General features: G+C 35.4%; 1 pseudogene; it reads left to right on the top strand.

The window, feature by feature from the left end:
- LOC104855341 overlaps positions 1 to 722 on the top strand; it is a 61,402-nt pseudogene extending 60,680 nt beyond the window's left edge.
- The last annotated feature ends 71,367 nt before the right edge of the window (positions 723 to 72,089 follow it).

The raw sequence follows: 72,089 nt of genomic DNA, 5'->3' as shown, positions 1-72,089 counted from the left end.
TTCTCAGATGGTCAAGTACAGTCCAGATTGCATTACCACTGTGGTTTCCAACCCAGTGGACATTCTTACGTATGTCAGCTGGAAACTAAGTGGATTGCCCAAGCACCGTGTGACTGGAAGTGGAAACAATCTGCATTCTGCTGGATTGTGTTATCTATGGCTGAAAAACTTGACTTTTATCTCAGCGTATGCCATGGGTGGATTCTTGGAGACCATGGTGATTCAGGTGTGGATGTGTGAAGTGGAGTGAGTGCAGCAGGTGTTTCCAGGAACTGAATTCAGAAATGGGCATGGATAATGATAGTGAAAACTGGAAGGAAGGGCATATGATGGTGACTGAAAGTGCCTGTGAAGTCACCAAGCTAAAAGGATACACCAAGTGGGTCATTGGCTTAAGTGTGGCTGACCTCGTTGAATCTGTCTTGAAACCTCTATTCAGGATTCATCCAGTGTTAGCTGTGATGAAGAGCACGACCAGCATTGAGAATGAAATCTTCCTGAGCCTCCCCTGCAGCCTGGATGCTCCACAATTAACCAGTGCTGCGAACAAGAAGCTGAATGATGAACAGGTTGCTCAATTCAAGAAAAGTGCAGATACCTCGTGGGATATCCAGAAGGGCCCAAAAGACTCGTGACTATTGTACTCTAGGCTGGAAAAGCTTAAAAACTACCATGTGACTAATAGTGTGCCTTTAGCCCTCATCCACATACATGGGTCATAGTTTGCTTCTTCCTTAATATCTGATAGGAGCTCATAGAATCAAAGCCCATGCTTGAATTAATGCTTGTAATATGAGCTCTTGAACAAATAAAACTATTGTAGTATAGAAAAAGTAATTGATAACTTAAATAAAAAGGCCAGGATGTAAGATTCTATTTTAACACATGAAATAGTATTGTTGAAAAGTAGACTGAGATAACATTTTTGTGTACTCTACATCCCAAAGGAATAAAAGCCAAACAAGTATTCTAAGGGAGGAGTTTAAGGCAGCTTTGAAAACTTAGGGAGACCCTGTCTTAGAAGGAGAAAAAGGAATTCAGCTCCAAGTTATAGGTTGGATCTCAAGTACTGCCAACAATAATAACAACAAAATGGACTGGTAAATCAGACTTCATCAAAATTTACAACCTGTGCTTGCAAAAGACACTATTAAGATATTGCAAAGATAATCTATAGGCCATAAGAAAATATTTGCAATTTGTGTATCTGACAAAGAGTTTATATTAACACCTTATAAGCGATGTCAAAACATAGTATTAATAAGTAGTCAAATAAAAATAAAGATCTGAACATGTTACAAATTTATAGATAACAATCACTTGAAAATATGCTACCTATTCTTTAATGCATAAATTATAATTATAATGAGATACTTGTGCACACGGTTGTGTGCAGAATGCTGAAAATTGAAGGTTGGCTGCACCAGGGATGGTGAGGATGTGAAGAGACTGAAAGCTTATACATTACTGGAAAATGGAAGCACCACTTAAAATAACTCAGCAATTCTTTATCAAGTTAAACACATCTACTACGTAAGCCAATCATTGTTCTCCCAGGTATTCATCTAAAAATACACCAAGAATATGGTCACACAATGGTCAGTGCAACTTTATTCCAAATTGCAAATCATATTATGGATTATTACTTAGTAATAAGAAAGGGTAGCAAATAAATTAAATAAAAATAAATTGCAAAAATAATACTGAAGGAGTTGTAAGTTGTAAGTTGTAAGTTGCAATAACATGCAATAACATAGGTGAACCTCAGAATTACGCTGAATGGAAGAAGCCCAGCCTCCCCGACAAAAAAGCAGAGCACATATCCTGTGATTCTACTTATATTAACTTTACTTTTTCTCCATTAAGATTATTGATACATTTAAGGTAAACAATACAGTTATATTCATCACTGGGATCTTGTACCTTTATATGACATATCTTGGTTCTTATTTTTTCCTCATTTCCCTGAAGCATAGCAATTTTTTTTTTCTGTAAAGGCTCTGCTAGTAAATATTTGGAGGCTGTTATGTTTCAGTTACAAAGATTTGACTCTGGCATTACAGTGCAATGAATGAGTATGGCTGTGTTCCAATAAAACTTTATTTATAAAAACAGACTGTTGGCCCACAGGCTTTATAGTTTGCTAACTACTGTTTTAGGAGTGGCAAACTAACCCATAGTGATAGAAAGCAGATCAATGTTGGCCAAGGAGGGGTGAGCATCAAGGGGGCAGGAGGATTTGAGGGAGCAGGACCAAACTTCCATATGTTCACTCTTTTCATTGTGGTACTGATTTTGCAGTTATATACACACATCACACTCGTCAAGTTATATGCTTTAAATATGTGCAGTTTATTGTATGTCAATTACATTTCAATAAAGCTGTTAACAAAAAGCAAAACAAAAAACCTTGGACTATTTTTTACATCCATTCAAAACTTTGCAACATTGACATTTTTAGTTTGAGAAACCAACAGCTCTTGTTTTTCTCCCATTATCCAATGTAAGACTGAGATGAATTTCAAATCCAATCACACTTTTCTGTACCAAGTTCTGTTTTGTGTTTTAAGTGAAGCTCTCACTTGCAGTCTGTCTCTGATGACACTGCCACTTGGATGGGAACATCAGTCACAAACAGAGCTACTTATTGTATGGAAAAAGAGAATTGGATGTTCACCTGACATATACCTGTCCCTGCCCTGCCCACTGCTCACCTGAGGAAAGCTCACCTGGGGAAACTGTTGTGGGCAAACAACACTGGGATACATAAAAAACACACCAGCAGCTCCGTGGAGCTCTTTATACACAGGCAACTAAATGTCCTTCATCCAGATGTACAAGCAGATATAGCACCTCTTTGTCCAGGTTCATGGAGTTCAGGAAGGCCAATGATGGACGTGGCTCTTGGTCTCTGCCGGCTGTTGAGGTCACCATGCAATGTGAATGAGCCCCAAGAAGCAGCCCGGGGGTACGGCCACTTCAGCCACAACCAGATGTCCAGTGGATTAAGTAGTCTTTACCCCATGCCTGCCCTTCATTCACAGCACAGCAATGCCAAAAAAAAACCCAATAAACTATATTTTAAAGACATCACTTATGAAGAATTAAACACAAGAATTACATTTTTATTCTTGCTGCTATTCTTAGCATATAAGGCTTCATATTTATTACTCATGCCAACCTTCCAAAAGGGCAATATCCCATCTACAGATGATTAAACTTGGGAGCTAAGAATGCTTAAAAGCTAACTTGGCAGATTTTTAAGAGAGAAAAAAATTACCTATCTCTTTGTACCCTGGCTCAAGGCTACTTGGTAGAATCTTTTCTTTTTCTATATGCTCAACACACTAACACTAACACTACAGAGAATTCCTCATGTAACTCCATCCATCACTTAACTAAACTGACCACTTCATCCAGAGTATTTTAGCCACTGCTGCCCCCCTTCCAGTGTTCAACACCTGCAACACTTATGCCAGGTGACCTATTAGTAGGCACCCACAGTGGGTTAGGCTAGTTATAATATTTATTAAGCACTTACTGAGTGCCAGATACTGTTTTAAACGTTTACACCAACCTCATAAGGCAGACTCTATCATTACCCTTATTTTTATAAAGAAACTGAAGTACACAAAGCCACTAGGATTGCTGTTGCATAATTCTATCTGAAATGATTTCATTATATTCTCTTGAAGGCGGCGAAAACATGAAAAATTCCTTGTCACTTCATATGGGAACTTTCTAAAACTGTATGCAATTTAGTGTAAGGACACTGGCTTAGGACCTAGATAGATTGGATAAAGATTAGATACAGATTGGAATCCTAGGTCTGCTACTTCCTAACTGTTCAACCACAAACAATTCACATAATGTGCCTGGGCTCTAATTTTCCCAACTTCAGGATTAATTAGAGTAACTATTAAGTTATCTATGAAGATTAAATGGAAGCAAAGTACTAAATTAAATGTGAGTGGTATAGTTATTACTTTAAACTTACACAAAATTTTCTCTGGTCTCAGTATTAGTGGCAATAGATTTTTCCCAAAAGTTGCTTTATGCTTTATTTTTACATTATGAACCCCATGGGTCTTGTAATTTACTATACTTCCTCTTTTATGTTCATTGTTAATGTGGCCCATTTTTGGCAAATGTGCTTATTTTATTGCTCACATTATGCACCCTCTTTTTCTGTGGCTCCCCCTATTTTCCTAACATATGATTACCTTGCCCCATATGCTTTCTTTTAAATTTATTTTTACTGTGGTATATTTTATCTTATTCTGGAAGCCACCTTAAATTTTGCTTTTTCTGTTGCTGTTGTTATAGACTAGGTATCTGTGAACAAAGTAAAAGGAATGAAATAATGGGTTAAGAATATACATTTACCCTTTCTGTATCTTTTTTCCTACTGAAAGTTGGAATAATGGCTTTATGTTATATGAAACTACAGATGTTAAATAGTGCACATGATGCATTTTGTCATTCAGCATAACCAGCAGTAAATAAATGTCAACTGTTATTATCCTGAAATATGTACTGTGCTTTTCTGATCCCTTTGTTTGCTTTTATTCCCTTGGAGTTGTCTAAGCTATACTATAGTGCCCAGTTCCTTAATTTGTCATATCTTTCTTTTTAGTTTTCCCTCTCTATATAAAAATTGTATTATTCATTTAAAATAAATGAATTTATGCTCAGACTTATTGTGAGTATAAATTCTTTGGGGCCAAACATAATCATATATCATAATGTTTGAAAAACACCATCTCTCATACATCTCAGTTGAGCTTCACATTTGAAATCAGGGAATAGAACACAGTATTGACTAGTACAAGATTTCCCCTAGTCAATATGGAAAGATTCAACTCAGTGATCCATTAGAGGGAATATTTAGATATGATAAAACCAGCTTTCCATTTCCATGATGAACCTGAATGTTGCTAAATGACAACACCAAACTTTGCAATAGACCCTTATTACCTAAAGGAGATATAGTTCAAGCCTCCCAGTGGATAACTGAGCCTACAGACAGTGCTCAGCCCCATATAATCTATGTTATCCTTACATATACATAACTATGAAAAAGTTTAATTTATAAATTAGACAAAGATTAGCAACAGTAAACATGAAGATGGAACAATTACAACAATATATTGCAATAAAATAGCTGGCATCCTCTACTTCAGAATATTGGGACCACCATTATGTAAAATAAGGGTCATTTCAAAGGAAACACTGCGATAAAATGACAGCTAATCCGATAATGGAGATGGCTAAATGACTAATGGGTGTGTGCTTTGTACAGTGTGGATACACGACAAAAAAACAATTCTCGTCCTTCGAAAGTGAAAGCAGAATGGCCTGAGGTTTCAGCCGTGCTATTTAGAACAGTGTGCAGGGGTTAGGGGAAACAAATGAGAACCAAGACCTGTCGTGTAAAGGCACAAGATCCCAATGATGAATGTAACTGTGCTGTATACCTAAAATGTACCAATAAACTCAATGAGAAAAAAAAAAAGAACAGTGTGCAGCTTAAAATGTATGGATTGTTTCTGGAATTTCCCATTTCATATTTCCACAATCCCAATGCTATCTGGAAACTGAACCTATTGTAAACAAAACCATGGATAAGAGGGTACTACTGTACCTCTGATTGCCCTTTGGTTAATTTTGTAGATTTATCTGTGGTATTTAGTCTCTCCCAAAACTTGGCTTCTTTCCATGGAAATTTAAGCGGTTGGTCCATATTTTAGCTTGGTCTTTTTCATGTAAGGCTGCTCTGTCCTATCACAGAGATTCTCTACTCCACATCACCGAAATAATTCCTTCTTCTTAATTAATATCTTAAAATTCATGTAATAGCACAAACCGTGAAATGGAGAAAAATGTCAAATTGCAATGTTTTCATTACAACAAAGGCTTATGTATTATTTTTCTTTTTTTCTCTCATTGAGTTTATTGGTACATTTTAGGTATACGGTACAGTTACATTTGTCATTGGGATCTTGTACATTTACGTGACAGGTCTTGGTTTTCATTTTTTTCCCCTTGTCCCTGCCCTACCTTCACACCCTTCACCCCTCCCCATTTACAAACACTTTATTTCCATTTTTTCATTTTCTTATATTTTTCCCTTGTTACCTTTCCCCTACCCTTCCCACTTTCCCTACACCTTTAGCCCTTTTCTTCCTATTTTACATTGTCAATTATATCATTAGGATATTATGTACTATTACAGTTTTTTACACCAGAGAAACTATGTGGTATTTACACATGTGTGGCTTATTTATTTCACTTAGGAGTATATTTTTCTTAATGTTCCCTGGCCTATATATACGAAGGATGTCTCAACAATGTGACTATAGTTCTCAGTTTGCCCAGACTTCCAGTTTATGACTGTTCTCCTGGTGTAATTATGAATAGCTTCTGCTTTGATTCTCAAGACTTTCCTGGATTGGATGATAAATTACTTGATCACCTCTACCAGAAAGCCACTGAAAGTTAGCTGATAATAGCTCCCATTTCTTATGCATTTAGACAGTGAGTTGAAATTATTTCCATACATCACATCTTAATACTTGCCAACTATAAAATATAAATATTGTTATAACTATTTTCAGATGAGGAAACATTTCCTAACATGAAGGTAATTATAAAGCTATAATTCCATAACACCAAAGTCCACCCGTATATCATAATAATTAGAGTCAACATATAACAAATATACCCTTCTACCTAATAACTGAGTTCCAGGTGCACCAATAAAAGTGAAAAAATAGATTTGGGGATAAGTTTAATTATAAAAACAGAAAAGGAAAAAGTATAACATCACATCTTATTATAGTCATTTGACTTTAAATGGTACACATTCTAGTACCTTCTATTATTAAATTCAAAATACTCTGAGAGATACTAGTAAATTTCCATAAGTTTGCCATATTGTCTGAACACTAACTTCCCAATACATTTGATTAGTTAAAAGGAAGAAAAGAACCTAAAGCTAGCAGTAAATGCAAGTGGGGTATCATTAGATTAAAAAACTACCTGTGTATAGTAAAGAAGATAAGAAGATATGGTCAAGTTTCTCACTATTATTTTATTGGGGAGTTTTCCTTCTGTACCTTCGCTCACCTCAAGGCCAGTATTACATGTCTATTATTTGCAAGGTAGATCTGTAGAGCTCTTAATAATGTGTAAAGGCTTTTTATTAACCCTGTCACCATTACTGAATTCTACCTTGTTGTAGGTGAGAGAAATTGTTCTCCTTCAGTGGAGAATTTTCACATAAATTTTTACAGGTAAGAGCTAGGTTCCAACTTTCTTTAAGAAACAGCAAAAAAAAAAAAAAAAAAAAAAAGAAACACCAGTATGATCTAATAAAATCCAGACTAAGATAAGGATTACTCTATATTACCAAGTTTTTAATTTTTCCTATCAGCAAAAGCGTTCTAGAGCAGGTTCATGTTCTCCATGGCATAGAAAGATATAAAATGACATCAAAAGAGAAAATGACATCAGCTGCCATGAATCTACAATCTGAGCACAAAGGTATTTATGTGGGTCTTCTTATGCTAGTTTTGATTCTTTTAAAAATCTACCTATTTCTTTTTAATTGAAAGTTGTAACAGAAAATGATATCTGATTTACATTTCAAATTTCCATGTAACTATAAACTTTTATAGAGGTTAACAGATGTTGATGTGAATTTTACAAAGCTTGGAAATACTTTCAAATTCATGTCAAAGGAATGTCAGTTTGAAACTAGCAAAAGACATACTAAAAGAGAAGCAGAAATTTGATATCTACTAGGATTTGCACATCATGACAATGTCTTTTTCCAGTTAAAATCCTAGTACTCCAATTCAATATTGTGAATCTAACTTAAGAAATACAAGCTTAAAACTGGGTTTATAGCTACCTAATTAATAAACAGAAACACAGGGAAATCTACACGTTCCTAGTTTATTATGATTACAGGTCCTAATGTATAATTACATTATTAGACTTCAAAAGAATGCTTAAATGATAACTAAAAATTGTTATGGATTGAGCTTTAATAAATGCTGTCATCCATGATGGCAATCATTTCCAAAAGAAACAAGCAACAGCTCAGGGGCCCCAGAAAAAACAGTACTGGATCTTGCCTCTGATGAATCAGCCCAAGTTAATATATTTTTTTAAAGTAATAGAATGGGTGTGTACTCAGTATTGTTCCCTTAAACTATTTGCCAACCCCTGTCCTGCATTCATTTGAATAAATCCAAATTCATGAGGAACAACTCCTAGAACAATAGGGGCCGGGCAAAGACATAAACGAGAAATTGAGAGGCACCCAAGAAATAGGAAAGTAGTATCTCCGAATCATGCGAAACATTTCAAATCACTTCATACACTCAAGTTTAAAACACCAAAGAGAAATTTAGGAAAAAAAGCAAGCATCCACATGCCTGAATTTCTTTTCAGATTATATGTTAGACCTTTGCATCTTAAGTATCAAAAATTTTGAGTAACCAATCAAATGTGGAATTTTCCTACAATACTCAGATTTGTTTTGATGTATTATAAAAGAGTGTGCTACTTATATTTAAAGAAACAGATAAGGACCCCGGATATTACATGTAGAGTATCTGTTAAGTCACAGATCAATAAGATCTAGTGACAGACGAGGCTCTGATAATTATGTTTTTCACTGCCTGATAAGACATGTACCAAACTACTTTCGGTAGCTGGACATGAACATTCCCAGGGGTTCTTGGTCGGGGTTTGAACTCTCACCTAAACTCTCCACATTAAACTCCTAATAAGCAAAATAATTAAATAAGACTTGGAACACTTCACACTTTAATGTTATTTTGCTGACTGTTCTCTTTAACTTCCACTTGTGATTGAATAATTTCCTGTTCTCTCTGCTCACATCCACAGAGTAATCTCACGGTATTTACCAGGCATTCTTTGGTCCTGAAGGGTTGCCATAGTCTTGACACACAAGTCATAAAGCATCTATGTAGAAGCAAATGGAACTACAACTGCTGCTGTTTTGCATACAGCAAGAATCACCCAAGGGGGTTAGAACAAATATAGCATTGTACAAGGCAGAGCAGCTGGTTGGCTAAATGTGGCCCCCAGCTGTCAATGAGACAAGTGATGATAATTAATTACTAGAGATTCAGAATGATTCTGCCTGTGTTTAAATCCCTGATTACAGGACAGGCTATCTAGGAAGGTTTACTATCATTAGTTTTTTCAGGCCACTAGGGGAAATTTTGGCCATAAAGGCAGAACAAGAGATGTATCAGCAACACAAATTTATATCAGATCTGGTGGTGTTTGAATTATAGATTTGTTTATATTTTGGACCAGTATTTTTAATGGAAAACTGAGAGAACTCATTTTATCCAAGTTGATGTTTATATTAATTTTACGTGAATATGCTCAATTTTTAAAAATGTCTCTAAGTACATAAAAGCCCTTGTAAAACATGAGAGTCTTTGGTTGGTTCAGAAACAGTTGTGTAATACTGAAAAATTCCTAGAAAGAAATTTAAAAAGCCTCTAAATTTAGGTAAAAATTTGTGTCACTTTCAGCAGAAATCTGAAATAGGGTGCTTCTAAGAATCACTTATCCTTTGTGAGTGTTATGCCCTGTATCGAGTTGGAGCCTCTACTTGAACTTTTCAATTGCATTAATTTCAAAGTTGTAGCATCCTGTCTCATGTGGTTGTGCAGATCTTGGACACCTCTAAATATTTTTAGATATGGTTATGTGTCCACTGAGATTGTCATAGGATTCTGAGTCATTTGTAAAACACTAATACAAAAATATGCTTTTTTTTAGTGACCTCTTTATTTGATATAGTACTGTGAAAATATGTGTCATGTTCTGAGCAACATTTACATGTGAATTAAGTACATATAATGCAAGTCCACCTTTTCAAAGTGTAGAAAAATGTATGCTGTTCTTATACTTTAAACATAATATGATTGTCATATTTTAGGATATTTAATCTTGTCTTCACCATTCTCAACTGTGAGAGGCAGGGGTGCTGGAAAAGATTGAGGGCTCATTAAATGATGACGATATTAAGTGAAAATGAAGAGAAAAACTTTAAAATAGTCCATTTTTTCAACTATAAAACCAAAGCAGGATGGAGTTTTATTCTATCTTATTTTGCTCTTACCCTTCTCTAGCCAAGATTTTCTCAAAGGAGGATAAAAAAATACAAAGTAACATTTACTGCCACCCCAACCAGACTATAAACTTTGTTGATCAAGCATTCTATTTCTGCATTGTCATCTCTCCCACTATATCCAGAAGATTTGGCTTTCTGTGGCATTGCAATACCAGGCATCATACACAGAATATAGGAAAATCTCTTTATAAGCTTTCTAGTCTGTCGGGAAAGGTTAAATATCCCATACACAAAACAAGTTGCTTTCATTTTAGAATAAAAATATCACTAAGGCATCAAAGCACTGTTACCCCGCTTCATCCATCTTCTCTGCTCCTTACTGTAAAAGAACAGGAAAAGACAGCAATTTATGAAACATAGCAATTTACAATATAGAGATAACAATAATAATGAAAAATCAAATTAGATAATTTCAATAATACGCTGTAATAAAATTAAAACTGCTTTTACAACAAATTTTAATTGCTTTAAAAATTTTTAAATCCAATTGCTTTAGATGGAAATTTAAACATGAAATAATTTTCTCATTTCTATTTATATAGTTCAGTGGTTTTATAGGAATTAAATAAGAAAAAAGGTCAAAAGCTGATCAGGACAGATTGGGGATGAATTCTATGTTTTACTAATAATTGAATACAATAGAAAAAAAACTTATAACTCATTTCCTAAAATACAAGATTTAATTTTTCAGTTCAATTTTAGTATTAGCAAATAAAGGTTTATTATATAGCAAATTACATTAAAATCCATAAAGTATTAAAATTATTTAGGGGAACATTTTTATAGGAATGGGGATTTTTCTTACAACCCTTGAAAATGTCTCATTGAAAGAAAAATTTTCTCATATTTACTGCAGGATAGAGAAAGATTAAATATATGTTTATGAGAGTTTCTACATTAATTTGGTTATTTTATTTATATTTTGTTCTAGAAAGAGGATTACCAAGGCTTGTTTTTCTTTGACTCACAGTGATAACCATATATCCTGGACCAAGAAAGAAGATAAATGTTACAGTTATCTTTATTCCTATGTGTCTCTCAAGCATTGTTAGAAACTGTGTAGATGATTAAATTAATTACGATACTAGCTCAAGAGGTGGAGAAATAATAAGAGAAATTCAAGGGCCTGGGATTTAGCTCAGTGGTTCTGCCACCTGCCTCACAAGTGCCAAGGTCCTGTGTTCAATTCTCAGTTGTATATATGTGTGTATATATATAGATGTGAGAGAGAGAGAGAGAGAGAGAGAGAGAGAGAGAGGCAAGAGTGACTCCAGGGCAAAACAGAATAAGAAGGAAAAAGGAATAAATGATTAGATGCCAGAAATGAAACATAAGGGAAGAAGAGAAGTGAGACTGCAGTCAGGAGAAAAGGTAAGCATCTAAACTTCACTCACAAATCATGGAGATGGAACATCACAGGAGTGGTCTCCAAAACCCTTACCAACACACAGCATGAATGAGTGAGTATTTTAATGCAGTCCGTGGTCGCACTAGGAGTTTTTCTTGGTCTCCTCATGGAGAGCTGATAGGCATATTCTGTTTGATGGGCTCAAATTATTGATGGGGTCAATAGGATCATAAAAATTTTATTAAATGCCTTTCCCAAATTTAGCCTTTAAGTGGGTGGCCTGAAAGGGGGTTATGGTAATCATCTTACAGTTAAATACTAAGCCATTCTGCATACGGATTCCTGTTCTATAGGTTTTGAATATTTACATAAATAAAATAAGTTGTATTCCCAGCTGTTGAATAAATGTCAAAATGTTTAAATTTGTAAAGTGCATAGAAGATATAGATTATAAAGCATATACGTATTGACATATGCTTCAGGAAAAATGAGTAGTTTCCTCAATGATTCTTGAATATAAAGACAGAGAAAACTTTTGAAAGAATGTCTTTGGAAGGATAGGTGGAAAGGAACTACTAGTGAAAAAATCATTTCATCATCACATCTACATTACTGACTGGAGAAGAAGCCCAGTAGGACAATAATCTGAGAATGAGTAGTGGACATCTGCTGTTTGTAACTCCCCAGTATTCCCTTTCCTACCTTTTCTAATAGCATCCTGAGTTTCTCATACAGAAGTAACCTTCCCCATTTCTAATTGCCATGATTTAGGGGAAGCCAAGGTTCAACAGACAAACAAGTAGAGACTTAGGCCTGGCCAATGGGTCAGTACACCTCCACCATCCCAGCGATCAGTTCAAGGATGGGCATTTGACTGAAACTGACCATTCAAAACAATGCCAGGAAGTATTGGAGAGATTTTCCACTACATAGGGAAAAACTGCCTAAGAAAAAGGCCAGTATCATGAAAGAGATAATCATAATAAGACCTTTTTTAATCTTTCTTAAGACCTTCAGAACCAATTATGTCTGAATTCTAGTATCCAGACCTTTCGGCTATGTTGGTCAACAAATTGCCCTTTTTTTTTAAGCCTATTTGATTTTTAATTTTTATTGACAACCGAAAGAACCCTGACTAATACATGAAATGCATGATAGGAATAAATCAAATAATAGAGTACTTTCAGCTCTAATCTAAGACACTAGGACACAAAATTCAAGACTACAGATATGTGTCATATGTTGATAGGAACAAGGTTGGCCCAAAAATTGCAAGATTAGGGTTTTTCAAAATTTTTTCCACCCAAATCTGTCTTTTTAGTTAGGATTGTTCAATCCTCACAAATAATTGAATCTTTCAGTCTTCAATATTCCCATGTGTAAGTAGAGACAATAATATCTACTTAAAGGACATTTGTGACTATACAATCAGATAATATATATATGTGAAAACATAGTATGTGCTAAAGAAGACTATTTCCTTTTCTTGTTGCCTGCTGTAAATTGCCATTGCAATTTACAAACAAAAAAATTACACAGCTTAAATAAATTCAAGTTATTTTCTAAATGCTCCAGTGCAACACGCAATCCCATATTCATCCTCCAAATGTATATTCTTTGCTATTACAACCCTCCCTATCCCTTCTCAACATATTATTATTCATGACAAGATGCTACAAAAAAACAAGAAAGTTTGTATTTTGAGAAAGAACCACAAGTTAACTTCCCCTAGATGCTAAGATAGCATATGGGAGGACAAACTGGTCACAAATCGAGCCACATAAACCTTTAGAGAGACATAGTAATCAGGAAATACCACACCATTAAAGGTGTGTACCAGCAAACTCCATTCAAATATGAAAATAATGCCACTTAGTATCCTGCGGTATCCTAAAACATATAAGTAAATATTGAAAATAACCGAATGGTTTAGCAATAGCTTCTCCCATCTCACCTTACCCTCACACTTTGGACCTAAAGCTGATGGGCTTGGCTAACGTAACTACACTGAACAGGTTCTGGCAAAGGAACTGGTGATTCCTCAACACTCCCATGGAATGGACTATGTTTATAGTTTGCCTGACCTCTCCAGAACTTTTACCCTGCTTGCTTTTCCAATCTTCAACTTAGTCCATCCTGACTCCCTGTTATAGCCTTCCTTGGTTCTCTTCCTGGCTCTCTGTCTTTACGGCTCAGTCTTCTTCAGGATCATCACCCACTTCATGAGCTAACTAAGCTCACACATTCTGTTGAGTCTTGCATGCACACTTCTAGCTTAAGAATCTTGATGGAACTAAAACTGTCCCCACTTGGCCTTTGCAGTGATGTCTCAGACACACATGCTTTCAACCTTGCTCTTCCTCTTGTGCTCCTTTATTTCATAATAGCATTTTCTAGCTAGTAGTGACGTCGCCAGAGACCTTTGAGTCCTTTTAGGCTCACCAGTTCTGTACCACCCTAACACTCAAGCAACCAGTGAAAGAATCTCATATACTCTTCATTTTAAACCTTTTTCTATTTGACCTTACATCTCAGTTTATTTTTAATGTGGGTCATTATTTCTCAGTAAGAATCTAATATTATCTATTGCCGCTAACCTTATACCCACACACCCTCAACATATTCCCCTTGCCATTGCTATAGTATTTTGTTTTTTATAAAATGCAAAGTTGCTTATGTCTCCTCTGAACATCTGTCTATGGTCTCCATGCTTTTCTCCCTCTCAATGCCTTGCCACACTTTTACCATTGGGCAACTCTAATTTATTCCCAAACTCCACTTCTGTTGTTTCCACTATTAGATTCTGGGGACCAGTCCCATTTCCCCCCAAACCCTGAAATGCCTTCTCCCATCATGTCTTCAACACTTTCCCATTTAGATTTGTTTTTCCTACTTCATGTTTTAGATTATAGACATTGTGAGCATGTAGACCCAAGGACTAGACACATAGTAGGTACTTAACATTCATGGAAAGCATCATCATGCTTACTACCTGGCATTGCTTATACATAGAGAGAAACTGTGGATAAACTTGAGCATAAGCAATATAGTGACAGGGCAAACTGTTGGTGTCGGGTTCATTTTGCAACTATGAAGCAGTTGGACATCACATATGGCTGTTTGTCATAGAATGCAATGGAAACTATACTTCTAAGAGACAACACATGCAACATAATATGACAGATGGCATTTTTCAAAAAAATCACTATAACATCTCCCACCACACATGTTCTTAGACAATGTTAGTTTGCCTCTCCTTCATCAAGAACTGTACTCTGCCTTTTTGAAAATGTGACTATTTTGACCAAAAGAAAATGGTGGACTGTAATCCTGTACTAAATCTGGCCAGAGTGCTTCACTGCCTAAATGACCTCTGTTTCCCATATTTTGAAACTAGCTGGAGTAAAAACACTGTCATTCTTTAAGGCCAAACTATTTGAAGAGAAATGAGTCATGTGAGAGCAAGGAACGTCGAGGTACCTGACCATGAATGAAACACCTCAGACACCAGCAGAACCATCAGGTGATGCTAGGCCCAGGATCCATCTTTGCAACATCATAAAGTATCCCAATTAAGCAACATCCACCAATGTCCAGTCAACCCACAGAATCAGAAAGAAATAACACATCATTCCTTAAGGCCCTAAATTTGAGGATGGGGAATTACATGACAATAGATTATTGCAACACAGAATTTGGTTTTCAGTTTTATTCAACATTGTTAGGATTTACAAATTGGATAAAAAAAAATAAAATAAAGGCTGCCTTTCAAGAACTAAGTCATCTATGAACTTCATGGGGGAAAAAAAAGAACAAAACAGCAATTGCAATAAAAGTAGAACAATATTTGAAGATCTCTTTAATGGCAAATATTTGTTGCCTTTAAATAAAACAATACAATAAATCAATATCTACTTAAGCTCAAGTGGTTGAAATAATTATGACATATCTCCACAATGAAATATAAATGGAAAATTTTAGCCCATATGAATATGGAATAGTGCCAATATGGTAAATTTAATTGCAAAATATTATGCACAACTGCAATCCTATTTTTAATGGTATTGTATTTATAAACTAAAGGGGGAAATCCAAACATATACCTACAAGGGCATGTTTATATTTGATAAGCTGACTGACAATGATGACTTTAATTTTGTGATACTTAAGTCATATTGATTGATTATTTCTACAATATATATATTTAAGAAAAACACAGATCTGGAAGACACAGCTGTTTATGAAGTATATAATTTTGTCTGTCCTCTTATCCCCTCAGTACAGCCTCATCCTATTCTAACTTTGAAGTCATGCATATCTAGTTTTATCTGTTGTTAGCCTTACAGTATTACACAATTCCAGAGTGTAAGTCATGCTGTTATTATTAGGCATCACTTTATTTGACACCTCAAGTCTGAATTGCTTAACCAGGTAATTGGGTTCGCCACAGTATTTTTCTAAACTATGAAGACATTTTCCCGGATTCTTAAATATTTGACTCTAATTGAGTAAACTACATCAATTTATGGCTCCCAGACTGTGTCTTGTTTGATGTGCATCTGGGAAACTTATGATCTCTTCACCCACTCTTTCCATCCACTAGAGTCCATGTCCCCACCATATTTCGGGGTTATTGCGACTGTCGTTGTCTTCTCTATCAGAAGTCTACAGCTCCTTGTGCAGCACACCGCTCTGCACTTTGCATGTTTCACGTAATACAGTTACCCACTTATCCACAAGTACTTATAAAGCATCTATCATAAGTTGAGAACTGTTTAGATATTGGAAAAAAAGAAATTAAAAAAACAGAAAAAAAATCATCCTGATGGAATTTATATTGTAATGAGACAGACAAAAGAGAAAATAAACTATACTGTACTATGTTAAATATCAAGCGTAAAGTGTAAAATAATGATGATAAAGAAGAACATGTGGCTCCCTGGGGATATAACAATGTAGCCAGAGTGAAGAAGAATAAAATCCTGATTACATAATGTTGTGTCTGATAGATTTCAGGAATAGCAGAAAACGTTGTGGTTGTAACAGAGTAAGCAAGTGACCTATTCGTATTTCAAATATTTTTATTTATATTTGATTTTTGGTCTAAAATTTCATATAATTAATGATTGCCCTATATGTTTCATCTTAGCTTCTCCTATGTAACTCAAATCCTAGTGAATAATCAATGTCCAAGTGTTATTAGATGATAAAGGCATATGGAAAAGAATGAAAAGTGAATGAATGAATGAATGAATAATGCATTGCAGGACGACGATGTACACTAAATTAATGAACTATGTATCTGCCACATTCCAGCCTGGGATATTGCTCTCCTCCATGCCCAAATGGCAGTGCCCTCAGTTCTTCGAGATACTTACTCAAAAGTCACTTTTTCTTGGGACCCCACTGCACATCTTTTCTAAAATTAGTCAATGTAAATGTAAGCAAAGAAAAGATAAGACCGGTTTTTAAAATCAGTATTGTCTTCTAAACCAGGATAACCCAATGTTTCTGCACAATGTCAAGAAACCCGATGAGAGTAAATATTGACCTAGCACAAGCAATTCTCCATCCTTCCACCATGAAGGTCATGTGATATGGTTTGCCAGTTATCTACTAGGGGTGAGTCTATGTCTATTACATACTGACAATCATGGTCCAATTTTCTCAAATATAGACCTGTCATCTCATCATAAAATGACAGGGAGGTATTTTTAATAAGGCTGAAAAAGACCTCAATTCAAAATTTCCCATTTGTCTCTCACATGCCACGTGCAAATATTTTCAGATTTGTATCCGTTAACATGAGATGAACTAGGTCCTATTTTAGATGAAATTACAGGAAAGGGAGTACCTATGGCATTTAAAAAACAAAGAAGGGCTGGGGACTTAGCTCAGTGGTTCCGCTGTCTGCCTGGCAAGTGCAAGGTCCTGAGTTAAATCCCTGGTACCAATAAATAAATAAATAAATAAATAAACAAACAAACAAACAAACAAACAAACAAGCCAAAGGCATAATTGGCAAAGAATGTAAAATTCTTGATAAATAAAAGTCAATTCAAGTATTCTGGGGGTAGTACCCCCACTATGACAAGAATTTACTGAATCTAGCTTACTGTATCTTTGCCAAATCTGACTCTGGTTTTATCTTAATTGAAATGGATACTTCATGAAACTAAGACCTATGCTCTGAAAATTGCTTTTGATATACCATGCATTAAGGAAATTTGTTCCATAAGCACATCTGGCCCTGGCTCAGCACACTGTGACACCATCTCTTTGCTCCACCATTAAAACTTTTAAGATCTTGCTTCACAAAACACATTCAAAGACATCTCGTGTTGTATTTTCCAAACCCCATAAAGTTTACCATCAAGTTATCCTAGCAGCATATATATTGTTGCTCTTATTGTTTCTCATCAAATCATAGAAAATCAATGAGACGACTGCTCCGATTTCTTCACTAAGTCTCAAGCATTTATTTTTTAACAGTCTCAAGCATTATTTTTCAACAGATGCTACAAAAGCACTCACTGATCTCTAAGGCATTTAATACGTAGAACAAAGCCAAAATTGTGCTTGTAATTGGGTATTTTTAAATCACCAGTTTACATAGCTTTTTACAGGCTCTTCTATTTACTATCCTGAAAAGAGTGCTTCCCAGTTGCCCCCCTCAAAAAAAAAAACCCACAGAAAAAATTGTGGCCTAGAAACTTAGAGCAGGATATTTCTCTTTAAACTCTAATATCAGAGCAGATCTCTAACCTTTTGAAATTTATATTTTGTGACTAAAATTTATTTCTAATATTTTCTATACTGACACAATAGAAATATATAGTAGGGACAATTATACATATTTATTTGATTTTTTTCATTAGAAATACTTAGTCTTAAAAAACTGAGACAATGTCAATGTGAAAGAAATGTTTGCAGATGAAAACAACACTGAGATTCCACCTCACCCCACAAAGAATGGCTGCCATCAAGAAATGTAAAAAAGGCCAGGTGTGGTGGAGCTTGCCTGTAATCCGAGCACTCGGGAGGCTGAGGCAGGAGGATCGCTGTGAGTTCAAGACCAACCTGAGCTACATAGTGAGTTCCAGGTCAGTCTCAACTACATACTGAGACCCTGTCTCGAAAACCCCCCCCCAAAAAAAAAGAGAGACAGAGGGTCAGGGATTTAGCTCAGTCATTCAGTGGCCTGCCTTGCAAGCACAAGGACCTGAGTTCAATCCCCGGTACCAAAAAAAAAAAAAAATCAAATAACAAATGTTGGCGGGGTTGTGGGGAGAAAGGAACCCTTCTCCATTGTTGGTGGGAGTGTAGACTGGTGTAACCACTATGGAAATCAATATGGAGATACCTCAAAGAGCTGGGACTAGAGGTTCCCTTTGACCCAACCATCCCTCTGCTTTTTCTTTTCCAAAAGAATTGAAAGAATCATATCAAAGAGATATATGCATACCTATGTTTATAGCAGCACAGTGTGTAACAGCTAAAACTTGGAAACAGCCCATTTGCCCATCAGTTGGAAACTGGATAAAAAGATGTGGTTTTTCTATAACATGGAATCTTACTCAGCCATAAAGAATGAGAAATTAGATTCATTCATAGGAAAATGGATACATATTGAAGATATACTCCTAAGTGAAATAAATAAGTCACACATGTGTAAATACCAAATAGTTTCTCTGGTGTGAATAAACTATAGTAGTACATAAGATCCTAATGATATAATGGACAATGTGAAATAGGAAGACAGGGGCTAAAGGTGTAAGGAAAGTGGGAAGGGCAGGGGAAATCTAATAAGGGAAAAGAAAAAAATATGAGAAAATGAAGAAACGGAAATAAAGTGTTTGTAAAGGGGGAGGGAGGAGGGGTGAAGGGAGGGCAGGGACAGGGGAAAAAATGAGAACCAAGACCTATCATGTAAAGGTACAAGATCCCAACAATGAATGTAACTGTACTATATACCTAAAATGTACCAATAAACTCAATGAGGAAAAAAAAGTTTGTAAATTACAAGTGTATAAGTTATTCAGATAGTAAGATAATTTCATTTGAAAAGAACATGAAGGAAAACTATTCTATGACTTTAATGGAGAGGCAAATTAAAAATTTAAAACAAACCTAAAGTTTTTTTATACTCAATGGGTAAATAATCAAAATGTATAATAGAAAACATTAAAATCATTTCATATTTTAATCTATTTTCAGTTTTTAAAGACGGTTCCTAATCTTTTTATTCTTCAAACTTTAAAAGTTTCAGAAACAAAATTTAACTTTGTAAAATATTAATACTTAATTGCCAAAACTTAGTGAGTAGAAATATTATTGAATCTTCTATAGATCACCATAAAATTTCTACAAATACATATCTAATCATAGTGTGGAATATATTGCATACTTCTATAATATATCATTGAATTACTAAATGAAATAAGGCTAAGTAAACTAAATCCAAACATTCTATGTTTAATTTCTTCAAAATAAGGAGCTCATATTTTCACAATGCCAGATACAAAGGTGTACCCACAAGAAGGTTCAAGATGAACAGACTTATTTAGACTTATTTATTGCATCTGAGATGCAAACCTGTTTCAGATGAATTGTTCCATAGCTCCTCAGTTAGAACTTTTTTTTTTTTTTTTGAGTTTATTGGTACATTTAGGGATACAGTACAGTTACATTCATTGTTGGGATCATGTACCTTTACATGGCAAGTCTTGATTCTCATTTTTTTCCCCTTACCTCTGCCCTCCCTTCACCCCCTCCTCCCCTCCCCATCTACAAACACTTTATTTTCATCTTTTCATTCTCTCACATTTTTTTCTTTTCCCTTTTTGTTCTTCCCCTACGTATCACACCAGGATTTGAGAACTTCACCAACTTTCTGCTCTTTTCATTCATTTAATGAACTTTTTTTTCCCTTGTGTTTTTGATGCTGGGGATGGAACCAAAGCACATGTTTTCCAGCAAAGCTACACCCCAGCCTTTAAAACTATGTTCCACACCTCTCAGGGCCAGCCGCTGTGCTTGCTCTGAGAATGCGACATTGCTGTCAAGAGTTTAGTGAGGAAAACAGACAATGAGGGGACAAACAAACAAGCAACTATGCAAAAATGATATAAGCTGTGACAAGAGAAAAACAGTGATGAAATATGCCTGCAGTTGTCTTATGATACTTTATGTCCAGTTTTCTTAGAAAGCCACACTTCAATGAAGATATGCTATGGAAAGCAAATAAGCAACTTCCAATTTGGGCAATAAAATATTCTAATGGGTATCAGCCTTTATAAATAACATAACACTGGACAAAATTATGCGAAGTAACTGTATTCAAGCATAGCACAATGGATGGTGCCTGGCTATCATCCTTGAAGACAGAAAACATGTGATTTGAGCTCTAAGTTCATCTTAGATTTCTGCTTGGGGATACTTTCAAAATCACAGCTCAGAGAAGGTGAACTGACAGACAAGAAAGGACTAGTGAGGCAAAGAAAGAAGAACTCCAGGTCTGCTGAGAAGTCTGATATCTGTCATGTAGAAAGCAGAAGAAAACTACCACAGAAATCCAGATAAGAGTTTTCTCGAGTCTATAAAAATGCTAAGTTATCCATGTAGGCAGGCAGCATTCCACAAGGCCTGGCACAAGCAACTCCCACTGAAAAAGACTTCAGAAAGACATACTTTATGAGCAGATCTCTACTCTAACCTTACAGGAAGCACTGCTCTAACTGCCCTAAACAACAACAACAAAAGCCTCAAATCAGCCTGAAGAAGTTATAGTTATGCCTCCAATAAATTTATTGCTTTTCAAAAGATCCACCAATGTTAAATGAAGGTAGCACGATGAAGATTCTAAACAACAGTATCCAGGGGACATAGAATATAATACTGATTTTGAATATTATAAGAAAAACACACTGAAAATGTACAAAAATAAGAGTGAATATTGGACAATGTAACAATTATAGAGGTAATACTATTGTTAAAAATATTTAATAAGGTGGCCTGGTGTGGTGACACACACCTGTAATCCTAGCACTCAGAAGGCTGAGGCAGAAGGATCGCTTCAATGCCAGCCTCAACTACAATGTGAGACCCTGTCTCCAAAAGGCAAAAAAGAAGGAGGAGGAGGAGCAGGGGGAAGGGGAGGGGAGAGAAAGGGAAGGGAAAGAAAGGAAAAAGAAAAGCAGATAAAGAAGACATTTTACAAAAGCTATTATGAACCTCCAAGGGCTTAAATGAAATCATGGACATGTTAAGTGAATAGATAAACGATTTCAAAAAAGAACTAGAGATTACATGTTTTAAATGCTAACTCTAAAGCTCAAAAGTGAAAAAAAAAAGTTGGAAGCAAAAATGTATTAAATACAGAGAAAAGATGGGGGAAATTAGTAAACTTGAAGCCAATCAATAAAAAAATTGAACTAAAGAAAGGAGACAATTCCTGAAAAAAAAGTGAACATAGTCTCTGGCATAAAAAACAAAGTTGGATAGTCTGACATATATATAAGTAAAGGTAGGAAAGTTTGAAGAAATCATGAACAAGATATCCTAAAAATGTGATCTAAAGTATTAATCCAAAGTCACAAAGAGACCAATAAACCCAAAACAATAAATACAAAGAATAAAGATGCCGAAAGATGCTGAAAGTACCAGGGATCAAACTCAGGACCTTTCACTTGCAAGGCAGACATGGCACCACTGAGCTTAATCCCCAGGCCCAAACTTATTTTTTTTTTATTTTTTATTTTTTTGTATTTTATACTCAGTTCCTGACTTACAATGGCTTAACTAATATTTTTTTTACTTTATGATTTTAGAAATCATGCTTCAAATTTTGAATTTGGATCTTTTCACGGGCTAACAATAAGTAATTAGATAATCTTTTGCAATGTTGTCAGAATCAGTAAATCACAGCTCCTAGTAAGCCACAGGATCGTGACAGCAAACAACAGATTCTCTGCAGAGTATGGGGTCAACGCGTTATGATGTTCAGTGGGGTACCGGTATTAAATGCATTTTCTACTTATGATATTTTCAACACAACAGTTTACTGAGACATAACTCCATGATAAATACAGGAGCATCTGGGTTATTTTAAACAATATTAAGATACTTAGAATCAGATCCCTCTGGATTTCCTTTTATTCTCTTTTGTAGGAGAGGTTGAAATAGTCTTTAACTTCTACACTAGTATCCTTTAGAATATTACTCTGCTACTTGATGGATGTCTCTTGGACTCATCCTCTGTACTCTGCTACTGAGAACACAAACGACTCCCCTGCAAATTGCCTCCGTGTACAGAGACGCTGCAAACACGGGGCCTGTCGTGCTGGTTTCCTTGTTTCCTGGGTCACAGTACTGTGCTGTTCTACATTTGTCAATTATCTCAAAGCCACTGCTTTATAACTTTGTGTCTTCTCATTTAAGTGAAGAAAGTTCCATAGAGATGCAGCTGTTAATCACTTATAAGCGCAACACTTGACTGTCATTATCTCCAAATGACAAGATAGTCTATGCAGAGAATCCCAAACTACACACATTAAATAATGATTTCTGCACAGGCCTACCAAGTAGAAATTCAACTGTGATTTTATGTATTTCAATGAAAATGGAATTTCATTTTATTTTCTCACTGAGTTTCTTGGTACATTTTAGGTATACAGTACAGTTACATTCATCATCGGGATCTGGTCCCTTTATATGACGGGTCTTGGTAAGGGAAAAAAGAAATTTAAAAACTTTTAAAACCTTTCATTTATAGTAAGTAAACCAAAAGTATGAAAATATATATATATATATATATATGACTGTTGAAACATTAATAAGAGAAATTGAAAACTTAAATATACTGAGCTAAATCTATATATCTAAATTATATATGTATATTCCATTAATCTAAATATATATATATTATATACATACATATGTGTGTGTGTGTGTATATATATATATATTCATAGATTACAGGAGTCCATATTCTCGAGGGCCAGGGATTTAGCTCAGTGGTTCCACCAGCTGCCTAGCAAGCACAGGAAAGTCCTGAGTTTGATATCCAGTACCAAAAAAAAAATGAGGAGTCAGTATTCTTATAAAAGTCAGTTAACCCTAATTAATCAAAACTCAGAGGACATACACAAGAAAACAAAAAAGCAAGCTACAGATTGAGATTGAATGATTACGTGACATTTACTTAACAAAGGGTTTAGATCCACAATATATTAAGAAATCTGTTATTATTGTTTTGGAAGCAAGACATTTATTGGTACCTCTTAGTTATGCACAGTGATCACACTGCCAATGCTCATCATAGGGAATTCGCACCTGATATACCCGGTATACGTGATTATACCCTGATATTTCCCTTTTTTGCATTCCTCCCTCCCCTCAACCCCCTTCCCTTCCCTATATGTACAAAAGCTTTGTTTCCATTTTTTCCCTCTATTTTCATTTTTTTCTTTTCCCTTTCTTCCTTTCCCCCTCCCCGTCCCTTGTTCTCCTTCCCATCTGAGCATTTCCTTCCTATTCCCAATATCTACGATACATTTTAGTCCTTGTGACCACTTTCAGTCTCTCATACCATGTGTTTAAATACATACAGTATTTCAACATGTGTGTCCAAATTATTTCACTTAAGAGTGTCTTATACCTAAATAAGATGAAAAACAACTCAAGAAAAATAGACATTTTGTTGTCTATATGTCTATATGAAGACATACCTCAAAAAAGATAGAGAAATAGCCAATAAAACACATAAAAGTAGCTCAATATCACTGGTTGTCTGAGAAATACAAATGCAAACCATCATGCGAGGTCACTAAACACCCACCAGAATGCTTTGTAATTACTGACACCAATAAATGATAGTGAAATTGTGGAATAATAAAAATTCTTATTAATGCTTCTAAGAATACAAAATAGTACATAGTTCAAAAAAAGTTTTACAAATTCTTGTACAATTCACTGATGGCCATTCTATCCAGGAGTCACCTCCCTGAGAATTTATCCAAGGATTAAATTATGACATACAAAGACATGCATGTGAAGTCTGTAGTAAATTTATTCACAAAGTGAAAACCTGGCAGCAGCCCATATGACAACCACCCTTAAATGAATCCAAAAACTATAGTATAACTACCCTATGGAATATTATTCAACCATTTGTAAAATGAGTAATATATTCAATAAATGGATTAAATTAAACAAGAAAAACATAAAAGACTGCACAATGCATATTTCCATTTATACAAAGTCTAGAAGACAGAAAGATTAGTGGCTGCCCAGGACTAGGCCTGGTGAAAAGTTAATGACTATAAAATTGGCACCTGGAACTTTTGAGGCCATTTTATATTACAATGGTGATGGTTATAAAGTTTATATTTCTGTCAACTCTTATTGAATTTTTCCACTTAAATTTCCTATTGAATTTTATGTAAAATGTTTCTTAATAAGGTTTAAGGGTGGTTTTATAGATATGGACGTAGCATGCTCTTCCTATAATTCTAAGGTATATGTGTATGTGTGTGTATATGTGTGTGTGTGTGTATTAGAATTAGTTCCTGTTGGATGTTTAAATAATAAATGTTAACTAGTGATAGACCATTATTTAGTATTTCAAATTAAAATGGTACCTTTCTAAAGTATTCCCTACTCAAATTCAAATAAATTTCATTTTTGAGATTGAGAGGAAAGAGTTAAAGTTCTAAAAACGATATGAAAAAACAGGCCAGGGATTTACCTCGGTGGTTCCACTGCCTGCAAGATGTGAAAAAACTTTACAAGCACATTTAGACATTAACTATAAATTTTAAAGTGTATTCTTATAAAAAAGCTCTTATCTCTTTATTCTGTTTGCTCTTCTCAAAGCTTTGGTAATTAATTTGTTTACATCTGAATTTCTAAACTCTGAAATATATGGCTACTTGCTATTTCAAAATGAATAAAAGGGACAGCAAAAGCAAAGCTATAAGAATAAAATCACTTAAAATGATTCATTATCTGTGGTTTAGTTTATCTTCCAAAAGTTTGAAAATAAGTTATGATTATTTTGAATATAAAAATAATATGTATAGATTGAAAATATTCAGAAAAGAGTTTGGAACTATAGTTTTACAATTGTTTTCCTTTTTTATATGTCTCACTCTCCTCTCCCTCTTTCATTTTCTTTCTATAAGCATGCATGTAATTTTTAAAATAAAACCGCATTGCACTACACAGTACAAGCCTTATTTTAAGTGAAGCTTGTTTTAGTTAAGCATGGGTCTGCTGTGTGGAGCTGATAAAACCTTAGTCTTTGGGCTCTACCATTAACACACAAATAAATAAGTTGTGGTACATTCACACAATGAACTTTTATTCAGCCATAAAGGTGAAGTACTGCCACATGCTACGATTTGAACCTTAAAAATATTATATTAGATGATAGAAGTCAGACACAAAAGATGATTTATTTGCTTTTTTTATATGAAATTTCTAGAAAAAGAAATCCACAGCGGCAAGAGACTGATCAGCGTTTGAAGGACCCATGGCAAGGGGAGATGGGTGCTGATGACTCAATAGGTGTAGCGTGCTCTTCTGGGGCAGTGAAAATCCTTCAGTGTATTTTTATTAATGCATTTTCATCTTACAAGTGCTGAGTTTCATATTATTTTCATAATGCACATATCATCTTGATCACATCATCCCCCTATTATTCTCTTCTTCTTTTCTAATAATTGCATCCCTGCTAATTTAATATCTTTTCTTTTTAAATGTTATATACTGTATTAGAAAAAATGTGATACTTGTCTTTCTGAGTCTTTATTTCATTTAACTCGATGCTCTCCAGTTCCAGCTATTTTTCCGCAAAATGACATAATTTTGTTCTTCAGGCTGAATAATTCTCCATTGTGTATTTACCACATTTTCTTTGTTCATTCATCCTTTGATGGGCACGTAGGCTGGCCCAAGTCTTGGATATTGTAAGCAGTGCTTAAATAAACATATGCATGCAGTTATCTCTATCATACGCTGACTTGAGTTCCCTTAAATATATACTAATGCGCAGTATGTGAGAATCACATAGCACTTCTATTTTTAATTTTCTGAGGAAATGTCACACTGAATTCCACAGTGGTTGTTCTGACATTCCCACTCATGGTGTTAAAGGGTCCCTTTCTTCCTGCATCCTCACTAGCATTTATTATGTGTGTTTTTGTTTTGTTTTGTTTTTTATGATAACCATTTTTACTGTGGTGAGATAGAATTTCAAGGTAATTTTGATTTACATTTCCTTAATAATGAATGATGTTGAACATTTTTCTTTCACAAACTTACTTACCATTTGTACTTATTTTGAGAAGTGTCTACTTAATTCATTTGCCTGTTTATTCATTAGGCCTTTTGCGGGGTTAAATTAATTTTATTGGTACATTTTAGGTATACGCTATAGTGACATTCATCATTGGAAATTCGCACCTTTACATAATCCATCTTGGTTGTTATTTTTTCCCCATTCCCCTGCCCTCCCTTCAACTCCTCCACCCTTCCCTATCTACAACTTTATTTCCATTTTTTTCTCATATTAATCTATTGCATTCTTTCCTTTCTCCTACCCCTCCTACTTCCCTGTCCCCTTTGCACCTTTTTGGTGCTTTTATGTCTGTGTGTATCTATCTATTTTTTCACTCATTAAATTTATTGGTACATTTTAGGTACACATTATGGTCACATTCATCATAGGGAATGTGTACCTGTACATGATATAACTTGGTTCTTATTTTTTTTCCTATTCCCCTTCCCTCTCTTCAACACCTCCACCTCTCACTACATACATAAGTTTTGTTTCCATTTTTTTCCTTTTTTTTCTTTTCCTCCTTTACCTACATCTATTTAGAAACAAATAAATACAGATAGAGATATTTAGATAAACATATCTCAATATAGATTAGATACATAAATACATAAATAGATGGTCTACATGTCTATTCTTGTACCACTGTTTTTATTATTACTGAGGTTGTGTAATATATTTTGAAATTTGGAATTCTTATGTTGGTCATTTATCTTAGAATTGCTTTGACTATTCTGGTCTTTTCTATTTCCATATGTATTTTCTAGTATTGTGAATAACATCATTGGAACTTTGGGATTGCATTGAATCTAGATAGCTTTCAGTAAAGTGGCCACTTTAACAATATTAATTTTCCAGATCTATGCACATGGGAGATTCTGTCCATCCTTTAGTGTCTTCCATTTCTTTTGGAGCATTCTGTAATGTATAGTGTAGAGGGTTTTCACCTCCTTGGGTGAGTTGATTTCTAGGTATTTTATTTTTCTGAAGCTATTCATTATTAGTACATAGAAAGATATTGATTTCTAACATTGTTTTTCTTAACCTGCTATGTTTCTGAATTCCTTTATTAGATCTAAAAGTCATTTGGTAGGGTCATTTGGGCATTCTAAGTACATGGTCATGTCATCTGCAAGTAGGAATTATTTAACTTTTCCTTTTCTATTCGTATCACTTATTTCTCTTGCCACCTGCTCTGGCTAAAATTTCAAGTACCGTGTTGAAAAGGGGTGGTCAGAGTGTATTTCTTTGTCTTGTTCCTGACTTCCAAAGAAATGCTTTCAGTGTGATGTTAGAAAAAACATCCCCATTAATTTTATTGGTACATTCAAAGCAAAAAATACAGTTACTTTTATCATTGGGATTTTGAACCTTTACATGATATATCTTGGTTCTTATTTTCCCCATACCTCTACCCCCGCTTCACCCTTTTCAACCTTCCCTATTTACACAGACTTTGTTTCCATTATTCCCTTTTTTCACATTTTTTTCTTTGCCTTTATTTCCTTTCCCATCCTCTTTTCAGTCCCTCTTTAGCCATTTTCTTACTATTTCAAACTATTAGTTATATTATTTGAACCTTATTTACACTTTCACACCAGAGAAACTATTTGGTATTTACTCAAGTGTGTCCCATTTATTTCATTTAAGAGGTAAGCCTCAAAGTACATCCATTTATCTATAAATATCTCTAGTTTCTCATTCTTTATCACTGAGTAGTACTCCATTTTACAGGGAAAAAAAACATTCTACGCAACAGAGACACGGCAGGGGGTATCACAATTCCCAACTTGAAACTATACTAGAAAACCACTGTGATTACAAAAACAGCATGGTACTGGCAAAGAAATACATCCAAGGATCGATGGAATAGATTAGAAGATTCAGAAACAACACTAGACATATTCAGCGACCTCACCTTTGACAAAGGAGCCAACCATCACCACTGGAGGAAAGATAGCCTCTTTAATAAATGGTGCTGAAAAAATTGGATTTCACCTTGCTGAAGATTAAAACTAGACCCCTATCTTTCACCATGCACTATACTAAAATCCAAGTGGATTAAACATCTAAATATCAAAACAGAAACACTAAAGTTACTGGAAAGTAAATTGGGTAGAACTCTCAGACATAGGCAAAGAAGATTTTATGAACAAATCCTCAGCAGCAGGAGAACTTGCACAAAGAATCAACAAGTAGGATCTCATTTTATTAAAAAGTGTTTGCAGTGCAAGAGAAACCACCAACCAAGCTAAGAAACAACCTACAATGTGAGAAAAAATTTTGTGAGCCACTCCTCATACAAAGGACTACTATCTAGAATATATAAAGAACTCAAAAAATCAGACCCCCCAAATACAAAGACCCAATTCAAAAATGGACATCTGAAATGAAAAGACATTTCTCAGACAAAGAAGTAAAAGCAGCAAATAAACATATGAAAACATGTTCAACATCACTGGTCATTCAAGAGATGCAGGTGAAAACAACACTGAGATTCCACCTCACACCATAAAGAATGGCTGCTTTCAAGAAATCAACCAATAATAAATGCTGGTAGAGCTGTGGGGAGAAAGGAACACTTCTCCATTGTTGGTGGTAGGGAGTGCAGATTGGTGCAATCATTGTGGAAATCAATATGAAAATACCTCAGAGAACTAGGATTAGAGGTCCCATTTGACCTAGCCATTCCTCTGCTGGTTGTCTTCCCAAAAGAATTAAAAGAATCATACCACAGTGTTACATGTGTACCCATATTTATAATGTCACAGTTTGTAATAGCTGAAACTTGAAAACAACCTAAATATCCATCAACTGGAGATTGGATAAGAAAAAAAATGTTTTTAAGCTAGAATGGTATAACTGTAGCTGTACAAAATGACTGATAGACTAATGCTACTGATCCATGCACTTTAAAATGGTTAAATGTGTCTTATATTTTATTTTAAACCAATTTTTAAGAAACAACCTATCCTAGAAATGGTCCTTATTAGTACTACTATATTGCCAAATAAAGATAAATATTGTTTAAATAACAGTGGAGTGGTCCACACTGTTAGGCTACTAAGGTCTAAACTGCTAACCCTAAGACAGGTCAGTGGTCAGTCTCATCTCAGGCAGTAGAAAAGAGAGGCCTCTTAGGAACTATAGATCTACCAGAAGGAATGCTGTCATTCAAGAGGTCCAAATACAAGTTTGAAGATTTCAATGTAACATAAGCAAGTATTTAAAGATTTTATTTGTAAATAATTACTGTTAGTTGTAGGGGCTGTTTTACCAGGTTAGCAGAGGTTTGGTTTTGTGATATTTTAATCAATACATGATAGTTAAAAAATGTGATGTTTCCATACATGTATAAATTTTTGCAATGATAAAACCGGGTTAGTAGCATACCCATCCTGTCCCATATTTATCATTTTTTTGTAGTGAGAGCATTCATAAACCACACCTCTAGCTATTTTGAAACATTACGTATCATTTTTTACTATAGCTACACTAGTGTGCAATAGGACACCAGTACTTCTTCCTTCTCTTTTTAACTTTGCACCTGTTGACCAATATATCCCCTTCTCTACCCTCTGGCAACCACCATATTATTCTCTAATTCTGTGACGTCAACTTTTCCTTTAAAAGTCTACACATGAGTAGACTACACCATATTTCCTTATGAAGCTGGCTTATTTCATTATCTCATTTAAGGTAAGTTCTTCCAGTCTACTCATGCTGTCATTAACGGAAAGACTTCATTCTTTTTGTGGCTGAATAGTATTCTATTTATGTGTCACATTTTTATCCATTCATCTGTTGTTGACCATTTAGGTTATTTCCATTTTTTACCATTGTGAATAGTGGTGCAATAAATATGAACAATAATGCCAATGTGACATATCAGACATGTGGGAAGCAATGAAAGCAGTCCTATGAGGAAAATTTATAGTGCTGAATTCCCACATCAGAAAAAATAGAGCAAGATCAAATAAATGACCTAACCTTGAACCTCAAACTTCTAGAAAAAGAGATTAAGTTAAACCCAAATCTTGCACAAGGAAGGAATTATAAAAATCAGAGAATGCAGTTGAGACTGATAAAACAATACAAAGAATAAATCTATTGAAGAGTTGATTCTTTGAAACATTAAATAAAAAAGACAAATACTTAGCCAATCTTACCAAAAAAATGAAAGAAAGAAAAGATACAAATACATGCCAATACGAATGAAAGGGGAGAAATCACAACAGATCCTATAAAAATCCAGAAGATCAACAGCATCTACTTTGAGATCCTGCACTCAAATAATTTGGAAAACACAGAGACAGTGAACAGATTTCTAGATGCATATGAAATAACAAACCTGAATCAAGAAGTTATAAAAATTCTAAACAATCCCATATCAGTCAATGAAAGTGAAGTAATAAAAAAAATGCTGCCAAAAAGAAAACCAAGGTCCTGATGGATTTCCTGCTGAATTCTTCTCTTTTTTCTTTTTTCATTAAATTTATTGGTACATTTTAGGTATACAATACAGTTATATTCATCTTATACTTTTACGTGATGTATCATACTTCTTATTTTTCCTCATTCCCCTCCCTTCCCTTCAAACCTTTGATGCTTCCCTATTTACAAAGATTTTGATTCCATTTTTCATTTTCTCATATTGTTTTCTTTTCCCTTCTTTCCTTGACACTACCCCTCCCACTTCCCCTACTTCTTTACACTTTTTCTTCCTATTTCACATTATCAATTGCACATTTCAATCCTTATTTAAAATTTTAGTTTTTAATACCAGAGAAACTATTTGGTATTTAAACATATGTCCTATTTATTTTACTTAAGAATTTGGCCTCAATGTGGCCATACATTTAGCTATTATAGCCTCAACATTTAGCTATAAATGTTTCTTTTTCATTCTTTATGAGTATTACTTCATATTATTAAAACACACACACGCACACACACACACACACACACACACACACACACACACACTTCCTTTATCCACTCTCCAGCTGAAGGGCAATTGGGCTGCTTCCAAATTTTAGGTACTATAAAATGTTCCACTATAAACATAGGTGTGCATGTATCACTGTGGTATGGCTCTTTTAATTTGGGGGGAAAGATACCCAGCAGAGGGATAGCTGGGTCAAATGGGACCTCTAATTCTAGTTCTTTGAGGTATCTTCCTATTGATTTTCACAATCGTTGCACCAATCTGCACTCCCAATGGAGAAGGGTTCCTTTCTCCCCAGAGAAATGTCTTTTCATTTCAGATGCCCATTTTTGAATTAGTTCTTTATATTTGGAGGTCTTTTTTAAAAATTCTTTATATATTCTAGACAGTATACCTTGTCTGAGGAACAGGTGGTAAAATTTTTTTCTCACATTGTAGGTTGTCTATTAGCTCTGTTGGTGACTTTGCTTGCAATGCAGAAGCTTTTTAATAATAGGAGATCTCAGTTGATATTTTGTGCTAGGGCCCGTGCTACTGAAGATTTGTTCATAAAGCCTTTCTTATGCCAATGTCTTTAAGATTTCTACCTAACTTATCTTCCAGCAGGTTTAGTGTTTCCATTTTAGTATTTAGATTTTAATCCACTTTAATTTTAGTTTAATGCGTGGTGAAAGATGAAGCTCTAGTTTTAATCTTTGGTACAGTGAAATCCAGTTTTTCCAACATCATTTATTAAAGAGGCTATCTTTCCTCCAGTGAGGATGGTTGGCTCCTTTGTCAAAAAAGAGGTAGCTGAGTATGTCTGCAGTTGTTTCTGCATCTTCTAATCTATTCCATTGATCCTTGGGTCCGTTTCTTTACCAGTACCATGCTGTTTTTATAACAGTGGCTTGTAGTATAGTTTCCAGTTGGGGATTGTGATACCCCATGCCATGTCTCTATTGCTCAGAATTGCTTTTGCTATACTATGTCTCTTCCGGTTGCTAACGAATTTTTGGATTGTTTTCTCTAGTTCTGGGAAATATACTGTTGGGATTTCAATCAGAATTGCATTGAATCTGTATAGCAGTTTTGGGAGTTTTTGTTTTGTTTTGTTTTGGTTTGTTTGTTTGTTTGTTTGTTTGGTACCAAGGATTGAACTTGAGTCTTTGTGCTTGCAAGGCAGGCGGCAGAACCACTAAGCTAAATCCCCAGCAAGTGCTGTAGTTCTAAATATAGAGGTTTTTTGCTTCCTTCCTTAGGTTGATTCATAGATATTTCTTTTTTTAATGCTATTGTGAAAAAAAATTCTTTCTCTAATTTCTCTTTCAGTAAGTCTCTTATTGGTGTATGAAAATGTTATTGATTTTTGAGTGTTGACTTTGTATCCACCTACTCTACTGAATCTGTCAATTAAGTCTTACAGTCTTTTGGAAGAGTTTTCTGGATCTCTAGGTAGAGTATCTAGAGTATCACATCATCAGCAAATAGTGACAGTTTAAATACTTCCTTTCCTACTTTAACTGCTTTTATTTCTTTCTCTTGTCTAATTGCTATAGCTAATGTTTCTAGAACTTAATTGAACAGGAGTGGTGATAGTGGACATCCTTGTCTTGTTCCTGATTTTAGCTTGAAGATTTTCAGTTTTGACCATATAGAATGATATTGGCTGTTGGTTTTTCATAGAGATAACAACCATCTATTCAAATTTTCTGTGGGGTTTTTATCATGAATGGGTGTTGGATTTTGTTGAATGCTTTTTCTGCATCTATTGAGATGATCATATGGTTTTGGTCCTTGACTCTGTTAATATAGTGTATTACATTTATCGATTTACCTGTGTTTAACCATCCTTGCATCTCTGGGATAAATCTGACGTGGTCAGTGTGTATGATCTTCCTGACCCTTTGTATTCTGTTTGCCAGCATCTTGTTAAGGATTTTTGCATTTACATTCATTAGAGAGATTGGCCTATAGTTCTCTTTTTTTGTTGGGTCTTTCTCTGCTTTTGGAATCAAAGTAACACTTGTTTACAGTAATGAATTTGGAAGTATCACTCCCATTCAATTTCAATGAACAGTTTAAAGAGTAGTGGCAATGGTTCTTCTCTAAAAGTCTTGTAGAACTCAGCAGTGAAACCATCAGGATCTTGGCTTTCCTTGTTGGTAAATTTTTAATTATGTTTTCAATTTCACTGATTGTAATTGGGGTGTTTAGAATTTGTATATCTTCTTCATTTAACTTTGGTAATTTATATGTATCTAGGAATTTATCCATTGCTTCTGTGTTTTCAATTTCATTAGAGTACAGTTTCTTGAAGTAGGTATTGATAATCCTCTGCATTTCTGCTTGATCTGTTATGACTTCATCTTTTTCATTTCTAACTGCATGGATTTGAGACTTTTCTTTCCTTTGTTTGATAAGGTTGGCTAAGGTTTTATTGATTTGATTTATTCTTTTGAAAAACCAATCCTTCAATTCATTGAATTTTTTTATATGCTTCTCTTAGTCTCCATTGCATTGATTTCTGCTCTGATCTTTATAATTTCCTTCTTTGTATGAGCTTTGGGTTTGTCTTGTTCTTCTTTTTCTCAGAGCTTAAGGTTCAGTATTAGGTTGTTTATTTGAGCTCACTCTGTTTTCCTAGTGTGGGCATTCACTGCTATCAATCTCCCTCATGAAATTAATTTTATTGTGTCCAATAGATTCCTATCTGTTGTGTTGGAATTATCATTTAATTGTAGAATCTGTCTAATTTTTTCTTTAATTTACTCTGTGACCCATTGATTGTTCAGGAGAGTGTAATTCAATTTCCATGTGTTTGTGGAGTTCTTGCAGTTTCTCATGGTGTTGATCTCCAGCTTAAGTGTACTATGGTCTGATAATATACATGGGATAACTTTGATTCCTTTGCATTTATTTAAACCTGTTCTATGAGCTAGTATGTAGTCTATTTTGGAGAATTACCCATGTGCAGCTGAAAAAGAATACATGCTCTGTTTTGGGAGGTGAAACATTCTTCACACATTGATTAAGTCCACTTGTTCAAAAACATGGTTCAGTTCTAGTATTTCATTGCTGATTTTTTGTCTAGATGATCTACTTGTGACAGTGGTCCCCCACTAGAATTGTCTTAGCACTTATTTGATTTTTCAAATACATTGTTTGTTTTGTATAGTTTGAAGCATTAATAGTTGGTGCACATCTATATATGTTTGTCGTCTCTTCCTCTTGGATTATTCCCTTTATAAGGATATAATGACCTTCTTTTTCTCTCTTAATTATCTTTGGTTTGAAATTTACTCAGTCTGCAAATAAGATAGCTACCCTGCTTTTTTCTCAGTTCCCGTCACATGGAGAACTATTTTTCCATCCTTTTACTTTCAGTCTATGAATTTATTTTTGAAGTAGGTGTGTTTCATGTATATAGCATATTGTTGGATTTTTCTTCTTAATTCATTCTGCCAGTCTGTTTCTTTTGATTGGTGAATTGAGGCCATTAACATTAATGGTTATAACTGATATGTATTGACTTATACTTGTCATGTTATTTTCCTGTTGTTCTTTTATTTTTTCCCTCTCCCTTTAATTTCTTGTCTTGCCTGGTGGATTTACTCTGTTTGGCCTCTTGGAGTTGTGATCTACATTATCTTTTTCTAGGTTATTGTTTAGAATCGTTTGTAGTGCTGGTTTGGTATTCATGAAATTTCTCAGGTGTTCTTTGTCATAGAAGTATCTTATTTCCCCATCCATTTTGAAAGATAGTTTTGCAGAATGCTTCAGTCTAGGTTGGAGGTTGTTTTCTTTTAGGGCTTGAAATACCTCACTCCAGTCTCTCCTTGACTTCAAGGTTTGTGTTGAAAAGTCTGCTGTGATTCTGATGGGCTTTCCTTTACATGTGATTTCTTTTCTCTAACTGCTTGTACTATTTTGTTTTTCTGTTGGGTTCCCAGGATCTTCATTACTATATGTGTAGGTGTAGATTTCTTTTGATCATGGATAGTTGGAGTTCTATATGTCTCACTTATCTGTACATCAAATTCTTCCCCTCTGTTTGGGAAGTTTTCTGTCATTAATTCTGTGAACAGTTGGTTTTTTTTATGTCATTTGTAGTTTCTCCTGCTTTTTCATGAATTCCTATCAGTCTTATACTATTCTTCTTTGCATCATCTAGGAGCTGCTGGTTGGATTTCTCATGGTCTGTTACTCAGAAATGTCTCTTTTCATGGCCACTTATTGCAATCCTGGCTTCAATATCTGATATTCTGTCTTCACATTGGCTCATTCTGCAGTGAGTACTTTAGAGTTTTTAATCTGGGTATCTCTTTATATCTGTTTCATCGATTCCATTTCTTTCCTATGTTGGGCATTCATGGTTTCTATTTCTTTCCTATGCTGGTCATTCATGGTATCCATCATGGTGCTGAACTCCTCTTTTCTTTTTCAATCTGTTTCTGTTCTAGAATCTCTAATTATGTCTTTCATGCTGTTCTGGAAATCTGTTTTGAATTTTTCTAGAGCCTCATTCATCTGTTTTGTTACTTCCTAGGATATCAGTTCAGGGTGTGCAGGTGGATGATTATCAGATTTTTTTCACCTCATTTCTCCCAGAATTTTCCTTTGGAGAGCTGGAGGTCTGGGTTGCACCTTGCTGAGGTGTCCTCTCATTTCTATTTTTTTGGGGGCGGGTACTGGGGATCAAACTGAGGACCTTACACTTTCAAGGCAGGTGATGGAACCACTGAGCTAAACCCCTGACCCCTCATTTCTATTTTTGTTGTTGGTACTATTTTTGGTTTAATTCCTGGGTTTATACTTCAATATTGCTTATTGTAAGTATCTTTGTTGATTGTATTTAGAACACTTATGGAATGACTGCTTCTCAGAGCTTCTGGATATGGGTGGTCTTTAGGTTTTGAGTCTCTAGTGACTCTTTGGCAATCTCATTTTCATTATACCAGGAAGGACATCTGATTAGATCAATCAAAATACCTTAGCCCAAGTGATACAATCAGCAATAAAAATAGTATCAAGCACAGTTTAGAAAATGTCAATTTGTGGTAGCTATTAATCTATCACCTTTAACCAAGTGAAATGAATAAAAATTGAGAACCAGCCCAAAATATGTTTATAGTGAATAAACTCTTCAATCTAGCACTTTACCCTTTGGGATGGGAACTTAGCATTAGGAAGGGAGGGATAGATAAAGGGAAAGTAGAAGAATAGGGAAAGGTTAGAAGTGAAGCCAGAGGCCAGAGGACACAGGAAAACCTATATACTCTATAGAGAAAATCAACTGCTAATCACCAGCCTGGAATATGAGCAAGAATTAAACATTTGTTGTGTGTGAGATATTGTACATTTAGGAATTTATCTATTATAGCAATTTAGACTATACATTTTAAAACAAAAAAATACTTAAGGAAAAATAATAGTAAAGCAGTGATTGCAATGGATCTATAAATGTGGGTCAAAATAGAAACATCACAAAATACCAATAATGAAATTCGTATCTCTATTCTCTAATCAACTGTTAATGAACTAATAGCTCAGATTTGTGGCACATCAAAGACCCAGGTTCTTTAGCTTACACATCACACTGAACAAATGTGATTACTGCGCCTTCTTGAAAAGAGCTCCTCTGTTTTAACATCAACTAAGTAAACACTGAAAAATATAGAATGTTGCTCTTGTTAACATAGATATTTTTCTATAAAATGCTTTGCAGAACACCTAAGAATTACTTTAAGTTAACCTGCTTGGAAGAGACATGCAAAACAAATTCATTTTCAATAAGTGCCCATTCAGAGCAAAGTTATTCATTCTGATGAAATCTACACTTATCTGAAGTGATCCTCATGAGAACAGAAAATTCTAGGGAGACCTCTCTGAGTACCTAAAGCTTACTCTCAAGAAGTGCCACTTTAAGTTAAGTGATGTACCATGACAAGTTACTAGTCAGAATTCCCCCTCTTGCCCTTTTCATTTCTCTCCATGTAGTTATCAGTTCTTCCTTTTTATTCCTTGTGTCTGCTTTATGAGCATGTAATTAGGTACAAATATTAAGAGCTAAGAGATGACTTCATATATTTTCCAAAGGAAAAAAAACTGAAGATTTTAAAATTTTAATCTGCCAAAATGTGGGAAAATCAGAAAGAAAGCATTCAAGGAAGTACTCTTTACATTATTCTATTATTATCTGTCACAGATGTTTATGTGGCGTTTGCAAACTGGGGTCGTATTAGGTAGGAAGCCCTTGCAGACCCTAATTCTAGGTCCCCCCATTCTATAATAAATGTGAAGAGGCAGATGTGCTGTGTTAATTGAAGAAAAACAGTTTTAAATTATAAAGAAGTGATTGTTTCTGAATTTGAAGAAAGGAAATAGAAACTCTAAAATTCAAAAATATAAAACATGTATTTTTAAACAATGATTTGGATTAGCTACTGATCTACAGAAATAGCAAAGGCAGAATGTACAGGAGTAGGAGACTTTATAGGAAATGATGGACTCAAGCAAAACTCAAAGCCATTCACACCTGACCTCATCATCAGAAGAGGATTGTGTTTTGTGGGGAAAAAAGATTGCAGGAAAGCAACAGATGTTAACAGGGAATGGAAATGTCATGAATATGAGGTGGGATTAGAGTAAGTCACACAAAGGGTATCTTCAAAGAGAAGCAAAACTGGCAACCCAGATATTTAAACAACTACAATATTTCTGCTCCCTTTTACTAATATGCAAGTAATCAATTTCAGAATACTCAAAAACACAAAATTCAAATGCCTGGTGTGTATTTGAACCTCACCTAGGGCAAACAGTGATTTACACACCTGTCTTCTGAGAGGAAACAAGAAAGCCAGGAAAAGATTGCATCACAATGCACAGAAAACAGGGAAGTGAAATCCAGCAGGACATACTCATCAGCTAACCTTAGCCATCTGAAAGTTGTTCAAGATACTGGAAAGTTGCCTTCAAAGGGCATTTTTAGTTTCCATATGTCATAGTCTTACTTGAAATTATATTGCTATTTTTACTTTAATTTTTCCATTTAATCTTCTCTTGAGAGGTCTAAAGCATTTCATTAGCCTTGTTTTCTCCTTGAATCAGTCTGACCCAGAACTCCTTGGGAACAGAAAAATAAGGTGGAAATTTAGACTTTTGATAGAACATCTCCCTAAAATTGCCTCATGCAGATCACTGTTACTGTAATTTTTATGTTGTGTTAGCTACTTTAAGAAGGGTCTCACTATGTAGTTTGGGCTGGTCTTGAATTTACTATGAAGCCCAATCTAGCCTCAAATTCACCACTATCCTACTGCCTCAGCATCCTTAGCCTTGGTATTGAAGACATGCACCACCACACCTGGCTTTTTTTTTTTTTTAAGTATTTCTTGTTCTTCTATTTCATGAGATTTAGGCTGTAACTTTTATATATTTTCACCAATAGATCTAGTATCTGGTATGAATTTGAAACCTAAATACTTGTGAATTGGGTGAATGAAGGGATCAAGGTAATTACCTGATCTTCTAGAAAGCTGAACTAAATTCATTTGTTAAAAACATGAAGACTTTAACTTACTGTAAGATGGAGTAGACATGTTTTCCCACAGGCTACCCACAAATTATAACTAAAGGTCCTATACCTCATGTAGAAAAGAAAAATACAAAAACTCTGAAAGATAGAGAGGAGCTGCTCTCTCTGCTACCCCTATGCAAGAATCTCAGAAGCTTGAGGAAAATCTGGATGGAGTCTTCTGCTTTTTCTTTTGCCACATGTGTCCTGGACATGGAACTGAAGTCCAGTCCAAAACCTGGTAGTACCAACAGGCAAAGACAAAAACAAACAAACAAACAAATGAGAAAAACAAAAACAAAAACGAAAGCCTGCTCTTCTAAGCCAAACTAACAGGAAAAGGACAGTTTTGTGGGCCGGAAATACAATGGATAATAAATGGCTACACTCCAGCCAAACACCACAGATAACAGTTTCATAATCTGTACCCACATCAGAAAGGCCACGTTAAAGAACTGAGATGCAGGGAGACACACAATACCCCTGCAGAACCGTGTCAGGACCCTGAGGAAAAGCTTGGATCTCCACGCCTGCCCATCAGTGTTGAGAAGTGTGCCCCCTGCCCTCTGGTGTGGACTCAGCACAGCCTGGTGGGAGAAAGGACTTCAGCGCTGCTGTGGGAGCAAAGACAATGCCCGGTCGTGAATGGAGGCCATGGATGACCAGGCACTCTGGTCTTCACCTACAAGAAGCCTAATATGAGAAAGGGGAGCATGCTTTCCTAATCCTGCCCAGACATGAAGAGAAACTACATACTCACACATTGTTGGAAGGCATGTAAAACTGTATACCCTCACAAGAGAACAGCTGGAGGACTTTTTTTCAAAAGGAAACATGTAAATTCCATAGAAGTAACCAATTGCATTCCCAGGAATTTAACCCAAATAAATGAAAACATTCACACAAAAAATCTATACATAAATGCTGAAAGCAGCTTTAGTTTATAATAGCTAAAAATTGAAAACAACCCAGACACCACTGAATGGATGAACTGTTAAGCATTTTGTTTTACACCCATACCATAGAATACTACTCAGTAAAAAAGGGAATGAGCTATTGATGCCCAAAACAATACAGATGCCTTTCTCAAAAATTATCCTTAGTGAAAAGGGCCAGCTTCAAAAGGTTGTATACTGTGTGGTTCCATCTATGTAACAATCTTGAAATGACAAAATCATAAAAAATGGAGAAAAATTCATAATACTGAATATGTTCCAGTCAATTTCTAGTGTCAAGAGGAAAATGAGTGTGTCTACAACAGGACAATGGGAGCATACTGTGAAGGAAAAGTTCTGCATTTTTACTGTACCCATGCCAATATCCTGTTTATTACACTGTAGTAGTTTTACAGGGTGCTACACTGTGGGAATAAAATATCGGATCTCTCTGCATTATTTCTTAAAAATGTATGGTACTACAATTGCCTCAACATAAAAAAAAAAAACTTTAGTGAAAAAAATAGTGCTTTCTGACATAGGGAAAGAAGAGATGAGGCTATATTTACTCAAAATGTGATAGGTGATCTGCGTAGGGCCACATGTTCCTTTCCCTTCAGGCAGCCTTCCATGAATCTAGTTATTATCTTTTAACACCATTTCGTCCTTCAGCACACAGGATATACCATCATTACTTTTGATATTTGTACTTTACAAAAACTTTAAGATTAGTTTTAACATATTCTCAATTTTCTGAAGAAAAAGGGGTTAAGATTATGTGTGAAAAAGTCTACATTAACTGGAAATGGAGCTATCATCAAGATATATAGCTGTATCAGTACAAAAGAGTGATAAACAGTAGGATATAAAATGCCAAAAATCTTTAGCTGGGAGCATTAAAATCTACTGTAAATCAATTTTTCAATCCAAGATACAAGTTTTCAACTATTAAAATGTCTAGTCAGTAGCTCTATTAAATGGTCTTCAGAATGAGAAGTAGACTTTCTATTGAATTCCCTCATTGAGTTCACAGGGTCATATGGTAGCTGGACTACTGATCTGGGAAGCAAAGTTTCTGAATTTTTTACTCTAGATCTGACATGTATTTGATGAGTAACTTTGAGCATGACATAGAATAACTTTAGGATCTGCTTTTTCTGTCAGGCTTGTATGATTTGCAGGTGCACAGTTCCCTCGGTATCTCCATTTTTCCTTTTTATCAAAGTTACAGCCTTGACTGATGCAGAAACACAGTAAACTTCTATTGAGAGAGGGCCAGAAATTTTAGCTCAGTGGTACAGCTGTCTGCCTCGGAAGTTTAAGGTCCCAAGTTCAATCCCCAGTACAAACACACACACACACACACACACACACACACACACACCTATTGGGAGAATCCAGCCACAATCCTTGTTAAAATGCACAGTCCATTCTACATGGCTTTCCATTGTTTTCCCTTCCCTTCCTCCACTTCCCGCATTTGACACAAGTCACAAATTTCAGAGGTCTGCAAAGCCCAGGAGAACATGCTCACACACCGGGGAGATAGTCAGGGCACCATTTTCTCTGGCACCTTAGAAGGACACACAAGACATTTCTGAACTAAACTTCACCTGCTCACTCTTTTTTCTGCGTGGAGAAAAGGGCAAAGGAAGGATGAATCTGTCAAATATTTCATAGTACAACTCACTGTTAAGTTTCTGATAAAAACAGCCCTAAGATCATCAAAATAGAACTTGCTCACTCAGGGAAGAAACACTTTGCCTTACAAATACTCTACAAGAAGTCACAGATAAATGCCTACTGGGACTGTCATGAAACAGTGTAGCAGCCCCCTGGAATCTGTAAATGTGTATTTAAAAATTCTCCTGTTCAGGCCACACATGACTGAAGGAAAGGTCAGACTGCTTCCATGAATGAGCCGAAACTCCAGTAATCATGGCACCACCCCTGCTTTCCCTCTGCAGTGCAAATAAGCAGAACTTTAAAATGTCAGAAACTCAGAGTACTACCAGAGGCAAGGCAGGAACACGGGTGCACACCTGTAATCCCAGCACCCTGAGAGGACGAGGCAGGAGAATCTCAAGTTCAAGCCCAGCCTAGCCTATTTAGTAAGACTTTGTCTCAAAATAAAAATATTTTTTAAGTGGCTGGGATGAAGCTCAGTGAGAAAGCCCTGGGTTCAGTTCCCCAGTACCAAAAGAAAAAAGTACAATCCAATGTCTCTAAAGAGCAATAGTTCTAAAGCCAGAGTACTTGAATTAAAATTATCATTCTGCAGAATCAAACCAGATTTTACAAAACAGACACTGAAGAATTATATCACATTTACTGTTTATCAGGGTTTATCTATTCTGAAAGATAACTATGTCTCAAAATCTTAGGGAAAAGAAGAGGTTACTATTTCATGTGCTCTGGTTTAGGGACAGAGACCAGAAGCACATTGTTGGGATTCTAAGAGGGGCTAATTTATTCTATCATTTCTGAGAGTAGCAAATATACATATCTATTTCAGTATATTTACTTTACATAGAGTAGATTCAGTCCCCAGGAGCACACACACACACACACACACACACACACACACACAAAAATACAAGAAGATTCATTTGATTCAAAACACTTTTCCTTTGAAGACTGAGAATTGAACAATAAGAACAAAAAATGAGTAGCTTTGTAAACATCATGTTTTTTTTTATACCAGCAAGTGTGAGTGCCTCAGGTTAAATTTCTCTTTAAATTGGATTTCAAATTAGGGAAAAGACAGCATGTCTATTATAGAATATCATGTGCTCTCTACAACTTGAAGCATTTTAACTTATTTTGTACTTATATTCCAAATTGTATTGAACAAAGAATGGAAATTTTTAAAAATCAATCAACTTCAAGTGCTGTTTGGGAAGAAGGACTGTTGAAAATTTTAACCAGTGGTAAATGTCCAAAAGGGAAAATACTCCTATTAATATTATCAAAGGGGAAATTTTCAAAGATACAAATCATCATTTCACCCAAAAAGACTCTTACCCAAAAGGATTCAAATCCAAATTTCTATCAGTGAACATTTTATCTGAACTGTTAGTAGGGGTGTGGTAGGTTCCAGTAAAATAAGAAATACATAAAATTCAAAAACACAAACTAAGCAAAATTGAGTAAAATAAATCAGAGTCAAGCCAGTGAAAATTCAATTTTGACACATGAACTTTCTGTGCTTTTGAAAGATAAAGATACACACATGTTTCACATTTTTAATTATCAATACAGAAGTTAAATCTACCCTGAACAACTTTAATCTCCAGGTAATACGAATACATAATGACAAGCTTTGAAAACAAGTTGATTTTATAGGCCATCCAAGATGTCTTTATGGATTAGAGAAAGTTTTTAAGTTTCAAAAATTAATATTATATACCAGTGTAGCATCTGTAAGCATTAAAATGACTTTTTGATTAATGACATTGCAAATGCAGTTGCCTATGTTAGATGAGGTGGTTTGAATTGCTCAGGTATTATTCTGCAGAAGAATTTTGTACAATTTTGCTTTGTGACATAGACAGGAACATAGCACTTGAACCTTTTACTGAGTCTTAAAGAAGTAACAATATTTCTCTTCAACACTAAAAATTTTTCAATAATAATATTCAAGCAAGAAAAGGCATGAATTCCAATGTCACAAATGCAATTACCTTCCAAACCACACAGAAGTAAAGCTGCTAGTTGTCATATACAACTTATCTTGCCTTGACTCTTAAAATGGTGAACAAAGAATTTCATTTTTATAAATAAACGGTGACAGTACAAGAAGGGCCTGTAATATTTCAAGGTCCTAAAAGGTAATAAAGTTTTTGTTGTTTAAAACTCACTGGAGGCTGGCTGGGGTCTGACCCACTTGCTAGGATAGTTTCGAAGTTTTTGCCCAACATTCAGGGAGAAAATGATTGTAGGAACACCAGTGTCCATGTAGATTGCAGTCAGCTTGTCACTTTTTAGAATTTGCTGTTTTCAATATGCCATGACTTACTGTCCTTGGCTTTTGATTTCACTTCTCCCCAGGGGACAGGGAAGCTTATAAGAAGAATGATATTTATGCAGAAGAATTCAGAAGTGAAGCTTTCCGGGAATTAAATATGGATGCTGGCCATTGAAAAGGAAACTGTTGATCTTTCCAAGACTCATGAATAATCCTTGTTTACTCCATAATGGCTATGAATTTATCAGTCTTTCCCTCCCTCTCTTGTTTGCAGGGATTATGATTGACAGACCCCCCCTTACTGGAAAAAATAATATGATTTATGTTTCAAAATTTATGAATTTATCAGTCTTTCCCTCCCTCTCTTGTTTGCAGGGATTATGATTGACAGACCCCCCCCCTTACTGGAAAAAATAATATGATTTATGTTTCAAAACACTTTTTTGATAACCTAGAATTACCAAAATTAAAGATGGCAATAATCTGGCAATTAACAGCAATTTCTTTTATCACCACAGAAATGGCATGATACAAACAGCAGTGACCTATAATTTCCTTTTCATAAGATTTGCACATATTATCACCATATTTGTAATTAGCCAACCAGTCACCCAAAATATCACTTCTCATTTGCTCATGAGATGACAGGGATGTTAAAGTAGATTGGATTGCCTTCTTTTCCCAAGCTATTAAAAATTAAGGTCATTGCAAAAGAGAAAGTTAAACATGATGTGACAAGTACAGCAAAAAGGTAATTAGGGCCACTATCTCTTACTCTCACTATATGTACATAATAGAAAAGTATGTACATATCAGAATTTTTTGAAAGTTAATTTATTTTGCTTTTATACCGCTTCCACTGTAATTAAAACTGGAATTAAAGAGCAGAGGGTTAAAAAAGTAAACAAAATGAACACTAACTAAACAATAAGAGTATCATTGCTTATCTATCATATATATGCTTAGATTTATTTATTGGTGGGGAGGTGGTTTGTGAGTGAACATCTTGCTTAAAGAGAGCCTTTCACCTGAGCCACCACAACTTAGAAGTCTTAAGATCTCCAAGATTATTGTATTCAGTGGTTTCTTATTAAATAACTGTTCTCTCTCTCTCTCTCTCTCTCTCTCTCTCTCTGTCTCTCTTACTATACAGTAATCAAGTATAAAACTTGTATATGCTTAAGGACAAATTTACCATCTAATCTTAGATATCCATATTCTGTTCACATTTCTAAAGCATCCATCCTCTCACTATTAAAATAGCATCAACACCACTTCCTTAACATCACAATGTGTAAGACCCTTTCTATGTTTCTCTCACACCTGACAGCATTTATTAATCCTGCAAGGATCAAGAATATTGCATGCCCACTTTAGAGGCAAGGAAGCCTGATGCTCAAACTCAAGTGTTCACCTAGGAGCCAGAAGTGATGGATCTCCCTGGTTTTATGTGAACCATTCCCACCAGTGTTTATCGCCTGCAACATTTGTTTAATCAGACTATTGCATTTAAATAAAAATAAATTTGATTGGCAAAGATTGTAGGCTAGGAAAGTTCTTGTTATCATGAGGAAGACAATATCCAGGGAGAAATGAGAATCTGGATTTTAATGGTGTATCAGAGCCTACTCCATATCTGAAAGTGATCTATCATTTTCTAAATTCACATTTTCCTATTTTCCTTTTTACATTTAATGTATGAAAATGATGCCGGAGAAAAGGTTTTACTTTTTATTTCATACAAATGTATATATAATTTCTAATTATTTTGTCAAATGTTTAAAAACACACAAAAGAAACAATTACCATGAATCTCACTTTGATATAAAAAATAGCATGGAGATATGGTTAGTAAAAATCTAAGCATAAAAAATAAAAGGAAAACCTCTTTCACGAGCACACACCTAAAGAGTCACCTATTAAAAAAAAAAAATCACCATTAGATACTTGGAATTCTAAGTACAAAGGTGAAAGGATACACTGCATAGACAAACTAATTGTATATGCATATAAAAATATACGCAATACATTTTTATAAAATAAAATGTTTTACCAATTCTTTCTGAAAATGAAGTATGTTCACTTCCCCAAATGCTTACGAGTTTGTCTTATCAAATTTTTCATAGTTTTGATAGGAAAAATTGACGTTCCACTCATTTTATTGGAAACTAATAATGAATCAGTTTCCAGTTGACCTTTTACCCTCAAATTTCCAGTTCAAAACTCACCATCTTCTTTGGGGTTGTTCATATTTTTTATTTATTAATTCATTGCCCTGCTTTGCTGTCTGTGATTAAAATTTGCCTTTTCTTTTTAAAACTTCTGTTTTCACAACTTTTTGTCTGCTTGGAACAGTTTGGTATAAGGGATGAGGTAGAGCACTTAATGCCTTAAAGCCGATGCCTTGAAAAATATCTTTCTTTCTTCTTTTGCAATATCTCTGAAGTGGCACCTATATTGCAAGTTCTATCCTCATACTTATTCAGGACTATTTCTGACCCCTCCTAGTATCATTCTAATGTTCTCAGCTCTTTTTAGTTCAGCAAGGCCATTTTTTTTTTAAGTACTGTATTTGTTGGTTGAAAGAAGAGAAATATCTTTCTGTGATACTCTGAATTTTCGTACACTGCCGAGAAGACTGAAGAAAGCACTGTGCTGCAGTTGGTGCTGCTAGAACAGACAGAAGGTGACAGGAGATTGGGTCTCTTAATATGCCCCTGCACACTATCTGTAGAAGGATAGGGAATGGGGAATAAGGAAAAAGGAAACAAATATGAGAAAATGTAAAAATGGAATTAAAGTGCTTGAAGGGGGGGAGGGGCGCGAGGGTGGGGACAAGGGGAAAAAATGAGAACCAAGACCTGGCATGTAAAGGTACAAGATCCCAGTAATGAATGTAACTGTACTGTCTACCTAGAATGTATGAATAAATTAAATTAAATTTTTTAAAAAAGAAGCACTTGAAGCATGAAATAACAAAGAAATTGACCTTCTGTTAAAGCCTAGGATTTCAGGGTTAATTTGTGATTACTTAGCTTATTTCAGTTAATATACTCTGTATTGTATTTGTATCAGCTTTTAATTTCTTCCATAATGTTAAATGTAGTTATAGTTATTGCTATTATTATATTTCGATATCTCTTGGCATTACTCTCCTGTTATTTCTCTCAGAATTTTTCTATTTCTTTTTGCATATTTATTTTTCATTTGGTGCTCTGGAAAAAACTGTTGACATTTTTGTTAGGATTGGATGAATATACAGATTTAGACTGAACTGACATTTTGATAGAGTTTAAAGCTACCTTCTGTGTAGGACCCTCCTAATTATTGCTAAATTTACATATAATTGTTTCACATTTCTGTTTGCAATTAAAATAAGTTCTTATAAATTATATAGGAAAACAATTTTTATATATTGATTTTTAGAACTTGTCAACTTACTAAATTCTCCTAATCTTTTTGTTTTTCCCTTCAATTATTTTGTATGTTCTATGTAACTAATATTACCTAAGTAAATAATTACTTTCCTCTTCATTTAGAATATCTTTACTCCTTAAATTATCTAATAATATTGGCTACTATTTTCCAGGACAGTACAGAAAAACAATGGTGACATCAGTCTGTTATCTGTTACTATAGACTAGATAGCATTTTTAAATTTTTTACATAAATAGGACTCTATAGCAAGTGCTCTTCTTCTTCTGGCCTTGAGGTGAGTGGTGGGGTAGGGCATGTGAAAAGAATTATAAAATACAAGGAAACTTTTAGGGATTATAAAGCTTTCATTGTCTTATCCTAGTAATGGTCTTACAACTATTAATATACTTCTAAACTTATCCCTGTAACTTTAAATATATGCCACTTATTTCATCATGAAATCAGTTACATACCATAAAGATGCTAAATGTAATAGTTATATGATAGTATTTTTCTGTTTCTGGCTTAGGTTGAATGTGTATGTTTAGATTAGACAGATAAATATAGATACTTAAATATATTACTTGATTATGTTAAAGACTTAACCATCTATATTATCCCTATTTGTTATTTTGTCACCAGAAATAATGTCAAATATTGTCAAAATGCCTTTTAAGCAATATTATTTTACAATAAATACTTAAATGCAATATTAAATATCACATTTAACAGTATTCTTTATCCAAATATAGTGTAATATTAGCATATTTCCAGTATAAATAAGCTTTACATTCTATAAATGAACTATAATTGTTCGAGTATTACTATTTTAATATAAATATCAAACTTCATTTGCTAGTGAAAGGCATTTGATGTTTTGTTTTGGTTTCTTACTTCAGAGAAATGTACATACCGAGAGAGATTTGGCTCACCCCTTGAAAAGTGCCAATAATAAGTCCATTCTAGACCTCAAAAGCAACGGATTTCCAACCAATTTAGTTTTAAATATTATTAACACAAATACTATGATGGAAAATTAAGATAATCATCTTAATAATGTAGTGTTCAAAACAAACGTCTAAAATGCCAGGAAATTATCTCAACCTTCTCCTTCGGATTTTTTTTTTCATTGTTTTAATCAACATTTATACCCTAGTGAGTTAGGCTGAACACTGTTTCAATGCATATGATTAATAGTTTGTAGTCTTCCATTTAAAAAATCATGGTATTTTTTTTCTCCCCCCTCCTCCGCTTTTTCTCCCTTTTTTTATTAGTATGTTTTTGAGACATGGTAAGTATACTGATTGTGGGGAAGTGGCCCGTACTCATATCACACCTTGATCCTTTTTACTTCCTCTTCTCCTTGCCTCCCTGACGTTTCCTTCATCCCCAAACCCTTTCATTTTTCCATGTGTCCAGGTAAAATGTTCTTGAACAGAAGGAAGAGCTCCCCCTGGGCGCTCGGAGGTTCCCGGAGCTCTCTGGTTCAACAGCTCCCTTCGCGGCTCTGACCTGGGGTGAAGCCAGGCAGGGCAGCCTCCCTGGAAAGATGGCCACTCAGGCCTGCTGGGCCAGGAGTTCTGCGCTTGGCTGCAGCAGACCGAGCCAGCACCCAGGTCACTCTGATCAATGCTAATGTTTGAAGCAATCAGCAAACAAGGAGCTTACATTCAGCTCTCCAGTCACCTTCTTTAACTTAACATCCTAAGTCACGTCCACTCTTTGCAAAGAATCATAAAATATTTATCTTTTAAAATTCAAATTGATTTTTAAACTGATACACAAACAAAGTTGTACTTTTTTTACAGGGTGCTCTGCAACACTTTAACTCATGTAGACACTGTATAATTAACCTCCTCCAACATTTTCTATTTATTTATGGTGAAAACATACAAAATCATTTATTCCAGATTTCTGAAATTTGTTGCTACCTGTAGCCACCCCACTGTGCAACTTATTGTCTCATCTAACTAGAATTTAGCCCTGTGACTAAACACCCGCTCATTCCCCCATGACCTCCCCAACCTCTGGTAACCACTATTCTATTCTCAGCATCTATGAGATTAGCTTCTTTTAGAGAACCCTGAAATATTCCTCACAAAAAAAATTAGAGATTTTGCAGAAACTAAGGAAGTTTCATGGTAATGGGACTCGTGACACACTGCCAAAATGCAGCTCCTTGGCATTTGAGAAACAGCAGAGCACGAAGGTCACTCTCACCTTGCCTCACTCTTCTTCCCAGAAGAACATAAAACCTTAAGAAAGATTTTCTGATTTTTCCCTTGAGTAGATCCTAAGACTTCCCTTTGAAGGTACCATGTCTATTCCTACAGAAAAGGAACTTCCTTTTTTTTTTCTCATTGAGTTTATTGGTACATTTTAGGTAGACAGTACAGCTACATTCATTACTGGGATCTTGTACCTTTACATGACAGGTCTTGGTTCTCATTTTTGCCCCTTATCCCTGAGAAAAGGAACTTTCTCACCTCTGAAGACTCGAAGACAGAGGTGAACCTGAAAGGTTGAACCTGAGCCCTTCCCTGGGCCCAATTTATTACCTGGTATTCTTTTATCCAATCATACATCTAGACTATCCACTTCACCACACCTGTCAGAAAAAAATAAGCAAGCTAACCTTGTGTTCAGGCCTTCATTTCCTTGTGAAGGTTCTAATATCTCATCAAATTTGCATTTTGATTCTTTCCATTATTTATCTGTCTTTTGTTACTGGTTCATGAGATTATGAGGGGTTAGGAAAGGTTATATGTTCTCCATTGTAATAGTCAAGCAATACAAACAATAGCACATGAAGTAGTCATTTCTAGTCATGAACAATCTAGTTATTTCTTGAGCTTAAATGGTAGCAAGCAATATCTACATTGAATTGCTAGCCCCAATAAAACATCAAAACAGCTTTGTAAATTGTCTAAGAACTCAAACCAGAAAGCAAAGTTAAGAGGACAAAAAAAGCACACTAACAACAAGCATATGTCACAGACATATTTGCTTTAAAAACTGAGATAAAGACTGTGGAGAAAGTAGGTTGGTGAGCACTAGAAACAAACTCAAAGGAAAGACTGCAAAACTGAATAAAAAGTGGAAAAAAGAGGCAGTGGAAGTTCTCATGTGAAACAAATGTTAGCTTGGAAATATGCAGAAAATGACTTACTTTAGTAATAATGGAAACAGTCCTTAGGATTATCAGTTCTTCAGGTAAAAGTTTATTTTTAATTGAAGCACACTGAAAAAGAGAAGATAAAAAGGTACCCAATACTATAGCAGTGTCCCTGAAATCCTAGCATTCTGGAGGCCTGAGATAAGAGGATTGAGCGTTCAAACCCAGCCTGAGCAACTTAGTGAGATTCTGTCTCAAAATAAAAAGTAGTGGGAATGTAGCTCAGTGTAAAGGCCCAAAGTTCATTTCCCATTGCCAGAAAGGTGAAATTTAGAATCAATGTTAAACAAAAGGAAAAAAAACAGTGTGTGTGTTTTTTTTTTTACTATTAAAGCACCTCTAGTTAAACCGTATCTTTAAAATTCTACTTAACTCATGTGATCAAATTTTAATCAAAGATATGGTGTCTTCCCTCCTTCACTCCTGACTCTCCTATGAGTCCCTCTTCCTTCATCTCCATTTTCCTTTGTTCTCTTGACATATTTCATTGACAGAGCCACTTGCCTATGATTATCTGACATTTCTTCATTATTGTGTCTTGCCTTGGCAAGAGGGGTCTTTGCTTTGATTTTCTTTCTTTAAGGCCTTCATTTAGAAACTTTCAAAAATACAGTTTTAGACAGACCGTGCTCTCAGATTTACCCTTGCATCATGACAGAGAGCATTTCAGCCCTAGCCAGTGGTGTGCCCATGGAAACTGGGAGTCATTGTATCCTAGGAAACTATGGCAACCAACAGAGGCAAATTGAAAACGGGCCCATTGTCATCATTTTTAAAGAAGAAAAGATGTGAGTATCCTCTGCAATGAATTCAACAGCCATTTGCCTCAGAGAAGATGCAGTTCAAATTGGCCCCAGTAATTAGAACTGATAAGTATTTGAAAGCATACATCCATGATTGACTTTATCCCTATTGTTTTATAACAATAAATACTTATTAAGTTCGTTCCTAAAATAACCTGGAAAATCAACAGATACAATCAGCTCTTATGAACAACTTTTCACACAGTATTATTAAATGGATTGCACTCTCCAATGTTCTAGTAATTTACCCACATAAACGAATAAGTGCTTATTATTATACCACAAAGATGCCTAGAGATAATGCTGGTTTCTTCTGCGTCTTCGCACATTTGAAATTAATTGAATATGTAGTTAGATTCTTACTATCCACTTCTGGCTTCTCCCCAGTTTTATTGGGAATCTTCCACAGACTATACTAAATAGTTTGGCTGTCTAATCAAGCCCAAGTTAATGAGAGGCCATATAGGCCAATCGTGTAGACATAGCATCTATTATTTTGAAAAATGAGTTTACAGCATGAAGCAGAACTCCCATTTCACTGCAGTTAGTTTGAGTTCATTTATCTTGCATATCACATGGAGTTTAATTCTAAAATTTCTCTTCACAAGGAATCTGGGTCATACCTTTCATTTTTCTTACAAAACCAGAACTGAGGAAAATAATGCTGATAAGAAGACTGTGAGTGTGTGTGTGTGTGTGTGTGTGTGTGTGTGCACGCGTGCATGTGTGTGGTGTATGTAGTGCATGGACATGTGTATTATCATTTTGAATGTATTTTCTTTTTTTTCCCATTAAGATTGTTGGTACATTTAAAGCAAACATTATAGTTACATTTATCATTAGGATCTTATACCTTTACATGATAGGTCTTGGTTCTTATTTTTTCCCATATCCCTGCTCTCCCTTCACCCCCTTCACCCTTCCCTATTCACAAAGGCTTTGTTTCCATTTTTTCACATTTTTTATTTTCCCTTATTTCCTTTTCCCTCCCCTTCCCACTTCTCCTTTAGCCATTTTCTTCCTATTTCTCACTATGTACTTTCTTTTTTAAACACATCAAGTGATCTTTATTAAAATCTAACAACTCTCAAAAAATAAAGGACAGAGAATAGAGTGGTATAATTATGGTCAATGCTTTGCGATATTAAAAGCATACACAACACTACACAAAGAGAGATAAAAAATATAAATAAATTGTAAATTAAAAATAATTATTAGTTGCAGAAGCTCATGTATTTAATAAAATCTTATGTATTGCTTAAAACAGGATATCAGAAAAATGAACTGTACATTCTAAGTATTTCAGCTTAAACATATAAAATAATACATTTCACAATTATTAAGCTATGAGATCAAGGCTTTATCTTCTGTCTCAGAATAATAAAGTATCTCTAATCTCAAGTTTGAGTTCTTTAAATAATATTGAAAATTTAATATCCTTGCAAAACAATATTTAAAAAACTGGGCAGATTTTTAGATTGTCCTATGTGGGGGACCACCCCATTGATTATGCCCAAAGCAGGCTGTGAGAAGCACAAGCTCTAAAGACTTAACCCTGTAATTGGCTTTTTTATAGAAGTGAGTCTAGCCGAAGCCTATGTGCCGAGGTCAGAGTAACTCCCACTGAAATTCCATTCCCACTGTTAAAATCTTCTTTACAGACGAAGTTAATTATTAACCACAATCTACATTTTGTCTGTTCTGCTCCTCATTCAAGAATGCTTCGTCACTTCCTTTATAACCCTTGACTGCCTCGGCATTGTACCCATGGCATTTACATATAGTCATTTTGCTTTCTTACTGACATCTATTTTGTCATTATTCTTTGCCAGATTATTTTTCAAATATGCATTTCAAAGAAAATATTTTCTTTATTTTAAACATATTTCACCATGTGTATAATAGTGAATTAAATATTTAATAACTTTAATAACAACATGAACAAGTTTGGCAATAAACACAAGTGATCATTAGAAAGTATAATTAGCAAGTAAAGAACTGCATAAGCATGCTAGGTAAAAGTTTATTATACATGAACATTCAAAGTAGTATGAGCAATAGTGTACATTTTTAAGAAGAAATTGATGAGTTTGTCATCTAAAATTTGTTAAAACAAAAGTTTCTACTGTAGACATTCAGTTTTGGGGTGGGAGGGAGCAGGCTAATGAATTTTTACCTCAGTGGTATACAGGTTTTTTTCACATGAATGTAGGGACTGAACCAAAATTTATGTTGATCAGCATGCACTTCAATTATATATTGAATCAAGGTTAAGAGACCATAATAAGAAGAAGTTGATTATTCTAACCATGCTGTGTGTTTAAAAATACCAATAGAAGAACATTTCAGGAAATTGACATGTTCACAATAATGAGACAACAGTAATAACATTGGGAAACTATGAGAGAAAATAGATAAAAAGAAAAATGTTTTTTAAGGAAATAATGGCTTAAGAAAAAATATTAAAATTCATTTTATAGTTAGCAAAGAAAAAGATTACATATAAATTTAAATCACATAAAAAATACAAGTAGATTTCCCAACTTTCAATCTAAACAATGGGAAAAAAGTTTACAGATATGAAAGAGAAAGTTAAGCCTATGGACAATTTGGATGCCTGAAGACAAGAGAAGAAGTAGAAGAAAAATATTAACAGATATGATAGAAGAAAACTTTCTTGAGCTGAGAAAAAGAAATCTGTGTAACAAAGAGAGAAAATCTTACTACACCAGTGAGACAAAATGTGGTACTATTGTTTTTCCCTCTCTATACCTTGTGCTATTTTATTTACAAGTCTAGGCTTTGTTCATACTCTAATCTCTTCTGTGAAACCTTTTCTTAAATGTATTTTTCCATTTCTCACTCCAATCATATTTAGTTACTCTTCTAGGTAACAGAATTTAAAATTCTTTTCTTAGCTTTGAAGCTATAGAGGACTTAAAATTCATAATAAATCATTTGTAAAAACTGGTATGTGTGGCATCTTGGTATATTCAAATAGAATTCTTTCCATTGATTTTGAATCATTATAAAATAAAACTTCAATAAATCCCTGGTAGTACAAATAGAGTAAGTTAAATTCCTTGATAAAAATAGCAAATAAATTTTAAAAATTAAGATTTTTAAAAAATCTCAACAATTAGTCCAAATAATTTTTAAACCTAAAAGTACTTAATTATGTATAATTCAGTGCTTTTAATATTAGCTCTCCATGATAAATTCATTGGGCATAGATATAATCAGAAAAAAAGCCTTAATTTATCATGAAATTCAAGGGTTTTTGCAAAAAGAGCTGTAAAATTAATCTACAGAATAGAGGAAGAGAAATATCAAGATATTGAAGAATCCAATGATCATCTTTGCTATTTTTGAGTGTTAACCATATGACTGATACTATGAAGAGCAGTTTATATTCACTGTCACATCAGAACCTCAAGAGAGTTCTGTGAGATCAACTTCAACTTACACAAAAGAAAGTTGAGACTCAAGTAAGTGCCAATGGTAAAACTGATAGACAAACCCCAGAGCAGGGTTTTAAAAACATATGCACCAAAAAAATATATATTCTGAAAAGGGTTATCAGGCAGGGTAATAAAATTGGTTTTAAAATTATCTACTGATTAAATGGGAAGAAAGGAGCTAAAGGTGTAGGGAAGGTGAGATGGGTAGGGGAAGGGTAATAAAGGAAAAGAAAAAAATGTGAGATAATGAAAAGATGGAAATAAAGTGTTTGTAGATGGGGAGGGGAGGAGGGGGTGAAGGGAGGGCAAGGGTAAGGGGAAAAAATGAGAATCAAGACCTGTCATGTAAAGGCACATGATCCCAACAATGAATGTAACTGTACTGTATCCCTAAAATGTGCCAATAAACTCAAAGCTGAAAAAAAATTATCTACTGATTTTTAAAATGTAAAATATAATTCAATATATTTGAACACCTTAATAATACAGGATGTTCTAGGAAGTATAAATTATCATAATTAATTCATGAAGAATTAAAATACCCAGATAAATTTTAATAAATTGAAAATGTTGACAAATAGCTATTCCTCAAATGCTTACCTAGTCTTCAATTTTATTTTTTATTTTATCTATTTATTTTTTTTTTGTATCAGGGATCAAACTCCAGACCTTGTACTTGTGAGGCAGGCAGCAAAACCACTGAGCTAAATCCCCAGTCCTTGTCTTCAATATGGATAATTTCTACAGTAACTAGTTCCACAGCACAAAAACTAGGATATAATTTCTCAGTTTATTTAAAGATATGGAATAATTCCAATATTAAGCCTATCAAATTGACAAACAAAAAAAATGCAACAAATATTAAACTCATGAATATGAGTGGAAAGTGAAGCCTAAAAATAACGATCAAGTCCAGCAGTACATTTTTTAATTTTACGATCATTAGATGGAGATATTCTAGAAATCAATAATTTTTATTAAAAAATCTAATTAAACATAAACATAGTGGCTCAATAAATCTGACTAATAGAAATGGGAGAATCTTTAAATTTAAAATCTATTCTCAAGTCACTGATAATCATGAACTAATAAAAATAACGCATATTAATATATTTAAATATATTTAAAATCAATACCTAGGGCTGTGGATATAGTTCAGTGGCAGAGCACTTGCCTAGCATGTGTGAGGTCCTAGTTTTGATCCCCAGCACAAAAAAGGTAATAAGTAAATAAAAGTAGAAATGAATCAAAATCAATAGCTAATGTCATACTTACTGGTGAAAAATCAAGAACATTCATAATAAAAAAGCAAGATTACTTATTATTACAACTAATAGTTCATGTAATGCTAAAATTACTTCCAACAAAATTAGAGAATTATAATATTTGTAATAATGATATAAAATTAGCATTTGTTTCAGATAAAATGCATTCTTTAAAACTTCAAGATAATTCACCATTACTAACACCATTATCATAGTAAAATATGAATGCAAGTCAGTGATTTGAAGGTTAATATTAGTGCTAAGAATGTAGCACAGAGGCATGGTGCCTGCCTGGCAAGCACAAGGTCCTAAGCTTGATTTCTGGTGCCAGAAAAAAATAAAGTACAATAATAAAATCAGGCTTTTTTCTCAAGTCCAACATCTGTCATATACTCCTAATATCAGATGAGCAATTTGACCTTTTCAAATTTTAGTTTATTTATATATAAATTACATCTAAGTTTATACCTAACCCAAATTAAATAACTACAGAATTAGATTATCTACTTTGAATTTTACCCTACAGTAAATTCTAGATAAAGTTCTAAATATTTAAAAGAGAAACTTTGAAACATTTAAAAATATACATATAGGACTATATATTTGGGGAGGTTCCTTTTTCCTATCCATAAAGGGAAAAAATGGATTGATTACATTATACCCAAATTCAACATTCAGTTCAAAGATGATCTCACAGAAGTTGAGGGTCAAATGGTGGCTACCAGAGTCTGGCAAGAGAAGCCAGGACAAGAGGAGGGAAATCTGTTGGATAAATGCTAAGAAACAGAAGCAAGAAATTTCCAGTGAAGGAGACCATAGAAAAATCATAATTAACTGTAAATCTCAGAAAAGTAGAGGAAAAGATCTGAAAAGTTTTTACCATAGAGTTCTGGTATACTATAGCATAAAAAGGTGACTATAGATAATTACATGCCATATACCTCAAAAAAGAGTTTGATGTTTTTAACCATAAAATAATTGTGTTTATTCTGACTTAAAATTTACACAATGCATACATGTACCAAAACATCACTGGGTATCCCATAAATGCATACCTTTTTATATCAGTTAAAATATTAATTTTTTAAAAATTCAAACTAAAAATGCATAATTCCAATCCAGTTAGAATATAGAAAGCCATAAGTAAATGTCACTCTCAATCTAATAAGAAAAAGCAGATAATCTACAAAATTATAGATTCTTTGGAATTGAAAATGCTTGGCAATCAAATTCAAATCCCAAAAGCTGCTGTGCATTTCCAAAGAGAGATTCATAGAACAAGGAAGTAAGCAGCAGCTATCTACTACCAAGAAGTTAAGAAGAAATCAGCCAAAGTCTTAAGAAATATGTATGGAGGCATTGGTGGTATAGTGATTAGCATAGCTGCCTTCCAAAGTTTTAAGAAATTTATAAGGGCCAGGTGCATACAACAGTAACCTCATAGAATATCTGGTAACTCCAGACTTATGCGAAATGTGCCCTTTGTTTTCCCACATAACAAAACAAAGGGGCGGGGCTGGCAATTTAGCTCAGTGGTTCGGCTGCCTGCCTCACAAGCATAAGGACCTAAAGAGCTGTGAGGAAAAAAAAAAAATCTCTCACCCTCATCCCACAAACACAGGTAGTGATGCCAGCCTGAAAGAGATAATCAACAGCCCAGATCCCTCTCAATTTCCCTCTTCTCTCTATGGTACAGATGTCATAGCTGCCAGAAGAGGGCAGCAAACTCTTCTGCCCCAGGTCACAGGCATACACACACCCATTGCCTTCCAAAATGGCTAGACTTGCCTACCACTGGGAAAAGAGTAAAAAGCCCTCTTTCCCAAGCACATTTGCTATTGCTACTGGGCAAAGAGTTAAGAGACAACTTTCAACTACCTCTTGACTACTCTCACGTGTACTCGCCCTGACTTTCTATATTCAAACAGAACAAGTTTATGTTCACTTTTAGCACATTTTTTAAATGGAGGTAATATTTGCATAATACAAATAACTATTTTAAAGTGCACAATTTAGTGGCATTAATACATTCACAGTGTTCTTCAACCATCACCCCAATGTAGTACCAAAATGTTTTCATCATTTACCAAGAAAATCACACACTGATTGTGTACTCATTCTCCGTTCTCCTTTCCCCTAGCAACCATAAATCTGCTTTCCATTTGCATGGATTTATGCATTCTGGATATTTCAGACAACTGGAAAAATGTAAGCCTTTGTGACTGGCTTCTTTCATTTGTCCCAATATTTTCAAGTTCTTCCTTTCTTTTAAAATAATAATATTCCAAATAATATTCCATGGTATGTATCCACTGCATTGTTTATGCATTGATCTGTTGATAGGAGTTTGAGTTATTCCCATCTTATACCTTTTATGAATAATGCTGCTATATAAATATTCACCTTTGCCAGGGATTTAGCTCAGTGGTTTCACCACCTGCCTCGCAAGCACAAAGACCCAAGTTTGATCCCCAGTACCAAAAAAAAAAAAAAAAAACTTCACCTTCATACTTCTGTGCTAGCTGTTCTCTCTCTGCAGTGCTCTTTGGAACAGGTTCCTTCTTGCCTTTCAGCCTCAGTAGAAATGCTGTCTCTTTCGATTGCTCTCTCACAGCCACATTTCCAAAGCAAATCTAGTCACAGGCTGCCCAAGTACTCAGCCTACCACTTTTCATTGTCTAAGATTATCCTGTTTGTATATTGGTTACCCCACTAGTTTAGAAGTGAGTGAATCTTACCCCCTACAAGAAGGGACTTCTTTTATCTTGATTTACTCTGGACAGCACCTTAATGGTTGTCCTGACATAGCGGGAGCTCAATAAATAACCTGCTACATGAATGAATAATACACAAAATAAGGCAATACACAATATTTGTTGGCTGTCAGCTTGACAAAGATTTTTTTAAAGCTTCATTAATCAAAAGAATTAAAGAAGTATAAAGAAAAGAGTAGTGCCATTTCCTGCTGGAGGGAAGATAAAGTGACACAAACTTTCTTGAGGGTAATTTTGGCAGTATATAAAAGCTTTAAACTGTGCGTATTCTTTGTGACTGTCATCAACTTCTGCATATTTATGCTAAAGAACAAGATCTCAAAGATATAAACTAATGAATCAGGGCCAGCATTTTTTAAACAGAAAGAAGAAAAAATCCCATCAATATCCACAGGGACACTAGGCATAGTCATTGTAAGGAACTCTTCTTGCCCATTGCAGTGATAATATAGATACATACTAACTGGTTTGAAAACATCTTCATAGATTTGGGTCCATTAAAAAAGCTGAATACATATGCCAGGGACATAACTCATCAGCACTGTGCCTCCTCCCTGGCAAGTGCAAGGTCCTGAGTTTGATTCTTGGTACGAGAAAAGAAAAACCAAAAGCAATTACAAAAACGTATGTGAAGAAGCATTTAATTTTAGTTCTAAAAGATGATATGGAAATTTAAAATAAAATTTAAAATGTTGTGGCATACATAGTGATGAGAAGGGGAAAAAAAGACAAAATGGCAATAATTCTTGAGTGATAGGATTTACTCACATTTTAATTAAATTTTAAAAAGGCATCTTTATCATAATTATAAAAACATGAACTAATGGAAATAATCTCAGGTGCATAGTATGTCTCTTTAAAACATGAAACAGAAATAATGTACTCGTGTGTCATTTAGAGAGATGCCAAATTTATGTGGATTTTGCTGAATAAACTATGGATTCTCTCACCTGTATTTCAGTCTTGAGGGTAACCAATAATTGCATCTCCTCTCAAATTTCCCAACATTTATGACAATACACTGCAAGATTTTCCCAGATTTTACACAATTCCTTTATTGACAAAGATTTTGAATGTTACAAAGATGCCAATAATTTCTCACCCTAGGAAGTCTTTTAAAAAATGTGCACTAAGACACTGACACACAAAATGTTTTGAAGGCATCTATCTCTAGACCATCTAGACTTAGAACATTCATAAGGAAACAACTACAAATACGTGGGCTGGGGATTTAGCTCAGTGGCACCTCACCTGCCTTGGAAGCACAAGATCCTGAGTTCCATCTCCTGTACCAAAAAAAAAAGAAAAGAAGAAAAAAAAACTACAAAAGTGTATAGTATCTAAATATGCTAGGAAAGAGTTAGGCAACTTGAAAAGATACTTATCTAGGATCAGAATGCAACTACAGTGTGAGGCAAACTGAGCAGTGCAAAGCCCTGGTAAGTTTAGACCAGTCCTGGTGATCACAAGGTGAAAATGAGTCTTAAGGTTAAATGGAGGAGGGGAGGCATAGCAGCTCTGCGAATTGAGGCAGCTGGTTCATCCCAGTGAAGAACATGGTGATTCTGGGCCACCGGAGGATTCAGTGGGGTCCTCAGGAAAAATCAAGATACAATCCCAAGTGCAAGTGAGAGCTCAACATTCTGGGACAGGAAAAGTCTGTGCTGTCCTAGAGGCAGTGAATGTCCAGGACTTACCTCTGGCACATTACCTGCCTGATAAGAGGAAATGGTTTAAATTTCAGCTCTAGCTCCAGGCAGCCTACAGCTATCAGATAAGCAAAAGAAGAGGGTGGGTTAATTTTTGGTCAGTGAAGAAAGGGAGGCTTAAGTGATTTCTCCTTAGAGGAAAAAAAGGAAGGCAGAGAGTGATGCTACATGTGAGTAAAAGTGGACAAAACATCCTTGTCAGTGAGGCGATTGCAATGAAGTTGCAAAGGAACATAATAGTAGGGACAAGAAGCTTAAAGTAGTGAAACATGGGGTGGGCCACATTTTGAGTTGAGAAAGATAATCACCTGTAGCCTGTCTAGGAGGCCCGAATGCACTGCTCAGACATTAGTGTGGACATGCAGGAGCCATGCACTCTTTGAGCCAGGGAATAATGTCAAAAAGCACTGTTTTAAAGCAAGGGGTTTGGCTGCAGTGGGTATAGAGGGAATGGTGTATTTTCTAAAAGGAAATGCTTCAAGCAAAACTTCTCTTCCCTTTTTGGCATTGTTCCTGCTTTCTCTTGGTGTCCTCTCAGAAATTCCTGACTGTGCTTTGGCACAGGCGCCACTATTCCAGCATTCCGGGGCTTGGTGTTTCAGAAAAAGGCTCTAGCAGCAATACCAGCAGGTCTGAACATAGCAACAACAATAAAGCCATTCTACAGCCTAGTGGAGCTCACAGTTGAAAACAATCCTCAAATTCATTTAGCTTTTTTTTTTCCCAGATAGATGAATTATCACTCTTCATGTCTCATTTTCAAAGTTCAGGCACCATATTAGCTAAGGAACAAATTCCCAGAGGTTGTTCCTGAGAAATTTCTGGTCTCAGTGAAGCAGAAACTCATCCTTGGTGATACTTTTGCTCTGGTGACATGGGGCTAGTGGAATACCTATTTCCCATCCCTTTGGTACTTCTGTATTTGTGTCCTCTTTGTGATTTGCAGTCTTGCTCATCCTGTGCCCTTGAGGGCCTGATATCCCATGAAGCAGTAACAATATTGCCAAGATGACAACAGAAACAGTTGTCCTCAATGACAGCATTCTGTTCACACCCTGTCACTACTTCACTGATTGCAGCATGACCACAAAGCTCTGGGACTTGGAGAAGAAGAGAGATGCCAAGGTCCTCAAAAGCAGGAGTCTGTCTCTCTAATGGCCAGTATAAGGTTGCAGGATTTCCAAGAGTAACCCTTCTTTTCAGCATTTTATAACTTGGTACTTGTGATCCACTGTCTACTTAAACTTGACATTTAAGGCCCCAGGCATAGGAACATAGTCAGCTCATTTTGAGTTATATCAAAAGGGGCAACAAATATAAATGCCAATCATTCATGAGCAGCTCTGTTCTAAGAGGACACTTTACAATTGGCCATTCCTCAGGTGACCATTCTTCATCAGGCCTGTAGCCATCACCATCCATCATCACCTACAGAGAGTTCTGGAACGTAGAAGCCGAATATACCAGCCAATAACCTCTTGGACTTTAGGGGAGAATATGTTTTTTAGGGTAGGTCTGTCCCTGCATCTTTTGTTGGAAGAAATAGTCTGTGAATAAAAATAGTCTGTGTATTAAGGATTTTATTTTTACTTAATTTTTAAAATGTAGAATTTGTACTGAGTGTGATTTAAAATACATTTTGCAGCAGTCTCAGCACTTTTCCTCCCTCGCAGGCGCTGGTCTCCTGGTGATGACTGGAGGCCACAATTAACCAACCGGCTGCCCTTGGCTTGCCTCTGCTCAGTGTGTTCAAAGCTCATCCGATGATTCTCAACATGTCATTATTATTGCTAAGCAACAACTGGCTAGAACCGACCCTGACTGAGTAAAGCAAATGGTGTTTCAGAAATTCTACAGAAAACGATCACTGTGCAAAGACCAGCAGACTACCTGGGGAAAGAAAAAGCACAAGAAGAAAGCGACGCTGATGAAAATTATAATGGTGACAGTGGTGTTTATTTTAGGATATATCCATGAATAAAAAAGTCAGCAATTCTCTATTACCATGTGTCAGTCAAAATGATATAAGCAGATTTTCCTGGCCTGTACGTATATATGACATTTACAGATATATGTATGCCATTTACACATATTCCCAGTTATTAAAAATCAGAATATAATTCCTATATCAAAAAGCTAATGATCTTATAAAGAGGCTAGTGCACATGGAACAATCTCCAGAAACAAAGAGGATAATTACAGATTAATTTGTAAGAGTTGAGAGATAAGAAAATGAATGACACGGGAACAGAACAGAGGTAAGGTCTTCATTGAATACTGGGGTTCAGTGGACAGAAGATGGGACACATTTCAAATGAGAGCCTCCAAGTTAGAGAAGAGATGTGTAAGTATGGGTCATGGTGAATTTTAAGACTATACAGCACTAGGTGAGCGCTGGGAAGACATGACTACAGGTAAAGGGCTATTTTTTTCTGACACCTGAAAAATCCTACATCTACAGAATCAGAATCTGCAGCAACAAAATCCACAGGTGATTCTTACATGCATTCACATTTCCTAAGCATGACATCAGACTGTGCAGAAAAGACTAAGAGGCCAGATAGGGAGGCCAGGTGAACAAGGTCACCACCTGGTGCACTCAGTTTTGCAGGGAGAACTTAGCAAATGATTTCACTTGAAAGAGACTTAGCTTCCTCAAAAACAGAGGAAGGCAGAATAGAAATGATCAAAATTCTATAACAAAAAAATGCTTTTGGGGGCTAGGGATGCAGCTCAGCGGTTTGGTGGCCCGCCTTGCAAGCGCAAGGACCCGAGTTCAATCCCCGGTACCCCCCAAAAAAAGCTTTTTATTAATTAAAATTTGACATGAAACCTGAATACATAAAATAAAACAAGTGAAGTGGCCATCTATGCTACATAAAATGAGTCTTAAGGCCGAAACAAGAAAGCTGCATGCAATGCTGGAAAACATGAATGTGCCAGAGGGAAAGGACTGGGAACTTCCTCACCAGCAGGGCGTTATGATTGCCTCTAGGAATTCTTTTTAAAATCAGTTGTTTTCCATTTTGGCTGTGCTGTAGCATCACCTGGAAATTTTTAAATCCAGGTAGCTGGATTGAACCCTGGACTGATTAAACAGGAATGTCTCTGGTTTGAACACAACCCTATTTGAAGAGATTAGAAGCTGAGAATCTACAGATTAGATAATTATCTTTCTAGGAAAATTTATCTAGGACAGCTTTACTCTACAAGGTCTCTAAACCAAAGGCAAATTCCACACAGACAATTACAGGACATATGCCTGAAGGACAAGACACATTAGGAGCCCCTTACTTTAAATCCAGATTTTCAGATGAGAACATTTGTAAGAGTTGATAAGCGAGAAAATTAATGAAACTGGAATAAAGAGATAGAGATCTTCCGCATTTGGGGAATTTTTCTAAATTTTCTTAATTCTAGCACAAAGCGAGTACTTCTAACCAAAGAGCACATGATGAGGTCCATGAGCTGTTCTGCTGAGCTGCACTTGAGAATCAGTTTCAAAATGAGCAGAGACCACGCTGGCTGCCATCACATCTGCTGCATCTTGTTTATTCTCCTCAGCAGCTGCCACCGATAACACACTGAGGGTCTGAGGTCAAGAGGGTACCCACTGGATTTCAAAATGCGAAGACATGGTAAGAACAAGGAGACTGTACTTTCAAAAACTTCACACTTTCCAAGCATTTTTTTTTCCAACACATTATTGCCAAGTGATACTTGCAACTAAGAAAATCTAAGATTGAGATTTTAGGAAATCCTACAGACAGTATTTTTAAAAATTGCCTTCCACAAACTAAGCAGAAAAATCATCTTATTTTGTTTTGTTTTCAAAAATTAGTATGCTGCAATATTATTCCATTCGAAGCACTGGTTTCACAACAGCCATGATGCAGCCCACAACTCTCACATCAACTTGTGGGTCTCCTGACGGGCTTTGATCACCACTCATTAAGTCTGTTGTATCTCTTCCAGTCCCTAATGCACTTATTCAAATATCACCAAATAGCGACTTCGAGGGAATTTACAGCTCCTAAAAAAGAGCCAACAAAAGGAGAGATAAAAATACATGGAAGATGAACTACGGGTGTGACACTGCCAAATTCAGAACAGAGAATGTTGCAAGCAACATACAAGAAAACTGGCAGCCTTAGGTAACTCTGAAGAACATTTTGTCTTAAGATAGTCAAAAATTCCTCTTTCCAGAACCCATTCATTGCAAGTCCTGGCTCAAACATTTACAAACTATGTGGCTTTTGCAAGTTAGTAACAACCTCTGGACCTGCCTTCTTTTTTCTTCTTGTGGCCCTGGAGAATGAACCCAGGGCCTTCACACTAAGCTATATTCCAGCCCTATTTTTTTGTTTGTTTGTTGTTTTGAAACAGGATCTCACTAAGTTGCTTATTCTAGGCACAAAGTTGAAATGACCCCACCTCTTATATTAAAAGCATTCACCACCACAGCTGGCTCTGCTTTAATTTTTAAACTGGGCTTGAATAATTCCTACTTCATAGGGTATAGAATTGTTTTGAAAAATAAATGAGAAGCCAAAAGTGTAGCTAAGCAATAGAGCACATGCTTAGAATACATGAGGCCTTGAATTCAATCCTCAATACCACCTCTAATAAAGGATAAATGAGAGAATGCTTAGACTAGATTCTGGTATACAGTATATTCTGAATAAAAGCTTAGTGGCATAATTATTACCTCTTTGTACCTCAATTTGTCCCAAACAGTTCATCTCTCTGTCTCTCTGATCTACTTAGAGCACTGAGACAAGCTCCAAACTGTCATTGGAAACTAATTAGATCATGGTTTTCTTAAGAGGACTAAATTGAATATTTTTTTATTGAGGGCAAAACTGAAATTAACAACAGCAGCAGCAGTGACTTCAAAGGCCAGTGGTGCAGATTCCTTCCCTGCAATGTTTTGGGGCTCTGTGCTGCACCACTGCACAAGCAAAAGCTACCCTGAGCTGCCCTGACTCTCCCCTCCAGGTATAATACAATACTCCACCTTCCATTCACTTTGCGACAAGTTCTCGCTGACCAAACTGGATGAAAATGTTCAAACCAGAGCCACAAAGAGATAAAATACATCACACAAGCAAATGTTCAGCATGCAGCAATCATGCATTTGAGTCTTCAGAGACTAATCAAATATGTTTGTTTTTTACAAAAATGTTGGAAAAGTGGACACACGCTGATCCAGTAATTGGGTAACTGGCCCTCAATGATGAAACAAAGTCCTGTTTCTACTTTACGTTTCAAAATAGCCATAGCAATCAAAATCAATATAGTGCTATATTAATGTATGAGATGCTAATGGAACAAAAGAGCCAGAGTAGACTGCGAGATGGATGATTTAGCCAGTAATATTCCTATTATTTTAAAGAACATCCATAGCTAATGTACAAAGGAAGCAAAAGTAATCACCCACTTGTCATCCGAAATTCATCTCTTACAAAATACAGATGAACAGATGAACCACACAGCCTTGTAATGAGAGCAGTAGTGTACTAGGTAGTAGATGCTGCCTGAGTTCAAATTCCAGCCCTGCCACCTATTGCTCTATGACCACGGGCAGTGAATCTCTGTATCTTCTGTCTAAAGTGAGGATAATAATACTAGCATTAGTGCATGGGCTCTTTGGAAACTAAGTTACTATCTTTAAAAGAGTTCATATATTTAAAGCACTTAGACTGGCTCTTAACACATAGTACAATTTAAGTGTTTGCTTTTGTTGTTATTTCATAAAACACCTGAGGAAACCATTCATTTTTTAAGGTATTACTGTGGTTAGACTGGGGTGGTGTTCATAGTTCCTTCACAACATATGTGTAAGCATAGTCCCCTCTGGAATGGGAGTTCACAACTGTGTGTATTTTTTCCTTCGTTTTTTTGTGTGCTTTTAATTTTTTATTTTATTAGTATGTGTTTGTAGTACATGATGATTGCAGTTGTGGGGAGTTCGTATATGAAAATATATTTTTTCTATGTATCACTTGTTGCCTTGTATTTTTTCCTCTTCTTCCATATTTAGGCATCCAAGACATTCTAAGCTTCTAAAGAAGATGACTTTTTTTAATTACCTGATCCCTTTAATGCCTCACAACTAGTAAATGCTCAATACATCTCTGAACAAATGAACGAGTGGCCCAGATAAAAGCCAGTGTATTTCCAGACATTCATTATTATCCAAGTAGTTGCTAACTTAAGACTATTAATAGTTTCTTGAGATCAATTAAGACAATTTAAAGGCCTCAATTCCCCTCCCTGTACCTAATACATAGGAACATCCTTCATCCATAGACTCTGCTTTTTATGTTCTTTATCATCATTCTTATCTCAATGAAAATTAAATTGCTTATAGTAGCTTAAGCATGCAAGGCTGTGTTCATACATCTGTGTTATTGCTCTTAAATTTTACTTTCTTTTACAAATAACTCAAAATCATCCTCTAACCCAAAATAAATGACTTTATATATAAGAAGTCCTTACAATAAGTGACCTTATAATATTAAAAACTTTTTCTAGTGGCCTGCCTTGCAAGCGCAAAGACCCAAGTTTGATCCCCGATACCAAAAAAAAAAAAAAAAAAAAAAAAACTTTTTCTAAAATACAAATAGACACTCCAGTGATCTATCTCATTATAATAAACCACCTCCACACATACTGTAAAATGCAGTGACTTAAAATCAGATTCCCTTGACTACAATTTCTCACAGTTTTGAAGGTTGACAGTGCTTAGTTAGATGGTTCTCATGCAGTGTGTCCTATGAGGGGCAGGGATCAGCAGGGGAGCAGAAACACCAAGTCTGGTCTGGACAGATCCCCAGGTGGCCCACTGTCATGGCTGAGTGCTCTATTCGTGAATGCAGGTACACAATAGCTCACCAGTCAACTTAGGAGCTCACATCTTGAGACTTCGATTACCCAGAGGGAACCCTGCAGGTACAAGCACTTCCAAAGATAGGAAGTATAATCTTCCAGCACTGTAAGGTCAGGGAATGCAAAGTGACACTATATCACTCCTGCTATATTTTATAAAAGTAGCCATAAAGCCCAACCAACAAAATCACTTCTCCATCAGAGGTGGGTCAAAGAATGTGTGGCTGTCATTTTTCTGCCACAATAGTCACATTCCTCCTTGGCCTCCTGTGTATACCTAGCTTAAACTGTATTACATTGTAACTAAGTTATTTGAACTCTCACTATTAGCTTCTTTATCATTATTTAGTTAGTGGCTCACTTTGAGCTCAATATATTAGGTACTAAGTACATAAAGATGGACCTAAATGAACATGAACATGGGAGAAATGGCAAATATTTTGGAGGAGAGATTTGGGATTTATAGATTGATATGGACCAAAATTAATTTTTTTCAGTGTTGAAAATCAAACCTAGACTCTTAAATGCTAGGGAAACTATCACCAAGATATTCCCCTCAACCCCAAAGCTCATTTTAATTTATAATTGTAAAAAAATATGTTCATTTCTGATAACAATCAATTAAGAAAAAATTGAAGACATAGTAGATAACTTAAATTTTCAAATTATATTTATAAATGTTTTTACTTGTATTTCTCATGCAAAATATAATGAACGACTATTCCTTTTCAGTTACCAAACTTTTTATGTCCAATGCGTTTGCCCCAAATTTCCTCTGACTCACCTATCATTCTCATGTGGATTCACCCAGACTTGCTATAGCCAGTCTATTCATCTTTATTTTTTATTTTATTTTTATTTATTTATTTTTATTTTATTTTATTTTTTTTTGGTACCGGGGATCAAACTCGGATCCTTGCGCTTGCAAGGCAGGCCACCGAACCACTGAACTAAATCCCCAGCCTCTATTCATCTTTAAAGGAGGGAAGTACTTGAGAACTGGAAAAGAAAGTCCCTACCACTGACTAATAAATTCAGGAGTATCATTTCTTCATCTCCTTTACTTCTAGGTGAGATAATTCTAAGGCTTGTGATTTAAACTACTCTCCAGAATTTCTCCATGTAACTGTGCTACTCCACTGTGGATGGTGGCTTCATAATTCACTCTATTTCTGTCTTTCTTACCCTATATCTATCAATCCCTCTTTCGCGGGCCAGTATTTTTTGACCTCCCAGCTCTTACCCAGACTCAAATCATTGGTTAGTGGTCTGCTTCTGGGGAAACAAAAACCAAGATAATCAATGAGCAAACTCTTGAGAGAACAACATGTGTTGTTTATGACTAACATTACAGTAAGATATGAACCTAATGTGGCCCACATCTGCCCCTATCATAGATTTTTTTAAAAAGCTCATAATTAGGTATTTGTCACCTGTGTCAATGTCAAAATAGATAAGCAACAGGGGGAGTTTTAACCTGGTCTCTGAAAGCTTGTACGTTGGCAGACTAGAGTAGTTACCTGAAAAATCAAACACAAACAAATCTAGAAAACAGTTAATTGTTTTACTATTCTTTTTAAATAATATTACAAAGTAAAGTAATAAAAAGTGGTGCTCCAGTAACTCCAAGCTTTCTCATTACTGCCTTGCCAATCCAACATGTTCCAAAGGAACTGGCACAGAGTTGGGCAGCGAAGGACAGAGGACCTCTGACCTGAGGAAGTACTCTACATGGGATGGAGAGAATGTGATGGGACGTGTGCCAAGGGTTCAGACTTCGTACCAAGTCGTCAGTTCTCCAGGATGTTAGAAATGGACACTCAAAACAGAGCAATCAGCATGTCAGAAATGAGGTGGCTTCGTGTGTTTGTTTGTTTTTGGTCAGTTACAGGTCCTAGCCCTTTTTTTTCCTGCTCACATACATTTGGAGAAAAGCCTGCTACTTTGCTAAGATATACAGAAAGAGAATAAATATGAGAGTTGGAGTGGAGAGTTTCTCCAAATCTGTAGGCTTCCATGGTACTAAATGTCCCTGTAGCTAGGCCACTTGGTCTCTGAGAACTCCTAGCTTTACATCCTATGTGCACAATGCTTTACAGGCAAAAATACAGAGCAAGTGCAATAGTGGGAGAGACCCATCCTACAGGGTCTTCCCAGCCCAAGGCCCAAGAGATCCGGAGAGCCAAAGCTCTCTCTCCACTCAGCTCTCAGCCACACCAGACCCCTCCTCAGCCTGAGGAAGCTGTCCCCTGTGCTTCCACAGCCCGTTTCCCTTCAGGACCCTATTCTCTGAGGGCCAGGGATGGCAGCACAATCAGCTTCTCAAGAAGGACAGCATCCCCCAGCCACAGTAAGCAGCAACCTGGAATTTCTTTGCCACTTCCTTAAAGCAAACATCACCCTAGTCGCGTCACTTCGTGGTTCTGAGCTTCAAGTTCTTATTTATAAGTTTTATATTTTAATGAGTTCATAATTGTCCTGATGCCATAAGTTTTGTTTGTTTCTTCATTTGGGAGTGGGTTTTTTTGTTGTTTTTTTTTTTTTTGGGGGGGGGCGCGTTCTTCATTTGGGAGTGGGTTTTTTTGTTGTTTTTTTTTTTTTTTTCGGGGGAGGGCGAGTACCAGGGATCTAACTCGGGACCTTGAGCTTGTGAGGCAGGCAGCAGCACCACTGAGCTAAATCCCCAGCCCTTGACTAAATTTTTGATAAATGGTAAATATTACCTCTGCCTGATAAGCTTAGACAGGCTGTCTCAATATTCCTCTGATCCTGGTCCTATACAGTGGTGCTTCTGTTTATGAACTTCATTTGTTTTACAATTTCAGGGAAGATGACTGCATTTCTGTTGTGTGGGAAGATGGCTGTCGTTGTGTTTGTCACCCGATGTGGAGTTTGTAAATGGAAGCAAAATTTTGCAGAACATTTTTGCTTGCAAACCAAATTGCAAACAGGAGCATTTGTGAAATACAGTGTTTCTGTATTTATTAGCTAGATATATTCTCGATCCTAAATTCTTGATTGTAATTCAGGTGATTTTATTAGAAGGTATCTACTATTTCTACACTGAGAAATTTTTTGAAAATACTGATGGTCAGAACTTATTCCATGCTATTACGTTTCAAATAGAAAGTGTTCCCCAAAGACTCATGTCGTGAGGGCTGGATCCTCAATGCAGCAATATCAGAGGTGGGACCTAGAGAAAAAATTGGATAATGAGGGCACCAACTTCCCCAATGGATTGATCCATTATTGACTTCGTAGCTGAAGGGGCTGTTGGGAGGTGGAATATAACTGGAGCAAGTGGGTCACTGGACTGTAACTCTGAAGTCTATGTTGCCCCGCTCTCTCTTCCCCTGTGCTGTGCCCTAAGCTGCCATGAAGTTAGCAGCTTTCCTCCTCCAGGCCTTTCCACCATGATTTTTCTACCTTGGAACCAACTGATATTGATTTAAAAAAACAAAGCTCTGAAACTATGAGGTAAAGTAAACCTTTCCTCAAGTTGTAAATGTCATGTGTTTTGTTCTGGCAAAAAGAAGCTGACAAATATATTTATCAATTGAAATTCAATGTCTGTAAGTGAAGGGACACTCTCCAAGGTTCCCCAGGTAATTCAAATGCACTGGTAATGTTTAGAATCTTTTTGTTTAATGGGATCCTACTTGGATGAAACTGAACTGGAATTTACAGATAGAGACCACCATTTCATTCAGAGGAGGCCGGTCTAAGAGAACTCTAGACTGTCCTATGGGAAATAGTTAGAAAGAGAAAACGTGTTTAACACGGAAGAGATTGAAGCAGAGATTTATGCAAAGACATAGAAACTCTTCAAATATTTGAAGAAGCCCAAATTACATGCTATTTCATGTGAAATGACTAACCATTTACTTTATAGTGGTCTGGGATGTAGAAATTAAACACATGCAGATTTTATTTCAAGATAAGAAGTAACTTCTAGCAATTTCCCAAAAAGAGGAAAACTCTCTAAAATAGTTTGCAATCACTAGGAATGCTCAAACAAGGCCAGATGATCATTACCGGAAAGAGATTAAAAGGATAACTTCAAAGGTTATTTATATGTAAGATTTTATGAATTAGGATTAAGTATTTCCATTTATTTCCTTTTAGAAAAGGTATTCCTTCTCTTAGGTGCCAAAGAAATATTTACAAGTGAAACAGAGAATTTTAAAAGGCCATTTGAAATAAATGAATAAAAATAAAAATAAAACAAACAAAAAAACCCAAAATTATTTTTCTAATAAATTGATCTGCATACTTATATGTAAGAGTTTTAAATAAAAAACTCTTCCATTGTGAA

Source organism: Fukomys damarensis, unplaced genomic scaffold, assembly GCF_012274545.1.
Source record: "Fukomys damarensis isolate Sample0158 unplaced genomic scaffold, DMR_v1.0_HiC HiC_scaffold_9, whole genome shotgun sequence".
Lineage (NCBI taxonomy): Eukaryota > Metazoa > Chordata > Mammalia > Rodentia > Bathyergidae > Fukomys > Fukomys damarensis.
The sequence above is the reverse complement of the archived record's forward strand: the minus strand, read 5'-3'. Positions and strand labels throughout refer to the sequence as shown.